Below are 69,947 nucleotides of genomic sequence, written 5' to 3'. Positions count from 1 at the left end.
TTTGTACTTTGCCATAAAATTTTGTTGGTCCCGAATGGGCGCTGAGGGCACTTGGGGGTCCCGGAGGGTCTGGGGGACACTGATGGGACAGATGGGGGCGGTACCGGGGTTCTGTGGAGCGCGGGGCATGACGGGCGTTGTAGTCCCGGCTTTAATGGGGCTCTATGGGGCCGCAGAGCATGACGGGAGTTGTAGGCAAAAGAAAAGATGGCGCAGACCTCAGCCCCCGCCCCCAAAGCCATGATCCCTGGCGCTGATTGGTTGGAGCTGTGATGGGCGGGAGCCTCGGCCAATGGGAGGCAGTGCGGGTGGGAACAGCCATTCAACCCCTCCAGTCCCTCCCAGTACAGCCCAGTTCATCCTCAGCACAGCCCAGTACAGCCCCAGTGCCCCTCCAGTTCTTCCCAGCACAGCCCAGTTCATCCCCAGTACAGCCCAGTACAGCCCCAGTGCCCTTCCAGTCCCTCCCAGCACAGCCCAGTTCATCCCCAGTACAGCCCCAGTGCCCCTCCAGTCCCTCCCAGCACAGCCCAGTTCATCCCCAGTACAGCCCAGTACAGCCCCAGTGCCCCTCCAGTCCCTTCCAGCACAGCCCAGTCCCTCCCAATACACCTGAGTTCATTCCCAGGCCCTCCCAGTCCCCCCAGTTCCATCCATATCCCGCTCCAGTGTCCCCCAGTCTTCCCCACAGCATTCCTGCCCATTGCGGGGCAGCGGCGCAGACGGAATGTCCTGCGGCCCAAACCTCCTGCTCCTGCCACACAGTGCCAGCCTTCTCCCCTCCTCTTCCTCCTCTCCCAGCACGGCACAAATTGCAGCTCGGAGGAGGCTTCCCCAGAGAGGGCTCCGGCTCCTGTCCCTGCAGAGGAACAGGGCATCTTTCAGGCACTTCCACAAGCTCAGGGTTCCCATTTCATGGGGAATCTGGGATGAAAATGGCCTTTTTCAGAAAGACAAATGCAGAGGAGATGGATTAGAAATTATTTGGGAAAAGTGACCCTTCTTCCAGACAAAGCTCACCAAGTCATTGCCTGCATTTCTCCTTTTCAGGTTCTTACAGTCATCTCCTGAAAGGTCCAGATTGTTCTGGTGCTTTTCATGAACTGATTGAAGTCTTGATATATATCAGTGCATGAGATGTGGAAGCTTCTAAAATGAACACAGAAACAAACTCCCTCTGTTAGGCCATTTTCATCTTCTACATCACTTTCAGCTGTCCATGGGGATGTTGGAATGATTATCACACAGCTCCCCATTTCTGGCTGCAGGCTCTGGAGATTCTTTCTCTGTGTTCAGTCAGGCTTGCATTCCCTGACAATTCCTGGGAGCCCATCATGGTTTCTTAGGGTAGAACAATAACGGTGAAAATCTCACCAATGGCACAACTGCCCAGCCCACAAGGAAAAGAAAGAACAAGTTGTAAAGTTCTTCAACTATTTGTCCCGCTTTTCTGCAAGAGTCGAGCTGCACACACGGTGTGGAAAGGCAAGAGAAGCTGCAGCTGGTGGCACATCTTGTGACAGAAACTGCTCAAAGCTTCCTCGTTCTCCAGCAAAGGTTCTTGGAAACAGCAAACAGGACTGTGGAGAATATTCTAGGAAAACTGAAACAGCTTTTAAGAAATGAAATGAAAATGGAAAGAAACAATCCAAGATGTTTTTCTCTGTTTATTTTTATGCTACCCTTTTCTATCTTTCACTACTTCTCCTTCCCATTAATTGCAAATGGATCTCACTTCTAAGATCCACAACTTGGCGAATTTTAGACAGTGTAAAATACCATGAGCTACACAAAGTTTGCCTTTCCCTGTTTGTTTGTTTGTTTTGGTTTTTTTTTTTGGAAATGAGTGCTGGGGACTAAGTGCAGTTCTTGGGTCAGGTACAAATTCAGCATTGAGGGAATGTGCTCCAAGAGTGTTTGACCCTCAGCAGGGACAATGCACAGCAGTGACCGAGGGGATTCCTGTGCCCCTGGGCAGGAGTCCAGGCTCTGGGTCTGGGCTGGACACGGCAAAGTTCCCGTGTTTGGACAGGCTCAGGGGCTGCCCCGGGGAGCGCGGGGCTGGGCGCGGGGGCAAGCGGGCAGCAGACACACGGACATGGGGACACACGGACACAGGGACACACGGACACGGACACAGGGACACGGGGACACACGGACATGGGGACATACGGACACGGGGACACACGGACACGGGACAGACAGACACAGGGACACACGGACACACTGACATGGGGACACACGGACACAGGGACACACGGACATGGACACAGGGACACGGGGACACACTGACACGGGGACACACAGACACGGGGACACACGGACACGGACACACGGACACGGGGACACACGGACATGGGGACACACAGACACAGGGACACACGGACACGGACACATGGACACGGGGACACATGGACATGGGGACAGACGGACATGGACACATGGACATGGGGACAGAGGGACACACAGACACGGACACATGGACACGGGGACACACGGACATGGGGACACACGGACACGGGGACACATGGACACGGGGACACATGGACATGGGGACACACGGACACGGGACAGACAGACACAGCGAAAGCAGCGAAAGCAGCAAAAGCAGCGAAAGCATCTGGCACTGGGGCGAGCTGGTGATGAGCGGGGCCAGCGGCAGAAGCCGGGCCGTGCCGGGCGGGGCTGAGCCGGGGCCCGGCAGGGTGGGAGCTGCCAGGACGCCTGGAGGGAGAGCGGGCGTGGGGCCAGCACAGGGCGCAGAGCATCCCGGGCTGGCTGAGGGGTTCCCGACCCCCGGCACGGCATCAGCCCCACTGACAGCATCGTGCTCCTCCCGCAGCCCCACGGCACCAGCGCAGCCCTGGAGATCGCGCTGCTGGACAAGGTCTCCTCTGGCTGTGCTGGTGTCATTCAGCTCCTGGAGTGGCTTCAGCTCCCCGACAGCTTTGTGCTGGTGCTGGAGCATCCGGAGCGGTGCCAGGACCTGTCGGGTTTCCTGGCGGAGCGGGGATTCCTGCCGGAGGAGGAGGCGCGGGGGCTGCTCCGCCAGGTGCTGGAGGCTGCAGCATCCCCCTGATGAACTGTGTCTGTGTTCCACAGGAACCCTGTCCTACAGCCCACCAGAGTGGATCCACCAGCAATGCTACCACGGTGAGGCAGCGACGATCTGGTCCCTGGACCTTCTGCTGCACCACCTGGTCATGGGGAAGCACCCGTTCAGGAGGAGCCAGGAGATATCTGGGGGCAGATCTTGTTCCCAGGATGGCTCTCTCAAGGTGGATCCTCATCTCTGGCCTTGGGAGCAATACCAGTGCTGGGAGACAGCAGCAGCTCATGGGCATTCTGCTCTGGCAGCTGCTGAGGAGGTGGCACATGTCCTGTTCTCCTGCTCTCCTCCAAACAGAAAATCCATGGGAAAGTTTAGGCCCACCTCTAAGCACACCCAGCATGGCCTGGGTACGGGAAAAGGGGGCAACTTCTCCAAATGACTGGTGATTTCTGGTTTCTCTCCCCAGAGTGCCAGGATGTCATTAATAGGTGTTTGTCCATGCAGCCCTTGGACAGGCCATCCTTAGAAGAGATTTTCCATGATCCATGTTCCTCTGCCCTAGAAGATGGGAGAGATCCACATGCACAGTTGGATCCAGGGGCCTGGCAGGTAACAGCTCCACACATTTCTTGGCACTAAGTAGCAAAACCAACCAGACAGGTTTTGTCCTGCCTGTAGCTCTGAGCAGGGGTCAGCAGGAGGGAACACAGCTCATGGGCTGGAGCTGAGCTGGAGACCTGGTGTGGCAAGCACTGGTGGCCAACTTCCCCCTGGTTTTGCCTGCCATGGTTCATGGATGGCTGGGGCCCTGGGCAGAGCCCTGACAGCCTGGTCTGGCCCAGGGAAGAAGGAGCCCCTGGAGAAGCTGTCCCAGGTGGGGCTGCTGCTGCTGGGGACAGTGAGGACATCAAGGATGACAACCTCTTGCTCCACCTGACCACCGGCAGGCTGAAGATGGTGGACTTTGATTCTGACACCTCCTCCAAAGCCAGGCTCCAAAGGGAGTTTGTAGATGAGTCCACACACTGGGGGATGCTCCCAGATTTGGGCATTGTACAGCCTGGCTGGGAAGCAAAGGTTCCCCCTTTGCTGGGGCGGATGCAGCTGATCCTTCAGTCGGCTGCCAGGCTGCTTTTGGCAGGGCTGGGGACATGGGCTGGGGTGGGTACGAAATGGGAGTGAGCTCCTGGCCCTGCCAACAGCCCCCAGCACCCACTGTGCCCCGGACTGGGGCTGGGCTGGGGCAGCCAGCCTGACACAAACAAACCCCCATGGTGGGAGCAGAGGTGGGACTCCAGACCCTGTGGAGGGGCTGCTTTGCTTTGCAGGCAAGGAAGGGCTTGGGCTGCTCCACTGCCCTTGTTTGCTTTGGGATCACCATGGGGGCAGTGCAGGGGAAGGGAGAAAGCCTGGGATTCCCTCCCCCATGGTGCTTTTTTCCGTGGCATGCAGGGGTTGGGCCTTCCTTAGGCCCCTGACAGAGATAAGATTTTTGACCTTTTTTCTTGTTCCCCTTTTTGTCTGTAACCTATTTTCCATAATTTGATGTTTGTCTTTCTAGAGGAAGTGTTCCAGGTGGGGCCCAGTCTGGATCAGGACGTGCTTGGGAGCAGCTGTGGCATGGATGGGCCGTGCCCTTGGAGAAGGCTGAGGGCATCGTTTGGGAGCAGCTTTTCTTCCAGCGGGGGATGGCGTGAGGTGGGTCCTGTCTGCTGGGGATGGTGGGATCAGAGCTCTGGGGAGATGGCAGCGAGCACAGGAGCGTCCTGCTCTGGGCAGCTGCTGAGGGCTGGAGGTGCCGTGCTGGCTGCAGGCTGGGCACATGTCCTGCCCTCCTGCTCTGCTCCCAAAGGCAGCAGTGATGGGCAGCTCTGGGCACAGCTCTGGCACGGCCAGCATGGCCTGGGCACCGCGGGCGGCTGGGACAAGGGGACAGGAGCCTTCAGCTGACGGGGCTTTCTGGTTTCTCTCCTTGCAGCCGGGCTGTGCGGGTGCTGAGGCTGCTCTGGGCTCTGCCAGGGCCCTGCTGGAGCTCAGCACCGGGCTGCAATCAGCCAAAGGAGAAATGAGGTGCCCTGCAGCACAGACTGGCTTGAGCATTTTAGCAATACAGCTCAAGAAAACATGCAGCCACCCAAAAAATAAACTTGTTCAATAACTTCTGAAATGAAATCAATCTGGGATGACCCCAAATGACTTTTTGCAGCTTGCTCAAGCTGTAGCTCAGCCCTTCTCTGAACTGTTCTCTCCCCCACCTGCCTTTTACTTCCCAGCTGCTCCCTCTTTTCCCCCAGTGAGTTCCCAGCCCATTCCAGTCTCCATCACACTGTTGCGTTCCTTGTTGCCCCTCCCCATGAGGAAGGCTGAGCCCCAGGCTTAGGGACTCATCCTGTCACTGGCTGAGGAGCAGCAATGTCTCAGAGGTCCGGTGGGATTTTAGTGTCATTCAGAGCTTCTCTCCAACCCCCCAGCTCTCCTCACTGCTGAGTTCCTGCTCCCTTTCCCTCATCCTTGCAGCAGGATGAGCTCTGTGAATCCCCTGGAACCTCCCCACTCTTTCCAGCCCACGCACCCACCTCAGTTAGGCTGAAGCTGCAGCTTCTCTGTCTCCTCTGGCACACCAGTGCAGTCCCCTGTGCGGGGAGCCCCAGCCCCAGAGCACAGCGCTCAGCAGTGCAGTCGGGGCTGGAGCAGCTGCCCTGCAGCCCTGCCTTGGCTCTTTGTGGCAGGGAATGCTCCCTGTTTGCAGCTGTCCCTGCAGGATGGCCCCAGGGCAGAGCCCAGCCGGGCTCCCACTGCAGCCCCTGAAGCTTGGGGCAGACAGTGGTCCCAGAGCTGAGGTTCACGGGGAGCTCCCGGAGCTGTGCCTCGCACTCTGTTGCCGTGTGTCACCGTGCAGGCTGGCTTGTACGGGGTGAATGTACCAGCCCTGCTTTGACTGACAGGGGCCGGGCCCATCACATCTCTCCCAAGGCTGCAGGCATTGCCCAGGCCAGAATCTGAAGGGGCACAGAGATCAGAGCAGTGAAATCATCCAGACCGGGTTTTCAAAGGCCCTTTAGAAGGAAGGGCTTGAGAATAAACGTGCTCTGTTTGCCACACAAACATAAGAGTGAGTGGTCTCTTTGGCTCCAACCCACTTTCCTCCCTGAGCCAACGTTACCTTCTCCCTCACACGTCCCCCTCGTGCCTTCCCACTGCCTTGTCCTGTCAGGGCTTCCGCAGCCCCTCATCCCTTCATGGCCCCGTCCCCTCAGGGTCTCCCCAGCCCGGCCAGCCTGCCCGGCAGCAGTGCCGCAGCCCCACAGGAGCTCCAGAGGAGCCCCAGCAAGAGGCACCTGGGAGCCCTCAGCAATCCAGCCAGGAACACACGGGCAGGAGGACACGGATGGCGCTTCCTGCCTGGGACAGGGCTTGTGGCCATCTCCAGGCACCGCTCTCACAGAGATCCCCACAGCTCCAGCCCCTGCCCATCTGCTCTGTGGGCAGCACAGAGGCTTCAGCAGAGCCACCAAAGGCCAAGGGGCTTCTGGCCATTTTCCCTGCAACCCTGCAAGCCTGGGCAGCTTGCTGAGCCCAGGAACCCTTTTCTCCCTCTTCCCCTTGGCCCTGCAGAGCCTGGGCAGCCAAAGAAAGATCCTGGGAGTCTGTCTATAGCAACACATCCTATATTAACATGCTAAAAAAAACCAAAAATAAAGAAAAGAACAATCTTAACGAAACAAAACATTCCTGCTGGCTCAGGTGGCCCCAGCAGACAGAGCCTCTGGAATCAGCTCTCTGCAGAGCTCCAGCAGCGCAGCCAGCCGAGCCCCGACAGATGAGGCCGTCTCCTCCATGCCCTGCAGAGCCGATCACGCAGGCTGTCAAAGATGGAATATGGAGCTCTCTCTGCTTCCTGGACGATGTACGGTGTTTGAACTGCCAGGCTTGCGACGGCAACACTGATGTCATTGGCTGTGCCTTCAAGGGCTGAAAGAGAGAGGAACAGAGCCATGGTCAGTTCCCACATCTGAGGGGACCCGAGGGGACTCTGTGCCAGGGCCATCCCAGCCGGCTCTGGCCATGGCCAGCAGGGAGCAGGGACCAGCTGGATCAGCCCGAAGCTGCTGGCCACGAATCCCCCAGGTGCCCTGAAAGCTCTGTGTGCTCTGCCCACGCCGGCCCTGGTCCACACAGGGAGCAGAGCCCTCCGCAGCCGGGGCAGGGCTCGCAGCTCCCCCGGCAGCCCCCGCTGGCAGCCCGCTGCCCTTGGTCACCCTCAGAGAGGAGCTGGAGCTCTTCCTTCCTCCCCCTCAGGTGCCGCCCGGCCGTCCCTGGGAACACAGAGCCTGTCAGGCCCAGGGCACAGCTCCCTGCCAGCGGCGCCGCCAGCCCTGTGCCCACACGCCCTCCTGGCCCGGCTCGTGGCTCACCCATGAACCTGACAGCCGCCTCTCGCAGGGGCTCCTGTGGGCTCTGCAGGTAGGGCAGGGCCCGGCGCAGGTGCTCGGCCATGCTGCTGCTGTCCTCTGCCAGCTGGAGAGAGCGGCAGGAGGGAAGGGTTGGCCCCGCAGCCCCCCGGGCCGGGGCTCCATGGGCACCCGGCTGGGGCCGCAGGAGCCTGGAGCAGAGCCCGCGCGGCCTCGGGCTGCAGCAGCGGGCAGGGGCACAGCTGCCAGCCCGCACACCGAGCACCGCGCTCAGGGGCTGCTCCAGGCTGGGGCTGCAGCTTCCCGGCCCTCCTTACCAGGCACTCGGGGAACTGCCACAGCTTCTGGTTCTTCACCAGCTGTTCAAGGTCCCTCCTCCTGAGGAACTCGGTCGCACAAAGCAGTGTTTCCTGAGAAGCCTGGAGAGCAGCAGAGACGCGGAGATGGCCCCACAGCCCAGGGCGCAGGACCCCGTCCCTGTGCCAAGGCCAGCAGGAGCTGCAGCCTGCGAGGCGCCAGGGCAGGGCCAGCCCAGCCCCTGCCAGGGGCCAGCGGCAGCTGCCGAGTCCTCACCTCTGCCACTCGCTGGTTCTCATCGTGGCAGTGGAAGAAGAGTGGTACCAGGCTCTGGCGCACGTGTGCCTTGAGGACCTTTTTTTCCTCTTCCGGAAAAAAATCCAGCATCTCTCGGAAGATAAACAGGGAGCACAACTGCACCTGGCTGTCCTCCTGTATGAAAGGAAGGAAGAAAGACCTCAGCGTCAGCTGCTTCAGGCCCACCTGGGCACAGCCTGTGAGTGCACAGGGCACAAAGTGTGCGGGCAGCACCCGCTGGCCGTGGCTGGAGTCACAGGGCCTTACGTTATCAAAGAGTGGCAGGAGCGCCTCAGCCAGCTGCAGGGCAAGGGCGCTGGTTACTGGGGCACCATTGCAGAAAAATAACGCTCTGAGGAGAACTGTGGTCATCCTGAGCATGGTGCTGTCATCTTCGTGCAGGAGCTCCACGAGCCTTTCATGCAGGCTCCACATCCTTATGGCCATCTACTTGTGGAACACAAGTGTGTGAAACACCATCCTGCTGCCACAGGGCCCAGGGGCCACAGGCCTGTGCCAAAGCCCTGGGGCAGCTGCAGCAGGAGGCAGGAGAGCTGGCAGCAGCTGCCCCAGTGCCCCAAGGCCAGGCAAGCCCCAGGGACTGCCTTCCCCAGCCCCACGCTGGCAGCACGGCTTCAGCCCCTGCGCTCTTCTCACCGAGACACTGGTGGTGCCGAGCGCCACGAGGCCTCGGAGTGCCAAGCGACGCCTCCCCCTGCACTCGCTCTGCAGGTGCTTGGACAGGAACTGCAGGACGCTGTCCCGGCACTCACTCAAGTTCAGGTGCTCCAGGATCTGAAAGGCACAGGCTGGTGACGGGGGAGCGGCCGGCGGGAGCCCAGAACCGCCCAGGGCTGGGCCCAGGCAGCAGCACAGGGCGCAGGCTCCGTCCCAGGCACTGCGGCCAAGAGAGGGCAGAGAGCCGGGAGGCAGCTCAGCGAGGCAGCGCCGGCCTTCAGGCTCACCTCCACAAGGAACGCCAGGGCGGCCAAATCCCGGCACGGCGTGTCCTTGCTGAGCAGCCCGAGCAGGTGGAATGCAATCCTGGAACACGTGGCTTCGGATGCGCGGTGCATTTCTCTGACAGGAGGAAACACGAGTCAAAGCCCTGAGCCAGCAGGGGCAAACCTCTCCCAGGACTGCCTCACAGAGCTCTGGCCTTTCTCCACCACCCTGCAAAGGGCAGCTGAGCCCTCTGGGAGGTTGCTGCTCTTGGGCACGCTCCTCTCCCAGCCTTTTGCAGCCTCCTTGGCCGTCCCTTGGTGACAAGGCCTTCTGGCCCACGGCCATGGGGACTGTGTGGGGCACCTCGGGCACAGGGCACACATGCTGGGGACAGCTGGGGAGCAGGGGGTCTCACCTGGCCAGCACGCCCACAGCACAGTGGTGGGTGTCAGCATACAGCAGTGTGTCCCAGCCACGCTTGTCTTCCATGGCCACCACCACATCCTCATAGTGAAGTTGGCAGAGCAGGGCCTTGAGGGTCTGCTCTGCAAAGCTGTGCACAGAGCAAAGCTGAGGTTACACTGGGAGCACTGGCCCCTGCCCTGGGCACATGGCAGGGACAGGAGGACTGGCATGGAGCACCTGCTGGGGCTGGTGGCAAGGCCGTGTTGCTGCTGGCATCCCTTCCAGAACGTATCGACCTCCTCTGGCACATCCAGAGTGCTGAAGAGCACTTGGAAGAGCAGATGCACAAAGAGGCCGGGGAAATGCACGGTGACTACATGTGGCACACAGGGCAGCTGGAGGAGCTTCCACATCACCACGGTTGCCTGCAAAGAACAGAGCAGCCTGAGACAGCGCTCAGTGCCGAGGTGTCCGTGTGGCAGGGCCCGAGCACGGGAGGGAGATGCCCGGAGAGACACAGGGGGAGCACCGGGCCTGGTGGCCCTGGAGCTGCCCCGAGGCCAGGTTTCAGCCCAGCGCCTGAGGCAGGGAAACGCCGTGGGCAAGGGAGGATGGAGAGCTGCTGGAGAGGTGGCCTTGGGGCCAGCAAAGGCAGAAACTCACAGCCAGGGCAAGGACAGCCGCGTGGTCCCCATCGCAGGTGCACGTGCTGTGCTCTGGCCAGCTCCCCAGCACATCGAGGAGCACGAGCATGGCCGGCTCTGCAGTCCTCAGCGAGCACATGATGCTCTTCCACATGGCCAGAGCAGCTCTGTGGGGTCAGAGCTCTGTCTCAGAGGAGTCTGGGACACAGCAGCGTGGCCTGGGCGGCAGCGGGGAGCTGAGCTGCTCTGCCAGCCCTGCCTCTGCCCACTGCCCCTCACTGGCAGCACGCAGGCAGCCCAGCCCTGTGGGCACTGGCCCCTGAGGGGCAGGGGGAAAGCATGGCAGCACGCTGGGGGGCTGGCAGGGGCCAGGGCTGGCAGAGGGAGCAGCCAGAGGGCCCTGGAATTCTCTGTGTCAGACACCTGGGACAGGCTGCACAGGGGGAAGGGCTGCTGAGCCCTGAGCCCTCTGGGCAGGTGGGCCCCATACCTGTCACACAATGGGGCCACACGCAGGAGAGCCATCACCACGTCAGAGGGCTGTGCCTCTGTCAGATCCAGAAGGGGCCTGTACAGATTGTACTCAGGAAACTCATTGGCCACGAGCCACTGGTGGATGTACCTCACCATGGCGGGCACCTGGAGAAGGAAGGGGAGACTTGGAAAGCTGCCGGAGGAAGGAATGTGCCCAGCTGCCCCAGAGAAGTGCTTCCCTTGCCTCCACACTGCCATGGCCTCAAAGGCTCCCAGGGAGCAGCAGGTGTGGCTTGGGAGGCCAAGCAATTGCTGGGAGAAGAATAGCCAGGCCACAGGCTGCTTACTTGCTTTGGGCTGGAAGGACCCTCCTCCACAAGCATATCCAGCAGGGCAGCGCTGGTCTTGGTTTTGAAGATGGGAGAGTACGCTCTGAGCACGGTGCCCATGGCGCTGCTCTCTTCCTCCCGAATCCTCTTCATGAATTTGCAAACCATCTGCAGCAGAAGGGCAAGAAGCCCGGGATGTTGCATGGAGTGCTCCGAGCACAGTGCTGGGCTGAGCAGTGCCAGCAGGCCCAGCCCAGGTGGGGATGGCTGCAGGTACCTGCGCTGTTCTGCGGAAGCGGCCCCGGGTGCGTTCCTGCTCTCGTGTGTGCTGCACGGCTGCACCTGGCAAAGAGCGAGCGCAGCCCGAGCTGAGGGGCTGCGGGAGAGGCCGGAGAACACAGCCCAGCCCTGCGCTGCCCAGGCAGGGACAGCCCCGTGACGGCCCAGGGCATGGAGCACGGCTGTGGGGTGTCTGCCCGGCCCCTATTCCATCCTGTCCATGGGCATGGCCCCAGGGGATGGCATGGCATGGCATGGCATGGCATGGCATGGCATGGCATGGCATGGCATGGCATGGCATGGCATGGCATGGCATGGGGCCAAGCTAGCTGCAGGCACCAGCCCTGTGGCCCAGCTCTGCCACTCACCCTTCTGCCATGGCTGGAACTGCTCCAGCTCTTCAGGCTGCTGTGCTGGGGCAGCTCCAGGGCCTTCTTTCTCCTCCTTCCCCCGGGCCAGCTTGGGCACGCTCGCAGGTCTGTGCTCTACGACACTGCCTGGATTCATGGCTGCTTGCAGAAGGTGAAAAGGAAAAGGTCCAAGTCAGCAAGTGCTGCAGTCGTGCCTTGAGGGCACCTGCAAGAGTGAAGTCTTGGCAAGGCTACAGGACAGCAAGTCCTGCACTCTGCTCTTGGGGCTCCAGCCACAAGGACAGGAGACTCCTGTCAAGGATGGTGCAAATGCCACAGTCTGCCCTCGAGGGCAGCTGCAGAAGAGATGCCTCTGGAAGGCCAGGGGTCACCAAGTGCTCTGGTCTGGCCACAAGCTCACCTGCAGGAGTAATACCTTGGGAAAGCTCTGGGTCAGCAAGGAACGAGTGGCTGTGCAGGGCTCCTCACAGCACCGCTCTCTCGCGTCCTCTCTCGTCGTGTGCACCGAGCACTGTGGAGTGTAACTGTAACTTGTAACTGCCAACACCTCTGCCAGAGCGTGTCACCAAGGGCCCTTGGAATCCCTGTCCCGTTCCATTCCACGGTGACCATGCTGCACCGTGTCACCAAGGGCCCTTGGATCCCCTGTCCCGTTCCATTCCACGGTGACCATGCTGCACCGTGTCACCAAGGGCCCTTGCACGCACTGCCACCTGCCCTGGGGCCACCCCCAGCCCCCCAGAGTGGCCCAGGGTGGAAGGAATGCCTTGCCCCAGGTGTGTCAGACAGCCCAACAGGATCTTTAGGAAGGGCTCAGCCCATCAGCAAACGCTGCCCTGCTCTGCGGGCTCAGAGCAGCAGGAGCCCCCGCAGCTGCCGACGCAGCCGCGGCGGGAAGGGCACGGGGCCTCCACAGAAGCTGGCACGGCCTCCTCGGGACACGTCCCACATGGTGGCCATCCTAAGCACGGCCGTGGGACACAGACCAGGAACGTGTGGGCCAGGGCAGGAATGCTGCTCTGAGCCCTGGGGCCCGGGCAGCGCTGACAGCAGCAGGTGAGGCACAGTCCCTGCCCAAGCAGAGTTCCCCCGAGCCCTGGCAGCACCAGTGCCCGTCTCCTGCCCCAGAAACCTGTGCCCCAAAAGGGCTTCTCTGCCAGAGGGCAGCCAAAGCTGGTGTGCACTGGGGGCTGTGCTCTGTCCTACAGGGGCTGTTGGGAGCAGCACCTGGAGCAACTGGGGGCAACACTTGGTGCGTGTCAGATGTTGTTGCTCCTTCCTGGGATGATTTTTTCATGGAAGGGATTAGCAGCAGCACAGAAACACCAACAACTACTGAACTTCACAGGACAAAGAGACTCCACTGAAACACTGCCATGTTTCCTTGTGCTTTTGCGTCTTTCTTGCACTCTGAAAGAAGAAGAATTGGCCCAAGCCCTGCTATTCAAATCTCCAGCTGCTGTGTGTCTTCCTGTGGCAGCTCACTGCAAACACAACTGGCTGCCTGCTCAGCTGGGCAATGGACGGCCACAAACAGGGAGGGCCCTGGTGAACATCTCTTTGGTCTCGTGGGGCAGCGAGAACACAGGAGACAAAGACTGCTCCTCCCGAGTTCATGGGGCAACAGAGAGATTTTATTTCCCAAGCCCCCCCTTACACAGGGCATTTGAAAGACCAGGCCTGGAAGCTCTCATTGGTTTGAGCTCCACACCCCTTCAGGTTCTGGCCCGTGAGGTGCCTGCAGTTTTGGGAGATATTTGATTGGTCAAGACCCCTGTCAATCATGGGAACACCTCACCCTCCTTTTCTTTATAAAATTCTGTGTATTGTTCTCTGTCACCCATCTGCAAGGGCCCTTTGCAAACATGGGGACAGAGGACAGTGTGCATCTAATTTACACTGGAGCTGCAGCATTCCCCTCCAGGAACTGTTAGGGGAGAACTCAGGCCACAGGCATAATTCTTCTTGGTTACAAATTGAACTTATCTCTAAAAGCAGAAAGCTATTTAACCCTGAGCCCATTTAACCCTTAGAGAAAAACCCAATTTTAAAAAACAACCTTTAAGCACTTGATCCCTTGGGGAAAAACCAAACTCCCAGAAAACAATCTGTAAACAGAAAAACCGTTTGCAAACATGAGAAATAATTTGTAAATAAATCAAGTCCTTCTATGAACTGTCCATGAGGCAGGTGATCATTTGTAATGCTGTCTGTGGTTTCCAGTGTCCATATTTTAGGCAGCTGTATCATACTGTTGTAGGATTTATTGTAAAACATGGGAACAGACTCAGAGGGGAGGAGGCTGTACCCTCAATCCAACCCCTTTCCCCTTTTTTCTTTGTATAATAAATAATAATAGGAAGAGCACATGTATTTTGAATACTATTAAGTTATGCAAAGTTTCATCCAGGTTTACTGGTAATATTTTTCTTTACCAGCCAGGTTCAGGACAAAGAACTTGATTGGGAGATGTTTTGATAAGGGCAAGGAACTCGGTTGGGAGACATTTTCTACATTTATATTTTATCTAGTGCAAACCATATACTTTTTTCCCTTTGTTAGAAGTTAGAAATTTTGTTATTGACTTTAATAGCTGACTTTTAAAATGATTATAAGTGGCAGAATTCAGTGAAAAAACTTTACAACTGCAATTTGCTTATGAAAAATCCAAGCTCTGTGTGTACCTCAGTGGATATTCTTTGAATCATACCAGTTTATCTTGAAGCAATGCAAGAATAATTACTAGAATATTAAGAAAAGGCATGTTAATACACATACTAGGACTTCTTTAAGACAATGATTTACTAAAATATGAATCTCGATCTAATATTGATATCCAACTGAGACAGACAAAAACTCCCTAAGATTTTAAAGTTCAAAAGTGTATGTTTATTGAGACAGCTGGGCAGTAGGTGGGATAATTCCCTAATGCACACTGCAAAAATCACAGGTATTACAAAGCTTTTTTATTTACAGAAGTCCTGAATACACAAAATATGAATGCATATTCATATCCCCGTCACTTCCTCTGCTCCGCTTCATGTGCTAATTGGCAAAAAGGCAATTAAGCATGTGTAGTTCTGTTCCCTGAAATGAGTCAGGGGTCCATTTTTGGGAGGGGTCTCCAAAATGAGGAAGTAAAATAAGTCTTCCTCGTTCTGATCTTTCTGCCTTTCCCATGCATACGTGACAAATGAATCCTTGCCGTATTCCTGTGCTTAATGGATCCCTAAAGTATGGGAAGTCTGCAACTGTTTTTGTGCCCCTGAAATCTCTTTATCAGCAGGAGCGGGGCTGGGATGTGCTCTGGTGCCTGGGACATCACCAGGAGCAGGGCTGGGATGTGCCCTGGTGCCTGGGACATCACCAGGAGCGGGGCTGGCTCTGATGCTCTCCGGTGCCTGGGACATGACAAGGGGCGGTGCTGGCTGGGGTTTGTTTGGTGCCTGTGCAATCCCAAGGGCAGTGTCACAGCGGGGCAGCTCTCAGTGTCCCCAGCAGGTCACAGTGTCCAGGGCAGCCCGTGCCAGCGGTCACTGCGCACACGGGGCAGGGTGGGCTGGACGGGGGACAGGGCAGAAACGCTGCCCCGGGACTGGGGTCTCCCCCTGCCTCTGGGGCCCAGGCCCTGCTGGGAGCGCCTTGGGCAGGGCACGGGGCTGCTGCCGGGCCAGGGGGACAGGCCGTTCCCCCTGTCCCCTGCTGCCGGGCCAGGGGGACAGGCCGTGCCCCCTGTCCCCTGCTGCTTTGCCAGGGGACAGGCCGTGCCCCCTGTCCCCTGCTGCTTTGCCAGGGGACAGGCCGTGCCCCCTGCCAGCTGCCCAGGCCCCTCTGATGCCTGTCCCTCGTCCCTGTGGCTCCTGTCCCCACCACTCCCCACCACCTTCACTCCCTCTGTCAAAGCCCCACTCAACCCCTTCACAGTGACCTCTGGAAAGAAAGAATGAATGAAGGAAAGGAAGTGTTGGCTGTTCACCCTGGCTAGATGTCAGGCACCCACCAAAGCTGCTCTCTCACTCCCCTCCAGAGATGGACAGGAGGGAGAAAACAGAATGAAGGCTTCATGGGTTGAGCTAAGGACTGGGACAAATCACTCAGCAAATTCCATCATGGGCAAGCCATTTTCAAAATTGGAGATAATAATGGAATTTTTGCTATCTGGATCAGGGCAGGATAGTGAGAAGTAAAACCAAGCTTTAAAAACACCTTCTGCCCTTCCCTCCCTCCTTCCCATCTCTACCTCCCCCTGCAGTGGGTGCAGGGAGACAGGGAATGGGGGCTCTGGTCAGTTCATCCCCTGTTGTTTCTCCTGCTGCTTGGGGAGAGGAGTCATTCCCCTGCTGTGCCAGGGGTCCCTTCTGGAGACACTTCTCCATGAATTTCTCCACGGTGAGTTCATCCCACGGACAGCAGTTCTCCACAAGCTGCTGCAGCGTGGCTCGCTCCTCCATGGGCTCACAAGTCCTGGCAGGGCCCTGCTCCAGCGTGGGCTCCTCTCCAGGGGTTTGCAGGTCCCTGCCAGGTCCCTGCTCCAGCACAGGTTTCTCATGGGGTCGCAGCCTCTGCTCAGGCATCCCCCTGCTCCAGCACGGGCTCCTCCAGGCGCTGCAGGTGCATCTCTGCCCTCCATGCCCTCCATAGGCTGCAGGGCCCAGCTGCCTCACCAGGGACTGACCAGGGAATCTCAGGGCAATCAGCTCCAGCAGCTGGAGCAGCTCCTGCCCCTCCTGCCCTGCCCTGCCCTGGGGGTGTGCAGAGCTGTTCCCCTCACAGGTCCTCACCCTGCTCCTCCCTGCTCACAGTCACAACTCCAGGATCACCCATTTCCTTAAATCTCTTATTCCAAAGGCATTACCACCATTTCTAACTGGGCCAGCCTTGTCCAGCAGCCAGTCTGTCCTGGAGCCGGCTGGAATTGACTCTGTGGGACATGGAGGAGCAGCTGCTCTCACAGAAGCTGCTCCTAGATCCCCTGCCTTACCAAAACCTGGCCATGCAAACCTGGTATAAGTATGGTAGAATTTTTATTACCACTCTTAATTGTTATTATTTCTATTACCTCTATTTTTGCTATTAATGGTACAGTTATTATTAGTAGTAGTATTTTTAGTCTTTTGGACTCTATATTAATAGTGGCTAGATTAGAACTGGAAAAAAAGGTATTTCATTGCAAGTAACGGTTAGAGTTTTGTCAGCCTCTTGCCCTGCCCTGTTCTGTGTCATTGTTGTGTCTGTGTCTGAAGCTGCTGCTGCCAGGCCTCCCTATTTCTCTGGTTTGGGAAATTCCATGGCATTGCTCACATGTCAGAAAGAGAGGGGCTCATTCCATTCAAACGCATGCCCTTAGCTCTTCGAGTCCCATTGTTGGAAGCTTGTTTTCTAACATTGTTGACTTTCTCAGCTTCTGTTAATATTTGTGATTTTATAACAAAATGTTCTTGGGTGTGATTGTGCAAGATTCTCTAATCAGCTTTCAGTTTGCTCTTGGGTTTCTTACCGGTGTGTCCGAGCTGAAGGCAGCATTTTGGGTGGGAGGCTTCAGCGGGAGCTGGGATTGCCTCGGCAGCAGCTGGTTTTGCAATGTGAGCAGAGCTGACAGAGATTCCGTGCGCTGAATATTCCGGCTCGTTGGAGCCGCAGTGCCCGGCTGGAGGGAGCCGCGCCGGGCGCTGCGGGTTGTGCCGGGCCGGGCAGCGGCCGCAGCCCCGGCAGGGCCCGGCCGTGGACACGGAGCCTTTGCTGGGCAGGGCTCGGCCCTGCGGCGCCGGGCGGGCGGTGCCGCTCCCGCCGGGAGCCTGCGGGAGCCGGGACAGCGAGAGAGCCCGGGCCGAGCATCAGCCCCGGGGCACGGCCCGGGAGGGGGCACAGCCCGGGGGTCCCGCAGAGCCTCCCTGCTCCAGAGCCGCGCCTGCCGCAGCGGGGCAGCTGCGGCACCTGCGGGGCACGGAGGAGCCGCAGGCGGCGTTCCGAGCGCTCCTTCGGGGCAGGATTTTGTCCCGCTGCGGGGAATTCCCGCGGGCCGGGCGGGCCGGGGCCGCTGCCGAGCGCCGCCGCCTTTCCCGGGAGCCGCCGGGCAGAGCTCTCTGCTCGGGGCTGGGAAAAACACCTTCACTGCCCTGGGAACATTTAAAAAGTTTAATACAGGACAAGAGGAGACAAGGGCCATAGAGCAAAGGTTGTTAGGGCCGGGTGCATCTCGGCACTGAGCCAAGAGCACACGGTTATCTCCGGAGATACCCCTTGAATACCTTTTCCCTTACACCAGCCGGTTGCATATTCATAGCATCTTATGCATAGTAAACTTTTTCCCAAGCTAGTTTACATATTCCAAGAACTGTTCAGCATGGCTCCTCCTCGGTTCCATCTTTTTAGGGCATGTGTATTCCTTGGTTGTGGTTTTGGTCCTTTTTTATCATCATCTTCAGTTTTGGCCCCGGCCCACACTGCCTTCAGACGGTGGAGTGCTGATGGTTGGCAGATCTGTACAGGTGTCCTCATCCTGTGCTCACCGGATGTTATCCCATCCAAGCAGGAATTTTAACACAAGCATGCTTCTATCAGCTATGGTGTGGAGTTGCGTTATGTATATGTTTTATTATCCCTGTATTATGTATTGGTTTATTCCTTTGTACCCCCGTGTGCAACTTGGTTTATCCCCAGTTTTCCCGCCTTGTCCGCCCTTCCCGCCTTCCCAGTATCTATCCATCACCCTGAAAGAGGCATTTTACCCCCCCCGGGTGCCTTGTCTATCACTCGGTGCCCCTTCCCATCCATCCAGAAGCTTCTACTCAGGGCACCGGGTGATTGGGCGAGGACCTGGGGCTCCCCCCATATCCTTCCCCCATTAGACCCCACCATATCCCCCCATCCCGGAGCCACCCCCTATCCCTATCCCCATTGGTCGTTGGATACCCCTCCCTTACAGTTTATAAGCCAGTGCAAGCACCTTGTGCTTGTTCCTGTTGGCTGGCACCGTTCTAGGATATTTGGCCCCGTTGGGCTACAATAAACTCGGACTTAGCCCCCAGCAGGATCCGCTCTTCATTTACCACCGCGAGGCTTGCTAGCGCTGCTCGGGACCCACAAAGGCACTCTCCAAACCCCAGCTGGGAGCGGCGGAGGGTGCCTCCATCGCCCTCCCTCGCCCCAGGATGAGAGCTAGCCGGGGCTGAGACAAAGGGAACCGGGGCGGGAGCGCGGCAGCTGGCGCCCAACGAGCGGCCCCGTTTTTGCGGCGTTAGACCCTCGTTTGAGGATTTTAGGGTCGCGCAGACCTGAAGAATCGTCCTCCTGGCCGTCAGCTACCCCGGCAAGAGCAGACCCACGTTTTAGTGGGTGGCACTCTTGGGGACAGGATCGGCAGCTCTGGAAAGCACCTCCGGAGTCGATTCTCTCGCGGAGAAGCCCTGCGATTGGTTTTTCTTTTCCACCCTTCCCTCTCGGACCCCTGTGGTTTGTGAGTATAGGGGCCCCTGGGGCTTTCCCGGTCCTTTTTTTTGGTTGGTTCCTTTCCTCTAGGTTTTAGGGGAAGGATCCCTTTTTGGTGGGTTTCTTTTTCCCCGGGGTTCGGGGAAAAAATTCCTGGTTTTGGTGCTTCCCTTTCCGGGCGGGAAGCTTAAGGACCGCGACAAAGCCGGAAGTGTGGTCTTTTGTTTTTCGTTCGTGTTTTCCCAATCGTAGGCGCTGCAGCACGATTTAACATCTAACAGCCATGGGTGCAAGGCTGTCCGTGCCGCAGAAGAGCATTTATTCCCAAGTTGTGGGTATCCTTTTAGTGGGGGGAATTAAGGTTAAAAAATCTGAAGTAAAACGGTTCGTTCAGTGGTTGTCGCAAACTTTCCCTGACATTTCGCCAGCTAAATTATACCAAGCCCCTTTTTGGGAACAGGTAGCGGGGAAGATCCTGCGTCAGTCAGATCTCTCTCTCTCCATATTCACCCATTTGGCTCTCCAAATTCGCGATATAACTAAATATCGCTACGAAAGTCTGCCACAGCCAGCCGCAAACAAACCGATCCCCAGTTCGGCGGGTAGTTCATATAACCCTACTCCGCTTCCCTGTCCCTCAGCCCGGTCGCTGCAGTACGATGCAGCGCTCGCTGCTGCGGCGGGGCGCGGGGCGGCTGCTGTCGCTGCTCCCGAGGCTGCGGCTGCGGCGGGCGCTGCGAGAAAACTGCGGCAAAACCCTCCCTCTCTCCCGAAGTCGGGTATTATCAGACAGGCATCCCGGCATTGCCCGCAGGCAGATTCTGGCCCCTCTGAGAATACCCTAGACACCCCGCAGGGCGGTGCAGGCGCTGTCTCTGCTTCTACCCGTTCCCCTTCTTCCCCGCGCTGTACAGCCCCGTCCCGTAAAGACTCCGTTCGTTTTCAGTTATCCCAAACCCCCGAAGATCCCTCATCCCCCATCCACCATCCCCAAACCCCACGAAATGGCTTCCCTTCTCCCCCCTTCCCCAGGGCACAAGATGGAAGTGACGGCGTAGGTTTTCCCGCCACTCGTGCTCCTTCTTCCCATGATCCCTGTCCTCCCCCCTCCCATAATCCCTTCCGGCAGACCAACCCCTTCTGCTCCCCGGATTTCTCCACCCACCTCCCTCCTCCACCCCCCGTCAACTCCCCCTCCCTTGAATTATTCAACACCCCACCCCTCAGCTCCACCCCCGGGGAGGGGAGTCCCCACCATACCACTCCTCCTGCTCCAGACCACGCCTCGTCCCCTGGTTCCCACGACCCCACTTCCAGTTCTCACGCTTTCGGTTCCGGGGGGGGGGAGCGTGGGAACCCCGATCCACCCCAGTCCCTACCTGCCTTCTCGGCCGCACCTGTCACCTGTACCCCGCGGCAGGGGGGTAGGCCCCTTGCACAGTGGTCCCCCATCCCCCAGCAGACCATCAAAGAGCTCTGCAAGGCCAAGAAGGGGTTCAGGATGGAAAGCGAATACTTCCGAGACTTATTAAAAGCAACCCTCTCCTCCAAAGAATATGTCCCAGCAGACATGCGAACTCTCTTCTCCTGTTTAATTACCCACGGAGAATTCCTCATCTGGGAATCCGAGTGGAAGCGGGAGATCAGAGAGGTGTTACCTGACCTCTGGGCCAATGCAGATAGCTCTAGGGATGAGGATGGGGCTGTAATATCGCTAGACCACTTGTGCGGGGAGGGGGATTGGAAAATGGGGACCAAGCAAGCGGAAAAAATCCCCAGAGAGGCGCTGCAAGTCAGCACTAGGGCGGCAGAAAAGGCGTTTTTTAAGTTAAGACCCAGCGGTACGGTTATTAACTTCTTGTCCCTAAAGCAGGAACCCCTAGAACCTTTTGTCGCGTTCGTGGATCGCTTGCATTACGCGATGGAGGCTCAGGTCCCGGACGAGAGGCTGCGAGAGGGGATGCTTGCCACAGTTGCGAAGCAGAACGCTAACAACGCGTGCCGGCAAGCCATCCTCAGTCTGCCCCTGGACCCTGAGCCTACCCTTCAAAGCATGCTGCAAGTCTGTGCGAGGAAGGTGACAGTTCCTGCTAAAGACATTCCAGAGACTCCTAAACCACCAACAAGGAAAGTAGCCTTCGTTAAAGCCGTGACACCGCCAGCCACCCCTTCTCCAGATCGCCGCCCTACAGGAGCACCCCCGAGGGGACAACAGCACCATCAGGCCTGCAATCTATGTAGGCAGAAGGGACATTGGGCTTCCCAATGCCCACTGAGGGACGAGTTTTTTAGGTTTAAACAGCAGCGACAAGAAAAGAGTGCCCCCAACTCGGGGGGAAAACAAAAAAACTAAGTCATCAGCGCAGTCCCTCCCTGCGCGAGGACATAAATATGGTGGGTTCTATAACATCAGAGGAGGGGAGGGACGACTACCATCAATGCCCACCTGAGGACGTTTCACTGGACTTGACACACCGGACTATGGCTGACGAACCAACCTATATGAGGGAGGATGTGGATTTCATTCCCGCTGCTTGGCTGGGTCGAGGCCCGAACCAGCCCAAGCCGATACTTAACATCGTATCTGGTTTCTCCCCATATAGGTTGGCCCTGACTGAGGCTCTGCACCTAAGGGACAGCGACTGGCACTCCATCACTGTCGACACAGAGGACCCGGAAACCTGGAGGAACCTCCACAGTAAGTACATCGTTCTTGGGGACACAAAATTCACGCCTCTCGAAGTCACTATTGCACCATCCCTGACATCCAGGAACACCGAGCGATTAGTGGTGTGGCTGCACTGCCCCCATCCTCCAGTCTTCCTTCCCAAGGGCCAAATCATCGCCCAAGCCATTCCAGCATCTGGGCCTCCGGCACACCCTGAAGATCTATGAAAGAAGTCAGCGAAGAAGAGCTACCAGGTGTGCCAGGCCCAGGTCATAGGGAAGGAAAGACCAAAGCTCTCCTGCTATATACGGAAGGATGGGGAGTACAAACACCTAAGCGGTCTCCTGGATACAGGGGCAGACGTGACGGTCATCCCCGCACGGGATTGGCCGCCTCGCTGGGAGCTGCAAAACGTGGCGGAGAAAATTCAAGGTGAAGGGGGTTCTCAATTGGCAAAGCAATCAAAAAACATCGTAAAATTTGAGGGGCCGAACGGACAATCGGCCTATTTACGCCCGTTCGTATTAGATTACACAGAACCCTTATGGGGGAGAGACCTGATGGCCCAGTGGGGGGTCACAATTAACATCCCGACCCCCCAGGTTTTTCGGGCAACAGTCACTGAGGAGCGTCCTACCCGGAAACTTAATTGGCTCACAGATACACCAGTGTGGGTAGAGCAGTGGCCGCTCAATAAACAGAAATTAAAAGCGCTTCGGGAGCTCGTGAAGGAGCAACTTGCCAAAGGGAATATCCAGGAAACAACATCCCCCTGGAATTCCCCTGTCTTTGTCCTGAAAAAACCTAGCAAAGACGAGTGGCGCCTCCTTCATGACCTTCGCGCCATCAACAATGTAATAGAAGACATGGGTCCTCTCCAGCCAGAGATGCCGTCCCCCACGATGTTACCAGAAAATTGGAAATTAGCTGTCATTGACATCAAAAATTGTTTTTTCCAAATTCCCCTACACCCTGATGACGCACCACGGTTCGCCTTCTCGGTTCCTTCCATCAACCGAGAAGCCCCAATGGAGAGATACCACTAGAAAGTTCTTCCCCAAGACATGAAAGTCAGCCCAAGCATTTGCCAGTGGTACGTCTCTTCATTGCTGTCCCCTGTGCGTGCAGCCACCGAGGGCGTGATCATCCAGCACTATATGGATGATATTCTTATTTGTGCCCCCAACAGCGATCTACTTACACACGCGCTTGAACTGACAACCAGTGCGTTGGTTGCTGTAGAGTTCGAGCTGCGAGAGGATAAGATTCAAAGAATGCCACCTTGGAAGTACCTGGGTTTAGAAATAAACAAGCGGACCATTGTTCCGCAGAAATTGGCCATAAAAAATTCAATTCGGACTCTAGCCGACGTACAGCAGCTGTGTGGGTCTTTAAACTGGGTGAGACCCTGGTTAGGTATTAACAACGAAGACCTAGCCCCTCTTTTCAATTTATTGAAAGGGGGGGAAGAGCCTAGTTCTCCCAGGGAACTCACTCCAGAGGCCAAAGCTGCTTTGCAGAAGGTTCAGGAGGCAATGTCTGCCAGGCAGGCCCACAGGTACGATCCGGGCCTGCCCTTCAGATTCATCATATTGGGCAGACTGCCACACCTCCACGGTGTCATCTTCCAATGGGCAGACACCCTAGGAAAGGGCAAAGATCAAGACAAAAGGGACCCACTCTCCATCATAGAGTGGGTATTCCTGAGTCATTCACGATCCAAAAGGTTGACACGGCCACAAGAGCTGGTGGCAGAGCTAATCCGCAAAGCGAGAACGCGGATTCGGGAGCTAGCGGGGTGTGACTTTGATCACATCCACATTCCTTTGAAATTAGAATCGGGCCAATTCACAAAGGCAATGTTAGAACACCTGCTGCAAGAGAATGAATCATTGCAGTTTGCACTGGACAGCTACACCGGAAAAATTTCTGTTTTGAGACCGGCCCACAAAATTTTCAATTCCGAAATCCAATTCACTCTGTCAACAAAACAAATTCAGAGCAAAAAACCCTTAAAGGCTCTAACAGTTTTTACGGACGCGTCCGGAGGGTCCCACAAGTCAGTAGTGACTTGGAAAGATCCTCAAACTCAGCAGTGGGAGGCAGATGTTGTTGAAGTAGAAGGATCCCCTCAAGTAGCTGAGTTGGCCGCAGTCGTTAGAGCTTTTGAGCGGTTCTCTGAACCTTTTAATTTGGTAACCGATTCGGCCTATGTAGCAGGTGTAGTGTCTAGAGCACAGGATGCAATCCTGCAAGGTGTCTCCAACAATGCCCTTAACAGGTTGCTCTCTAAGCTGATAAGGCTAGTCTCCCACCGAGAGCAACCGTTTTATGTGATGCATATCAAGTCACACACCGACCTGCCGGGGTTCTTGGCGGAGGGCAATCGCCGTGCCGATTCCCTTGCTGCCGCCCCCGCACAGCTGGCGCCACTCCCGGACAAGTTCCAGCAAGCAAAGATCAGCCACCAACTTTACCACCAGAATGTGCCTGGTCTGGTCCGGCAGTTCCATCTAACCCGGGACCAGGCCAAGGCCATTGTGGCCACATGCCCGTCCTGTAAGTCGCTCCCACTACCATCAGTGAGCGCAGGGGCTAACCCTAGGGGTCTGAAGTCCTGTGAGGTGTGGCAGATGGACGTTACTCATATCCCCTCCTTCGGGAGGATGAAGTACGTCCATGTCTCCGTAGACACCTTCTCTGGAGCAGTTTTCGCCTCTGCCCACACAGGGGAAAAGGCCAAGGAAGTAGAGAAACACCTGATACAAGCCTTCTCCATGCTAAGCGTCCCAAAACAGATAAAAACAGACAATGCCCCCGGGTACACATCCAAAGAATTCGCAGGCTTCCTGCAGCAATGGGGAATAGAACATAAAACTGGCATCGCCTATTCCCCAACAGGTCAAGCCGTGGTAGAGAGGACTCATCAAAGCATCAAAAGGATGCTTAAACAACAACAGTCGTCAGCTAAAAATGAGTCCCCCCAAGTTCAGTTAGCGCGGGCCCTTTTTACCATCAATTTCTTAAACTGTTCCTTCGAGTGCCTCAACCCCCCCATCGCGAGGCACTTTAATTCCTACGAGCAGAGCAAGGTCAGGGAAAAGCCGCCAGTTCTCATTAAAAACCCTGAGACCTGGCAGCAAGAAGGACCCTATGACTTAGTCACCTGGGGACGGGGGTACGCTTGCGTATCCACGCCCTCAGGCCTGAGATGGGTCCCTTCCAAATTCGTCAGACCATATGTCCCTAAGACCCAAAAGAGAAAACCGGACAGTCCTCAAGTTGGGTACGCCGCCCTCCGACGGCGGAAAAGGTCCCCCTCACCTGGTCCCCCCTCTTCCCTCCCTGGCTCCTGGAATTCTCTGTTCCCCTTTGAGTTAGACCTCCCCTACCTCGACTATTAATTTCAGTTGCTTTCTAAAAAAACAGGACTTTTGCTGCTGCTGAGACTCATTGTGTTTATTACAAGCTTTAACATAATGATGAACTGAAACCCTTGAACAAAGAAGGGTTTCAAGAAGAAAAATTTCCAGAAAAAGGAAACATCTAGTTTCAAAATGAGCCCAGTGACTGTGAAGCCCCCGTTTAAAGACTTACTTTATCCTCTTCACCTTTCTTTCTTTTTAAACAAAAAAAGGAGGAGATGTGGAGTTGCGTTATGTATATGTTTTATTATCCCTGTATTATGTATTGGTTTATTCCTTTGTACCCCCGTGTGCAACTTGGTTTATCCCCAGTTTTCCCGCCTTGTCCGCCCTTCCCGCCTTCCCAGTATCTATCCATCACCCTGAAAGAGGCATTTTACCCCCCCCGGGTGCCTTGTCTATCACTCGGTGCCCCTTCCCATCCATCCAGAAGCTTCTACTCAGGGCACCGGGTGATTGGGCGAGGACCTGGGGCTCCCCCCATATCCTTCCCCCATTAGACCCCACCATATCCCCCCATCCCGGAGCCACCCCCTATCCCTATCCCCATTGGTCGTTGGATACCCCTCCCTTACAGTTTATAAGCCAGTGCAAGCACCTTGTGCTTGTTCCTGTTGGCTGGCACCGTTCTAGGATATTTGGCCCCGTTGGGCTACAATAAACTCGGACTTAGCCCCCAGCAGGATCCGCTCTTCATTTACCACCGCGAGGCTTGCTAGCGCTGCTCGGGACCCACAAAGGCACTCTCCAAACCCCAGCTGGGAGCGGCGGAGGGTGCCTCCATCGCCCGCCCTCGCCCCAGGATGAGAGCTAGCCGGGGCTGAGACAAAGGGAACCGGGGCGGGAGCGCGGCACTATGGCACTACTATGTCTGAGCGTAATCAATGAACAACAGAAATAAAAACTATATAACAAAGTTATTGTAACACCACACATATAAAATCCAATGGAATATTTGCAAAAAGCCAATATTATAATATGTATCTATGACAGGGCCAAGGGCCGGGTGCCCGCTCGGCAGCCCCGGGACAGCAGAATTTTGGGGTCCCGGTGCTGGCTGCCGGCAGAGCCCCGGCGCTGGGCCGGGGATGCGTGGGACCCTCCCGCGGTGGGGTTGGGCTGCCCGGGGCAGGCGCTGCATCGTCAGCCTGGAGCCACCGGGGATCGCCCGGTACCGGCGGGGCGGGGCTGGGGAGCGGAGAAGGGCGGCACCGGAGCTGGGGGACCCTCTGCAGCCTGCGGGGTCGGACATACCGATAAGGGGGTCCCCGGGAGCCTGGAACGTTGTGAAAAACGCTAATCACTTGGTTTTTAAAATTTTAAACGTTTAATAATAATAAAATGGTTATAAAAAAAGTAACACAATTAGACTAATCAAATTTAGAGTTAGGACAATTACAAGACAATAAAAAGCAAAAAAAAATATAGACGTCCAGATGCTCTCGGACACTTAAGCCAGGACAAGCATGCCTTGTGAACAAAGGAATAACCTTAAAAGCAATAGCCTATTGCATATTCATGTATCTCATACATGATGCATAAATTCCTTGCAAATTAGGAACTTTTCTGGATTTTGTCAACTTCTTTCCCTTAATCCTGGTGCTTCCATAAAGATGGAGACAAGATGGAAGAATGTTTGTCTTTTCTGATAAGGAGGTTGTAACTCTATGTGCCCCAAGTCACCGCCATCCCTGTGTGAAGAGTTTATTGATTATCTCATCTCTTGCTTGAGCAAGTAAAAAAATCCTACATCGCAGAGTTTCTATTTTAATATTATGTTGTTACCTAAAACTCTATTTAACACACTGCTTAAGAGAATTAATACAGCATAACTGTCTAACATTACACATATAATATTCATTGTAACATTTGTGAAAAGCCAATCATAAAATAAGCATTCTACACAGAAAGTGTTGAAATGGTAAAACCAGTCAAAACCCCTTAGGAATTGGAAGGAAAACCAGAGGCAGTGGCAGCTAACACCTCAGAAACCCGTGGCTTTTGCTCCTCTCTTCGACCTGAGAGCTTCCTGGGCAGGGGCGACTCTTCCAATTGCACCAGCGTGGCCATGGCTGGGAAGGGCAGCGAGCAGATGGGTTGAGCTTCTCCTGCCAGCCCCTGAAGTGCCAGCTGTCATTTGTGTGCGCTGAGGATTCCCTTCAGGCTCGGAGCTGGCGCAGCTGCTCCTGGGCGCTGCTCGCCCGCGGGCGCAGCGGTGCTGCAGCCGCTGTCCCGCACACAGGGAGGGCTCTGGAGCCTCCCAGGGCACCAAGGAGCGGAGCAGGGAACGTGCCGGGATCTGCTGCAGGACCGTGGGGCTGTGGGGGATCCTTCGGTCTCTTGGATGGGGCAGGGAGGGGGCAAATGGAATCAAGGTGAGACAGGATCAGGCAGCCCCACGCCAGGCAGCGTTTTCTCCTCTGAGAGCTCCTCTGAGCTGAGCGAGCTGGTGAATCCTGCAGAGCAAATGAGACCCGGGAGCGAGGGAAGGGCTGGCTGGGAAGGAGTCAGATAAACCCAGTGGGTATTTCCCTTTCCAAGGGGCTCCTGGGGAGACAAAGGAGACAAGAAGGATTCCCCATCTCATGACATTCCCTTTTTTCCTTCAGTAGCCCTATTGCAGTCACTGCATACAAGAGTTTAGTTGATCCCTTTGATGCCAGGGAGCACCCAGAACTTGAACCTCGCTGGATCCAGCCCTGTCTGCCTATCACCGAGCAGAGGGAAAAGATAAAGAACCTGGGTGGGGGTTGAGCCAAAATGGCATTTTGCCACTTCTGATCTGCTCCCAGCTTTTGCAGCAGGGCACCAACCCCATCGCTGCAAACCACTCCCTTTTGCAAGGCACACGTGGACCTCGCTGGTAGCTCAGGGCTCCTGAAGGGGCTGCTGCAGTTGGCAACTGGAGCTGTTGTTGAACTTTTCACATTGCTAAACCCCCCCTGCCAAATGCCATCAACTGTCTGAGGAAGGACACAAGAATATTACCCTGGAGGGGCCAAAAACTTGGAAAAGGATGAAAGAAATGTTCTGATGATGACAATGACAATGACAAAAAAACACAATTTATTTTTGACAGCAAATGAGTACTCACAGCCCTCCAGCCCTCCCAGACTGGCAGGCCGAGTGGGGCCGTTTCCATGGCATGAGGAGCTGGCAGCCTGCAGAGAGAAACCAGAGAGCCACGGTCAGTCACAGAAGGCTCCTGTGCCCCTGTCCCACCACGGCCTGTGCCTGGGTCAGGCTGCTGTGTGCTCAGAGCCCAAACCTCCTGACCCATTCTCCGTTTTTAGAGAAGGGCAGAGTGGTAAGCCACATTCCATCTCCTCTGCTGAAGCACAGCCCAGCAGCCTCCTCAGCAGCTGCCAGGGCGGGATGCCCGTGTGCCTGGTTTCCAGGCTCCCCGGCAGATCAGGGGTTAAAGGTTGGGTGTCTCCTGGATTGTCCCCGGAAAGAGCCCATCTCTGCACAGAGACACCGTTTTTCATTTGTAAATTAGGTCTTTCTTTCTCTGCCATCTGTGGTTTCTCCAGCCCGGGCTGCAGCCACTGGTCATTTAAAACTTTAAGAATCTTTTTCTACAAGCACAACTGACTTGATGTATATTTTACAAAATCACGAATTATGCCATAACATATATTACAATGGGGCAGAGATCCCCTGCAGGTCCATGGGGATGCAGAGATCCCCTGCAGGTCCATGGGGATGCAGAGATCCCCCTGCAGGTCCATGGGGATGCAGAGATCCCCTGCAGGTCCATGGGGGAGCCGGGCTGGAGCTCGGCGATGCCTGAGAGGAGGCTGTGAGCCCGCGGGCAGAGGGGCCCCGCTGGAGCAGCCTGTCCTGGCAGGACTGAGCCCGTGGCACAGTGACCCACGCTGCAGCACTCGGAGGGGGCTGTGCCCAGGGGATGGACTCCGCTCCGAGAAGTTCCTGGAGAAGTCTCGGCCGGGAGAGAGCGCAGGGTGCAGCAGGGAACGACTCCTGTCCCTGAGCAGAGGGAGAAGCCCCGGGGGATGAGCTGAGCATGGCCCCATTCCCTGTCTCCTGCCCTGCCGGGGGAGGAGGTGCAGCTGGGAGCAGGGAGGCGTGGGGAAAGCTGCATTTAAGGCTCTGCACTGACTTCTCCTTCTCCTGCTCCGAGTCTTTGGAGTTTTCTGCCAGAAATCTCTCCCCTGCCCCACCCACCCACAGGGCTTGGGGCAGGTTTCCCTTTTCGGGGGAAATCAAAGCGAAGCTCTGATGCACTAACGAGGGGCAGGAGAAGTGAGGCTCCTGGGCTTCCCGCAGAGGCGGAGGCACGGGAGGCGCAGGGCCGGGAAAGCCGTGGCGGGAGGCGCGGAGAAGTTTGTTTGTGTGGGCAGCTCAATCCCGGCTCGGGCCGGGCCCGTGCCGGGGCTGTTCCTCATCTCCGGCTTTCCCCTCACGCAGCCCGGGGGCGCCGAGAGCGCGGGGCGAGGCGGGGCCGTGCGCAGAGCCCGCCCCGAGCTCGCTGCCATTGGCCGCCGGTGCCGTCAGTCGCGGTTGCGGCGCGCTGATTGGTGGGAGCGGGGCGCGGCGCGGCCCCGGCGGCGGGCTGAGGGCGGCCGTGGCCGCGCAGCGCCGCCATTGGCCGAGCGGCTGTGCGGGCCCGGCAGCGGCGGCAGCGGCCGGAGCGCGGTGAGGCGGCGGCGGCGGAGCTCGGAGGCGGCCCCGGCGCAGGTGGGAGCCGCGCTGGGCTCTGCGGGGGCTCGGGGCCGGCTGCGGGCGGAGGGGGCGGCAGGGGGCTCCGGCGGCTCGCCGGTGCCGTGTCCGGCCCGTGCCGGCCCCGGGCTGAGGGCGCTGCGGGAGCGGCTGCCCGCGGTCTCCTTCCCGCCGGGGCCGGGCAGGAGCCGCTGCCGGAGCAGCGCTGGCTCGGCCCGGCTGCTGTGGGTAGGACAGAGGGGCTGCCCCGCGGCCGGGAGCGGGCGGGGAAATTCCCGTCGCCGGAGGTTCGTGTGCCCGGCGGAGAGCGAGGAGTCCTGTCAAAGTGACTTTATTGCCGAGCAGGGGCAGAGGCCGTGGGGCATTTGCCGTGCGCTCTCTGCCGTGGCTGTAGTCCGCAGCCTCCTTTTTATCCTCATTTTCCCGGCCGCATCTCCCTCTGCCTTTGCCCACCGGCTGAGTTCCTTGGAAGGTTCCGACTTCCCGATGCGCCTGCTGCCTGTCCTCGTTAATGTGCACCCTCCTTTTGTGTAACAGCCGATATTCATGGCTCTGTTAAGTCTTTGTTCTTCTCCTCGAAGTTCGGGAATGTAGCAGGACTTTCAGCAGCTGTCTGGGTCAACTTGTAACATTTATTGGAACTGATGGTTTCTCCCGTTACTTCCTTTTCTACAAGTGCCCAGCCCTATCTCCTGGCATATTCACTCCTTGACTCTGTTTTGTCCTTCCCGGGTCCTCTTTGGTTTTGGGATTATTCTCGGTGCCCTCATTCCCTGTCCTTTTGTAGCGTTTGTGGATCAGGAGGCCTGGCTGCCACCTGCATGCCCTGGCTCAGCTGCTGGATGAGCTGCACTGCCAAGGTGTGGAGCATGGTAAAAAGATGAGAGTTGCTGCAGCACAGAAGAGGAGAAGCAGCATTCCTTTAATCCCTGGTGTGCTGGGTAGCCACGAAAGGGTGTCCCATTCCCATCCTTTCCATGTTTGGAGGAATACATAAACTGCTCTCCTATTTCCTTTGTTAGCTTTTTCAGCACTTTTCCCTTGTAATTTCTTTACCAGCAGCCGTTTAAGCCATTTAGTTTTCCACAAACTCCTGTTTTTTCTGCAAACAGATAATCTGATCCCATCCCCTGGTGAAATGTTGTGTTCCTCATTTCAGTGGCTTGGTCGGCAGGAAGGTCAGGAGCTGGAGCTGTCTGGTTGGTTCTTATTCTGAGGACAGCTTGTAATCAAATGATGCCATTGAAATGATAAATGGGTTCTCTGCCTCCTGATATGAATTGGTTTGGGTTCCCAGGGGCTGGTCCATGGTGTTGTAGGATTTGTTCTGGTGGCCCTTCAATGCTTTTCCCCATTTTAGGGTGCTCCCGCAAGCTAGGGTTGCATCAATTGACCGTCTTTTTCTTATTCCATCATCAAATACTTGAATTCCAACTGATTTCCCTAAACCTCTTCTAGCAAAAACCCCAGTGCTCTGATACAGCCTGTACAGCACAGACAGAGGCAGCAGATGTTGGAATGGGCAGAGGGATGATCCCCTCCCCCTTATTTTAGTGAAGTTTTCCCAACATTCTCCATTTGCTGTTTCCCTTTGCAGCTTCAGCCTTTTCTGTTTCAGAGTCAGACATCCTCAGCATGGGCTCTGCCTTCAGCTGTGCAGATTCCATCTGTGCAAGCAGGCAGAGCTCGGGGTGAGGGGCAGAGGGGATCAGCCAATTCCTGCCCCAGGCAAGAAGAGCCAGGTACATTGTCTCCTCTATGCCCCAGCGGTGTTAATTTGCATTTCTAAAGCTCCTGTCCAGACTGCCTGCTTAAGAGTTTAGGGGTCACCTTTATATCTCTTCTAGTGATGCAGCCTAAAGGTGAACTTCAAAAAACCCAGATCAAAATTTTGGTATATTTTACAGCTACGCACAAACATAGACAAAAAATCCCAAGGTAATTCAGCTTTTTCTACTTCCCCCCCCTCAGAAAAAAAAACTCATTCTCACATCCTTTACCCAAACATAACCAGCTATATAGAAGTATGAGTAATAAAAAAATACTCTGTTGCTATAAACTTTGCAGTGAAACTTCAGGAAAAAGGAGAACTTCACTATTCTTTTTAGTGTTAGAATCAAGGCATTCCTTGATTCTGGCCAGGATGTGCAACAGAAGTCATTCCATTCCCACATAGCCCGAGAAAATTGTTCCATTACATATGGGTTTTACTCGGTTTTTCCCAAACTTGTGCTGTCTGAAGCAATCTACATCCACTGGTTTAATGTTCTATAGTTTCAAGTCCTGCAGTTTTTAGTATTTGGTTTCCTATTGGACCCGGATTTCTTTGCTTGTGCTGTTAATGAGGTGGGAAGTGCTGGATTTCCTTCTCAGCCTTTTGCAGACCAGGTGTCTGCAGCCGTGCCGGGGGCAATGTCTGGGGTAGGTGTTGGTTGCTGTTTGCTGCTGGGGTTGATGTTTTGCTGCTGGTCGTTATCTTTGTGGGTCTCTTTTGGGCCATTCCCAGTGTGTTGAGATGTTAAACTCATCTCCACTGAGTGGTGTAACAGCCCTTAACAAAACCTTTAACATTTGTTTCCCCAAGGCCAAGGCAAAGCAAGCCTGAGTAGAGAAATCAAAGGTTAACAATGTTCAAGTCTATGAGCTGGTCTATTTTCCATGGATGCACTGGCAGGCAGGGCAGTGTGTGAGTGTGAGTGAGAGCCAGAGTGGAATTGTCCCGGTGTGTCCCCAGCAGCTGTGGCAGTGCAGGCCCAGAGAGCACTGAAGCTGCAGCAGTGGCAGCAAGGGCTGGCCCCGGTGGCTGGAGCTGCCCAGGGAGGGTGGCCAGGCCGAGGATTTCAGCAGAGGAGGTGTGGGCAGGCCCAGGGCCTTGCCCCGCTGTGGAGCCCTGGCTGCTGCTGCGCTGCCTTCAGTGCAGGCTCAGGGGGGGCCTCCCATCCTCCTGCTGCAGGCGGGAAGTGCAAATCTCCGGGGCTGCAGAGACCTGGAGCCCAGGCTGAGGGGTCCCCCCGTGTTCAGCTGTGCTGGCGGCTGTTTCTGGCCTCGGGCCCCTTGGCATGGGCCACGCCACTTGGCCACCAGTGGTGCTGCTTTGCACTCCTTAGGCAGAGCCCATGTCCTGCTTGGATGTTGGCAACAGCAAAGTGCCAAGGCAGGCTCTGTGCCAGTCCAGCTTCTTGTGGGAGAGATTGCACCAGAGACAGGATTCTGGCCACAGACTGCTTTAAATGTGCATCCCTTATCTCCACCCTGCACTAGGTGGAGAATTACCAGAGTAAGGAATTCCCGAGATCAAATGCAAGGGAAATAATTTAGTATCTGCCCTGGGTGTGGCCCTTCTTCTTGCCCAAGCCAATGGCAAAAGCCGTCCCCATGGCATCTTGGTTTCTATCCCCAGCTTCCAAAGGTGTTTCTTTCTTTCCCCATTCATTCTTTGTACCCAGCCTGAGCTGTGGGGGTGCCAGGGGTTCTGGAGGTCCCATTGTATTCCTAAAGTTTCCATAAGCCCCTGGAGGATCTTTCCTGGAGAATGAGTTCTGCTTGTCTGAGTCTGTTTCTTCCACAATCCCTTTTATTGGAATTATTATTTTTAGAAATACCCTAATAAGTGATCCAGTAGTTGCTGAGCAATCAGAATTGCTTTTGCCCCCCTGTTAGGTGAGATGGTGTCACCAGAAGATATTGAAGCCTTCCTGCTCAGGGCATTTCAGTGCCAGGCTCTTACAAGCACACACAGCTGTGCCGGTTGAGCTGACCATGGGGGTAACCTGCGCTTTGTCTGATTCCCTTTCCTCAATAACAGCGTGTCTTGGAACTCTTTTCCCTTCTGCTGCCCTTGAAGAGCCATCCAGAAACACATTTTCTGTCTCAGGCCAGGCAATGTCTCCTGAACCTCCCCCAGGCTGGGTCTGGAGCTGTGTCACTTGAATGCAGTGCTGGGTTTCTTCCCAGCCCCTCTGTGGGCTGTTCAAACAGGAGGCTGGGTTAAACCCTTCCCCTGTCCTCAGTTCTGAACCCTCCTGTGCCACTGAACAAGTTTCACACTGTAATAACCGAGCACTGCTCATCCATTGCGAGGCTCTTTTGGTGATCAAAGCTTGAACTTGATGGCAGACTGGAACAGTTGGAGATCCTGTTGTCATCAGGTTTTGGGCCTCGGTTCTGTTGAAGCTGTGGCTGCACAATTCTGCAGCCAATGAGGCCACTGTGGCCACTGGGTGAAACATTTTGGCCCAAGGATTCCTTTGGCATGGCCCTGTTGAACATTCACCTGCAATTCCAATTTCTTTTCTGAGTGTGGAAGAGCCCCAGCTGAGGCATCAATATTTTTGGTTGTTCATTTTCTCAAGTTTTGCTCACTTTCTCGTGTCCATACCACAGCCTGGAGGCTGTCTGGGGTTAAAAAGTCCTGCAATGCTCTGGCTGGAACAGAGAATCCTCAATCCAGGCTGTGGAATTCCTGTTAATCCTCAGAATTGTCGCAGATCTTTTTTGGTCTTGGGAAATGTTACTTCTCATATTGCCCAGACCTTCTCTAGGTCAATCTACCATAAACCTTCAGTCAAAATATGTCCCAAATATTTAATCTTTGTCTCCATCATTTCCACTTCTTTTTCAGATACTCAAAAGGTATTTTTTCGATAGCAAATTGAGCCATTTCACAGGGTCTTTGGCTAGCACTTGTTCTTGTTCTCCTCATTGGAGCCATTCGATTCCCTGACTGGCAGGATAGGAGTGCTGTAGGGAGACATCCCTGGCTCCAAGAGCCCTGCCTTTAGCAGGGACTCCATACCAGGCTGTGAGCCCTTCCTTCCCTCCCCTGGAACAGGGTGTTGCTTTTAGACACCACTTGTCCTGGTTGCTTCCAAGTAACTTGGAGAGGCTCCACATCAAATTTTCCCTGGGGCTGCCCACACCTCTGGGTTCCCTTCAGCAGAGGCCTTGGCAGACATGTGACACAAAGGTACAGCAGCAATAGCCTCTGTATCACCTTTTACAATATTGCAATGCCACCATCAAATTCCTTCCTAGTTAATAACAATCAGAGTAGGAAGAAAAAGAAATTAGTTTATTTCAAATCTATCCTCCAAAGCATGTAATAATGATTGAACAAATGATACCAGCTCAGCTTTCCCATTTATTCCCTTAATAATGAAAACATTCCTTTACAGTTTTCCCCCCTTAGATGTAAGATTCAGAGTGGATGGAGAGGCCCCTGTGTCCATCAGGAGAGGCCTCCTCTGGATGCAGACGCAGCCTGAACGTTCTCCAGGGCTCCAGTGTGGTGGGTCCCCGGTGGGATGGGAGCTCAGAGAGCCCTGCCAATCCATGTCCATGCAGGGGTGGACTTGCTCCTGCTGAGGGTGCTGCTGTCTGTGCTTGCAGTGTCCTTGTGGGCTGCAGCTGGAGCCCTGACTCCTTCCCAGGGGCTGTTTGGGTGGGCTCTGCCCTGGCCAGGAGGGCAATGCCTCTGCCAGGTGCTTGTGGCCGACCCCGTCATCCCCTGGGTGCTGGGGCCCCCTTGGGCCCTGGGGTTGATCCCTCAGGGCTGTGGGAACTCTGCCATGGCCTTTGCCTTCAGCTTGGCCTTTTGCTCATCCCTTCTTGCCTTCAGCTGCTGTGCCCTTGTGCCCAAGTGCTGCAGGGCTTCTTGTGCCACTCCTGCAGCCCCGGTCACTGCCTGTGGGTGCTCATCCTCTGAGAGCTGCTGAGCTTTCTGCAAAACCTTTCCTTTCTGCAGGGACCCAAACCAAATCCTGAACAGCAAATCCTGATCCTTCATGTGCACTCTGCATTTCCCAGCTGTTCCTTTGTGTTCCCCCCTGTGCTCAGGGTCCCTGCCCAGCCCGTGTGGCAGAGCCGGTGCCTGTCCTGCCGCAGTGTCCAAAGGCGGCCCCCCCGGCGGGCAGGGCCGGCAGCTCCCCGGGGCCGGGCAGCGGCCGGGGCGTCCCGCAGCCTCCTGGGGGCCGGGGGCCACTGCCGGCCCTGCCCGGGGCTGGTGGGGTCAGGCAGCGCCCGGCGCTGAGCCCCGGCTGCCCCACAGCCCCGGCCCGGCCCCGCAGCTCCCCACAGGCCCCAGCCCGTGCTCCTGGTGCCGCACCTCTGCGCCCGGTGCTGCCGCTGCCACCGCAGAGAAACCCCTGGCATCCTGACCTCCTGCTTTTCCTCTCCTGGAAACTGGGAATTCAAAATATTAGCTGGCAAATTGTGAGGTTAAGACTCTGTGGAAAAACATCCCTATCCAGAGTATTTTTCTCTTCCTCTTCTTTGCTATCATCCTTTTTCTTACCACATCGATTCCTCCTGCTGCTTCTTGCCTGAACCATATTGCTGCACACTCCCCTTCACCTGATTCCTTCCCAGCACACCAACTCCATCCATCCCCTGTTGTCCAAATCCCTTCTCCACTTCTTCTGCATTCTCCCAAGGGACCCTTCAGAGACATTTTGGGATCATCATCCCTTTGGCCTCCCTGGCTTTCCCTTTTCTCCCCTCCATGGGTGCCCTGCCATGTTCACTCCCCAAAGATCCCAGGGCACTCACTGATGAGATTTTCAGTGCTCTCTCCCTGCTGACTCTTCACAGACCCCCTGATGTGTCACTCGTCTGTCTCCTGGTCACTCCCGGGTCCCCAATCAATCCCCGGTGCTGCCGCCAGCCAAGGGAGCCGATCACCCAAAGTGGGTGAGGCACCTTCAGCTGCACTCCCTGCCCGCCGCCCCGGAGGGTGGAAGGAATTTGGGATGAGCCCCAGGGTGTGTGGAAAAATTGACATCACCAGAGGATTCTGTCCACAGAGCAGACAGAGGAGTCCTGTAAATGGAATTTTATTCCTAAAAATGGGAGAGGCCATGGGACATTCCCCATGGGATCTCTCCAATTGTTGGAGGACACAGCTTCCTTTTCATCCTATTTCTCCTGGCCACATCTCCCTCTGCTTTCCCCATTGGCTGAAGTACTTGAGCGCTACAGACTTCCCAATCCACCTACTACATACCCAGCTTCATGTGCGCCCCACTTTTATATAGCAAACGATATTCATGGATCTGTTAAGGCTTTGTTGTTCTTCTGTAAATTCATGAATTGAGCAGGACCTTGGCTGAGCAGCAATTTGTGTCATCAATTAATAACTTTTTCTGAAACTGATTGCTTCTCCTGTCACTTCCTTACGTAGATGTCCCTGGTGCCATATCCGAGCAGATTCAGAGCATCTGTTTGTAAAGACACTTTCCTGTTGTTCCTTCCATGGGGTCCCCCGTTTGTGGGACATCCCCCCTGGAGCAGGGTGTCCCCTCTGTGCTGCAGCCCCAGGCTCGGGCAGAGCTCAGCCAATCAGAGCCCGCGGCGCTGATGACTCACCAGTTGCCAGGCAGACTCGCAGCTCCCCGCGTTCCCCACCTGGACCCACCTGCGCCCCCCCTCGGCCCCATGGCCCCGCGAGGGGAATTTGGGGAGGTGGGAGTGGGGCAGCGCCAAGGCCGGGCCCCCCCGCGCTGTCCTGGCGGGAGCGGCTGCAGTGGGGACCGAGTGCGGGCGGGAGCGGCCGAGAGCCCAGCGCTGCCCCAGCCCGACCTGCCCCAGCTCCATCCCTGCCCCTGCGCTGGGATGCTGTGGGGCTGGGGGGAAGAGGGAGCCGGCAGTGGGTGCAGGGCCTGGGGGCAGGAGGAGAAGGGAAGGAGAAGCAGGCTTGAGGAACAAAATGGTGGAATGATGGACATGGCAGGAGAGGGTGGGATTGTGCAGGAGAAGGAGGAATAGCAGGAGGAAGAGGAGTGTGAGGAAGAGTAGAGACACAAGAGGAGGAGGAGCAGAAAGAGGAAGCAGCAGAAGGTTCCACCACTCCCTGTGTCTGCAGCCTCCCCCCAGCCCAGGAGTGCTGCTCCCTCCACATGCAGCAGGTGACTGTGGAAGTGGATCCATGATTTTCACGGGGTGAATCTTGGTGTTTCTGAGCTTGCTTGGGCTAAATGTTGGTGCTTTGGTTTTATATGGGAGCTGAATCTTTATATTTTGGAGGAGGTTTTTGCTGAGCTGTGATGTTTGGGCAGGTTTTGTTCTGTGTCTTAAAGTTTGTGGGATTTTTGGGCTGAATCTTGGTGTTTTGGAGGTTCTTACAGACACAAGATTCCCAATGACTTCCTGAGATGAACTTGGGAAGAAGGAACTTCCAGTCCAAGGTGCTCTCCTCTTGTTTTTCCCTCAAACCAGGATTTGTCATTCCCTGGGTGTGGCTGGATGGAGGAGGAGGAAAAGCCCCGGAGATGCTGCAGGAGGAGGAGCTGCAAACCCAGCCCAGGGAGCTGCAGGGAGGAAAGAGCACCCCTGAGCCAGGAAGGTGGGCGGAGATCCAGGCGGAGCTCGGAGCTGGTGGAGAAGCCTCATGGCAGGGAGAAGCCCCACAAGTGTTTGGAATGTGGGAAGGGTTTCAGCTGGAGCTGCACCCTGATCCGGCACGAGAGGATCCACACTGGGGAGAGGCCCTACGAGTGTGGGGAGTGTGGGAAGAGGTTTCGGACCAGCTCCCATCTCCTCCTCCATGAGCAGATTCACACAGAGGAGAGGCCCTTCCGCTGCCCCGACTGCGGGAAGGGCTTCAAGCACAACTCCTACCTCACCGTGCACCGGCGCATCCACACTGGGGAGAGGCCCTACGAGTGTGGGAAGTGTGGGAAGGGCTTCAAAGACATGCCTGGCCTGAATGAGCACCAGGTGCTCTACACTGGGGAACGGCCCTTTGAGTGCTTGGAATGTGGGAAGAGCTTTGGGAGGAGGTCAGGCCTGAGAAAACACCAGCGCATCCACACTGGGGAGAGGCCCTACAAGTGTGGGGAGTGTGGGAAGAGGTTTCAGACCAGCTCCAATCTCCTCAGACACGAGCGGATTCACACAGAGGAGAGGCCCTAAAGCTGCTCTGACTGTGGGAAGGGCTTCAAGCAAAACTCCCACCTCACCATGCACAAGCGCATCCACACCGGGGAGAGGCCCTACGAGTGTGGGAAGTGTGGGAAGGGCTTCAAAAACAGGTCTGACCTGGTCAAGCACCAGGTGCTCCACACTGGGGAACGGCCCTATGAGTGCTTGGAATGTGGGAAGAGCTTTGGGTGGAGCTCACACCTGCGAGCACACCAGCGCATCCACACTGGGGAGAGGCCCTACGAGTGTCCCCAGTGTGGGAAGAGCTTTCGGACCAGCTCCAGTGTCCTCAAACATGAGCGGATTCACACAGAGGAGAGGCCCTACCGCTGCCCCGACTGCGGGAAGGGCTTCAAGCAAAACTCCCACCTCACCGTGCACCAGCGCATCCACACTGGGGAGAGGCCCTACGAGTGTGGGAAGTGTGGGAAGAGCTTCTCCATGAGCTCAAACTTGACCCAGCACCAAAGGAGGCGCCACTAAGGGAAGCCCTGTGAGTGCCCTGAGTGAGGGAAGAGCTTGGAGTGAGGGAAGAGCTTGGTGTGCTGCTGCAGCTCCATCCCCCATGGGAGGATCAGGCCTGGATGATCCCCAGTGACCCCCGTTGGGCAGAGCCCTGATGATCCGTGGTCCTGGTGATCCCTGTTGGGTGTGGGGAAGGTTTTGGCTTTTTCTCCTTGTGCTGCTGTGATTTTGGTGGGTTCCCATGGATGGGGGATGGGAGGTGAGTGGGGGGTCCTGGTGCACTGGGGGGGCTCATGGCTCGGGGGGTCCCAGTGCTTTTGGGGGGATCGGTGAACAGGGGAAGCAGGTTTTGGGGGGGTCCCAGTAAACTGGGGGAGACCCTGATGATAACAGGGGGTCCTGGGAGATAATGGGGGGGGTGGGGGGGGGGGGAAAAGACCAAACCCTAAGGGACTCCTCTGGTGCTGGTGAACCCCCCGAGCCCCCTCAGTGCTTGGGGTCCCCCCCAGTCACAGCACTGTTCCTGGGAGTCCCACAGCTCTGGGGGGATCAAAGGGGAGGGGATGGAACCTCCGTCATGGGTGGGGGACACAAAGGGGAATCCAGGCCCAGTGCTTGGGGGGGTCGGTGCACGAGGGGGGCCCGGTCCCTGTCCCGGTGCATGGGGGTGGTGCTGCCCGGGGGATCCCGGTGCCTGGGGGGTTCCCAGAGTTCAAAGGGGGTTCGGTCCCTATCCCGGTGCCTGGTGAGGGGGGGGCAGTTCCCGGGGGGCTCCCACTGCTCGGTAATTGGGGGGTGTTGGAATCCAGGACATTCCTCTGGCTGCCAGGATGGCTCGAGACCCTGGCAGTGGGCTCAGAGACCTTGGCACGGTGTCAAGAACAACAGTGGCTTTGGTTTTAGCCCCTGGAGAAAATTGCCAACTTTGTATGAGGAATTACAAAATACAAGGGTTTGAGTAGCGTGGTAGGTGAATTAACACAGGGTGGAAAAGTAAAATTTTAGGGTTTTACAATACGGGGTTTAAGGGAAGAAGATGGAGGGATTTGGGCGTGTCCTGACTTTCTGCTCCTTCTTCTTGCCCTCCATGTCTTGCTGAGATGATGACACTATTCTATTCACTGTCCAACATAAATGATAGATATTGGCACGTTAATGTAAACACAGTACAGGTAGTTTTTAGTGTAAAAGGTAAACAGCGCCCTGAGGGCAGGGAGAGTGCCACAGACCGAGCTGCCAGACAGAGCTCAGCAGAGCAGACAAAGCGTGTTAGAGACAAGGGAAAATAAACGGCCCTGAGAAGCAAAGCTCCGCATCTCGACTCCTTCTCTGCCCACGCGGGCTGGGAGAAAAGGACTGTTCACAATCTCGGAGTCATCTCGACCACCAGAAAACTGAGGGAGGGTTTCCACTCGTCCCAGTGCCCGGTGAGGGGGGGTCAGGGCTCGACGGGGTTCGGGGGCACTGAAGAGGGTGCGGGTGCGGTTTTTGGGGGGTCCTGGCACCCCCCTGGGCAGGGTCGGTGCTCAGCAGCGGGGGCTGCCTGGGGACCCCCTGGCCCCCAAATCCCAGCCGGGTCTCCTGCAGGGCACTGAGGGGAGGCTCGTTCACCCCCCTGCCCCCACCAGCGTCGCCACACGCCTTCCCAAAGTGTCCCCAAGTGCTCCCAAAGTGCCATCAGGATGTCCCCGAGTCTCTGCAGAGGTGACACCGGCCTGATGACAGCCCAGTGGTGATGTTGCTCTGTGCACAGCAGCCTCGGGATGTCCTCCATGGCTCTTTGGCACTGCTTGGCCACCACGCAGCCACCGTGGCCAGGAGAGGGACAGAAGAAGAGGGTGTTGATGTCCCCAAGTGTCCCCAGCAGGTGACGCGTGGCCAGGCAGGCACTGGCCTCCCACAGCTGCTCAGCCTCGGCCACTGTGGCCACCAAGGCCACACGGAAATCAGGGGACACCTCCATTATCCCCTCCAGGGCAGCCTCGATGTCCCCGAGGCGGCGCTGCAGCTCCCGGGGGAACGCGGTGGCTTCGTCACACGCGGCCACCAAGTCCCCCAGCAGCCCCAGGTGCAGCTCCAGCCGCTGTCCCCTCCTGATGGCCGCATCCCTGCAGGCGTCACGGAGCTTGGTGGCCCCCTTGGCCACCCGGGCCCAGCTGTCCATGAGCCTGTCCAGCACACGCCTGGCACTGGCAGGGCTCTCACATCGGCCCAGGTGGTCCCTGGGGTGTCCCCGAGGTTGGCCAGGGTCCAGCCCAGGGAGGGGACAGGGCGGTGGCCCAGGGAGGGGACAGGGCGGTGGCACAGGTAGGGGACACGGTAGTGGCGCAGGGCGTCCTGGAGGTGAAAGATCAAGGTCCCCACAGCCACGCGCAGGAACTCTGGGGACACGGCCAGCAGCACGTCCCTGTGCGGCCTGGCCACGGTGGCCGTCAGTTCTCTCAGGGTGGCCACCAGCTCGCCCAGTGTGGCCACCACGGCCACCATCGCCTCCAGCAGCTGGTGGGGGGACAGCTGGGGAGGGGACAGGGGAGGTGTCAGGGGCCTGGTGGCACTTGTGGCCTCCTACAGTGGCCCCTGTGCCCTCCCAGGGTTCCATTGTCCCCTCCCTGGAGGGCTCTGCTGTCCCCTCTGTCCCTTTGCCACCCCCTCATCCCCCACTGTCCCCTCCTGCCACCCTCGGTCCCCTCCACCCCTCTGCCCCCCCCGTGTCCCTCCTGTCCCCTCCTGCCACGCCTCTGTCCCTCTGCCACCCGTGTGCCCCCAGTCCCCTCCCGCCCCCACGCCGGGATTGTCGCACCTCGTGGGGCTCCATGGCTCCTGGGGACACTCCGGGGAGGGGACACGGCCAGGGACACTTGGGGACACGCGGGAACATGGCTGGGGAGGGGAAACAGGAAGAGGTGACATCATCGCCCCGGCCCCGCCCCACCTTTGGCCGCTTTTGGGGAGTCCTGAGGAGATTTTGGGGAAGTCCTAGGTGAGCTTTAGGGGGTCCCAGGTGAGGTTTGGAGGGTCCCAGAGGAGAATTCCCAATGATTTGTGGTTTCCCAGCTGCCCAGGTGAGGTCTGGGGGTCCCAGGAGAAGTTTGGGGGTCTCAGGTGAGAGTTTGGGGGGTTCCAGGTGAGGTTTGGGGGTCCCAGGTGAGGTTTGCAGGGTCCTGAGGAGATTTTGGAGGTGTGCAGGTGAGCTTTAGGGTGTCCCAGGTGAGAATTCCCAAAGATTTGGGGGTTCCCAGCTGAAAACAGCTCCGGGGGACCGAGGGGGGAGGGGCTGGGGAGGTTTCGGGGTGTGTCCCATGGGTGGGGGAGAGGCAGTGAGGGAAGGTACGGAGGAATTTGGGGGGGTGGGTGGGGGCAGGACGAACCCCCAGACACTGACCCCGCCCCCTTGGGCCCCGCCCCGTGTTTTAGCCCCGCCCCTCGCTGCTGGACACGCCCACCGAGCGCCCCGCCCCCTCAGGCCCCGCCCCTCCCCATTCCCAGCTCCGCGTTCTGGCCCCGCCCCTCCCGAGGCCCCGCCCCAATCAGCCTTGGCCCCACCCCAGATTGATTTTTTATCAATGGAAACCAAGAATCGCCACAAATCGACCCAAAAATTCAAACCCAGGGCAGTGGGGGAGCAGGACCACACCTGTGATGTCACGAGGGAGGGGCCAGGTGGGATTTTGGGGGTTTCCAGGTGGGCTTTGGGGGCGTCCAAATGAGTTTGGGGGGTCCCTGGTGTTCCTGGGTGGGTCCAAATGGGTTTTCAGGGAGTCCCAGGTGGATTTAGGGGGGATCCAGATGAGTTTTAGCAGGGTCCTAGTGAGTTCCAGGGGTCCCAGTGAGTTTGGGGGGCAGGTCCAGCTGTCCCTGGGTGGGTCCATGTGATCCTGGGTGGGTCCAGATGGCTTTTGGGTGGCTCCTGGTGGGTTTTGGGTATATCCAGGTGGGTTTTGGGTGGGCCCAGGTGGTTTCTGAGGAGATTCAAGTATCGTGAGGGAGGTTCAGATGTCCCAGGGGTGATCCAGGTGTCCCTGAGGCATTTCCAGGTGGTTTTGGGGGAGTCCCAGGTGTTATCTGGGGGGATCCAGGTGTGCCTGGGGGTTCCTGCTGTGTTCAGGAGGCATCCAGGTGTTCCTGGGAGGGGTCTCAGGTATCCCGGGGGCAGTTCCAGGTGTTCCTCCATGGCTCCAGGTGTTTTTTGGAGGGATCCCGGTGTCCTGGGATGATCCAGGTGTGTCTGAGTGGGGTGCAGATGCCCAGTTGTGTTGGGAACTGATGATCCAGGTGTGCAGGAACCCCAGCATCTGGGTGGGCTGGGACTCAGGTATGAGGGATCCAGGTGGGAGGAAACAGGTGTGAGGGTTCCAGGTGCCCAGGTGTGGGTGGGACCTGGTTATCCAGGTGTGATGTCACCTGGTTATCACATCACCCACCTACCCAGGTGTGACATCACCAGCTCACCTGGCCATGACATCACCTGTCCACACACCCTTCCTGCCCAGCTGTGACATCATCCAGGTGTGTGACCTCCAGGCTCACCTGGGCGTGACATCCCGTCATGCCCAGCTGTCCCCTCCCCTGTCACCTCTCCAGCCCACCAGGTGAGATGTCACCAACTCTACCAGGTGTGATGTCACTCCACCAGGTGTGATGTCACCAACTCCACCAGGTGTGATGTCACCAATACCACCAGGTGTGATTTCACCTCACCAGCTGTGATGTTCCCCCCCACTCCCCAGGTGTCTCATCCCCCAGATGTGATAATGTCACACATGTGACATCACCGTGTCCCTGCACAGGTGGCTCTGTGTCCCTGCACCCACCCAGGTGTGACATCACCCGTGCCGAGGTATGACATCTGTCCTCAGGTGTAACATTACCTGTGCCCAGGTGTCACTCAGGTGTTACTCAGGTGTGATGTACCTGTGTCCAGGTGTGCCAGGTGTCACTCAGGTGTGCCAGGTGTCACTCAGGTGTCACTCAGATGTGCCAGGTGTCACTCAGGTATCACTCAGGTGTCAGGTGTGCCAGGCGTCGCTCAGGTGTCACTCAGGTGTCACCCAGGTGTCACTGAGGTGTGTCATGTGTCACCCAGGTGTCACTCAGGTGTCACTCAGGTGTGCCAGGTGTCGCTCAGGTGTCACCCAGGTGTCACTCAGGTGTGCCAGCTGTCCCCGCACAGGTGCCCCGGTGCCTGACGAAGCCGTCCCTCCCCAGGAAGGTGCGCTCGCAGGTGCTGCGGGTGCAGGGCCGCAGCCCGGGGTGGGTTCCATGTCTCGGCAGCGCTGTTTCATCCCGAAGCGCTCGCGGCGCTGCGCGCAGGTGAAGGCCGCGGGCCCAGGTGCGGGTTCAGGCGCCGCTCGCGCTGCGCTGCGAGAACGCCTTCCCGCAGTGGCACAAAACACCTCGGCCGAGCAGCACCAGCTCACCTGGGCGGCAGGTGAGGGCTGCGAGGGGCGGGACCCGCCCCCGCCGTGAGGGCGCGCTGCGGGCGGCTCTGGGATTCGCCATCCGGGCAGGTGACTTTATTGCCGAGCAGGGGCAGAGGCCGTGGGGCATTTGCCGTGCGCTCTCTGCCGTGGCTGTAGTCCGCAGCCTCCTTTTTATCCTCATTTTCCCGGCCGCATCTCCCTCTGCCTCTGCCCACCGGCTGAGTTCCTTGGAAGGTTCCGACTTCCTGATGCACCTGCTACCTGTCCTCGTTAATGTGCACCCTCCTTTTGTAGAACAGCCGATATTCATGGCTCTGTTAAATCTTTGTTCTTCTCCTCGAAGTTCGGGAATGTAGTGGGACTTTGAGCAGCTCTCTGGGTCAATTTGAAACATTTATTGGAACTGATGGTTTCTCCCCTTATCTACAAGTGCCTGGCCCTATCTCCAGGCAGATTCACTTCTTGACTCTGTTTTGTTCTTCCCAGGCCCTCTTTGGTTTTGGGATTATTCTCGGTGCCCTCATTCCCTGTCCTTTTGTAGCCGTTTGTGGATCAGGAGGCCTGGCTGCCACCTGCATGCCCTGGCTCAGCCGCTGGATGAGCTGCACTGCCAAGGTGTGGAGCATGGTAAAAAGATGAGAGTTGCTGCAGCACAGAAGAGGAGAAGCAGCATTCCTTTAACCCCTGGTGTGCTGGGGAGCCAGGAAAGCGTGTCCCATTCCCATCCTTTCCATGTTTGACCAATACATAAACTGCTCTTTTTTTTCCTTTGTTATCCTTTTCATGACTTTTCCCTTGTCATCTCTTTACCAGCAGCAGTTTGAGCCATTTAGTTTTCCACAAACTCCTGTTTTTTCTGCTAACACATCATCCGATTCCATCCCCTGGTGAAACGTTGTGTTCCTCATTTCAGTGGCTTGGTCGGCAGGAAGGTCAGGAGCTGGAGCTGTCTGGTTGGTTCTTATTCCGAGGACAGCTTGTAGTCTAATGATGCCAATGAAATGATAAATGGTTTCTCTGTCTCCTGATATGAATTGGTTTGGGTTCTCAGGGGCTGGTCCATGGTGTTGTAGGATTTGTTCTGGTGGCCATTAATCTTTTCCGCATTTTTGGGTGCTCCCTTCAGCTGGGACTCCATCAATTGACCTCTTTTTTCTAATTACATCATCAAATACTTGAATTCCAACTGATTTCCCTGAACTTGTTCTAGCAGAAACCCCAGTGCTGTGATACACCCTGTACAGCATAGACAGTGACAGCAGATGTTGGAGTGGGCAGAGGGATGATACCCCCTTATTTTAGTGAGGTTTTCCCAACATTCTCCATTTGCTGTTTCCCTTTGCAGCTTCAGCCATTTCTGTTGCAGAGTCAGAGATCCTCAGCATGGGCTCTGCCTTCAGCTGTGCAGATTCCATCTGTGCAAGCAGGCAGAGCTTGGGGTGAGGGGCAGAGGGAATCAGCCAATTCCTGCCCCAGGCAAGAAGAGCCAGGTACATTGTCCTCACTTTGCCCTGTCAGTGTTAATTTGCATTTCTAAAGCTCCTGTCCAGGCTACCTGTTTAAACATTAAGGGGTCACCATTAAATCTCTTCTAGTGATGCAGCCTAAAGGTGAACTTCGAAAAACCCAGATCAACATTTTTCTATCTTTTACAGCTACGCAAAAATATAGAGAAAAAATCCCAAGGTAATTCAGTTTTGTCTACTTCCCCTCGGAAGGAAAACTCATATTCACATCCTTTACCCAAACCTAACCAGCTATATAGAAGTATGCGTAATAAAAAAATACTCTAATGCTCTAAACTTTGCACTGAAACTTCAGAAAAAATAAAAACTTCACTAATCTTTTTAGTGTTAGAGTCAAGGCATTCCTTGATTCTGGCCAGGATGTGCAACAGAAATCATTCCATTCCCACATAGCCCAGGTGTGCCGAGAAAATAGTTCCATTACATGCGGGTTTTACTTGATTTTTCCCAAACTTGTGTAGTCTGAAGCAATCTAAATCCACTGGTTTAATATTCTGTAGTTTCAAGTTGTGCAGTTTTTAGTATTTGGTTTCCAGTTGGACCCGGATTTCTTTGCTTCTGCTGTTAATGAGGTGGGAAGTGCTGGATTTCCTTCTCAGCCTTTTGCAGACCAGGTGTCTGCAGCCCTGCTGGGGGCAGTGTCTGGGGTAGGTGTTGGTTGCTGTTTGCTGCTGGGGTTGATGTTTTGCTGCTGGTCGTTGTCTTTGTGGGTATCTTTCGGGCCATTCCCAGTGTGTTGAGATGTGAAACTCATCTCCACTGAGTGGTGTAACATCCCTTAACAAAACCTTTAACATTTCTTTCCCCAGGGCCAAGGCAAAGCAAGCCTGAGTAGAGAAATCAAAGGTTAACAATGTTCAAGTCTATGAGCTGGTCTATTTTCCATGGATGCAGTGGCAGGCAGGGCAGTGTGTGAGTGTGAGTGAGAGCCAGAGTGGAATTGTCCCGGTGTCTCCCCAGCAGCTGTGGCAGTGCAGGCCCAGCGAGCACTGAAGCTGCAGCAGTGGCAGCAAGGGCTGGCCCCGGTGGCTGGAGCTGCCCAAGGAGGGTGGCCAGGCCGAGGATTTCAGCAGAGGAGGTGTGGGCAGGCCCAGGGCCTTGCCCCGCTGTGGAGCCCTGGCTGCTGCTGCGCTGCCTTCAGTGCAGGCTCAGGGGGGCCTCCCATCCTCCTGCTGCAGGCGGGAAGTGCAAATCTCCGGGGCTGCAGAGACCTGGAGCCCAGGCTGAGGGGTCCCCCCGTGTTCAGCTGTGCTGGCGGCTGTTTCTGGCCTCGGGGCCCCTTGGCATGGGCCACGCCACTTGGCCACCAGTGGTGCTGCTCTGCACTCCTTAGGCAGAGCCCATGTCCTGCTTGGATGTTGGCAGCAGCAAAGTGCCAAGGCAGGCTCTGTGCCAGCCCAGCTTCCTGGGAGAGATTGCACCAGAGATAGGATTCTGGCCACAGACTGCTTTAAATGTGCATCCCTTATCTCCACCCTGCACTAGGTGCAGAATTCCTAGGTAAGGATTCCTGAGATCAATTGCAAGGGGAAATAATTGAATATCTGCCCTAGGTCTGGCTCTTCTTCTTGCCCAAGCCAATGGCAAAAGCCGTACCCATGGCATCTTGGTTTCTATCCCCAGCTTCCAAAGGTGTTTATTTCAATTCCCCATTCAGTCTTTGTACCCATCCTGAGCTCTGGGGGTGCCAGGGATTATGGAGGTCCCATTGTATTCCTAAAGCTGCCATAACCCCCTGGAGGATCTTTCTTGTGAAATGAGTTCTGCTCTCTGAGTCTGTTTCTTCCACAATGCCTTTTATTGGAATTATTTCTTTTGGAAATACCTTAATAAGTGATCCAGTGTTTGCTGAGCAATCAGAATTGCTTTTGCCCCCCTGTTAGGTGAGATGGTGTCACCAGAAGATATTGAAGCCTTCCTGCTCAGGGCATTTCAGTGCCAGGCTCTTACAAGCACACACAGCTGTGCCGGTTGAGCTGACCATGGGGGGTAACCTGCGCTTTGTCTGATTCCCTTTCCTCAATAACAGCGTGTCCTGGAACTCTTTTCCCTTCTGCTGCCCTTGAAGAGCCATCCACAAAGACATTTTCTGCCTCAGGCCAGGCAATGTCTCCTGAATCTCCCCCAGGCTGGGTCTGGAGCTGTGTCACTTGAATGCAGTGCTGGGTTTCTTCCCAGCCCCTCTTTGGGCTGTTCAAACAGGAGGCTGGGTTAAACCCTTCCCCTGTGCTCAGTTCTGAATCCTCCTGTGCCACTGAACAAGTTTCACACTGTAATAACCGAGCACTGCTCATCCATTGCGAGGCTCTTTTGGTTATCAAAGCTTGACTTTGATGGCAGACTGGAACAGTTGGAGATCCTGTTGTCATCAGTTTTTGGGCCTCAGTTCCCGTGGAAGCTGTGGCTGCACAATTCTGCAGCCAATGAGGCCACTGTGGCCACTGGGTGAAACATTTTGGCCCAAGAATTCCTTTGGCATGGCCCTGTTTAACATTCACCTACAATTCCAATTTCTTTTCTGTAGGGAGTGCTGTGCTCCAGGACGGTTTAGGTGAATGGAGACGAGAGATCTCTGAAGGCTGCTCTTAGGATATGAGGTTTATTAGGGATGGAGAAAGGTCTTGCTTGGAGCTGCCAGATGCAGCACCTGGCAAGCTTGAGGGGATGGGGGAGGGGAGAGAGAAGAGGATGCTCTAGGACAGGGTGGAGGTCCTGAGAGGGGGGAAGATCCAAGAGAGCGTCTGGCCCCTCGGAGACCCTTATCAGGGGCTTCAAGGTGGGCTGGAACAAGACTTGGGCCAATGGGGTTACAGGCACTTGATGTTTTAGGGGAGGGTTACAGGTGCGGGGTGAACCATACATTTTGGGGGGTGAGATGGAACAGTCTATTTGACTTTTGGATTTATCCATAGGTAACTGTATTGTCCAGCCAGTAGGGAGGATTGTTTTCAGCCTGGCTGTATTATGAATAATTAAATTTATCCATCCTTCCCAACACTTTTCTGAGTCTGGAAGAGCCACAGCTGAGGCATCAATATTTTTGGTTGTTCATTTTCTCAAGTTTTGCTCTCTTTCTCCTGTCCATACCACAATATGGAGGCTGTCTGGGGTTAAAAAGTCCTACAGTGCTCTGGCTGGAACAGAGAATCCTCAATCCAGGTTGTGTAATTCCCTTCTAATCCTCAGCATTGTCACAGCTCCTTTTTGTTCGTGGGTAGTGTTACTTCTGAGATTGCCCACACCCACTCTGGGTCATTCAACCCAGAGAAAAACCCCTGGCATCCTGACCTCCTGCTTTTCCTCTCCTGGAAACCGGGGATGGAAAGGATCTGGATCAGCTGGCAAATTTCGAGAATAAGACCCTGCTGAAAATCATCCCAATCCTGAGTATTTTTCTCCTTCTCTCTTTTCCGTCATCCTTTTTATTACCACATAGATTCCTCCTGCTGCCTCTTGCTGTAATGATATTGCTGCACACTCCCCTTCACCTGATCCCTTCCCAGCACACCAACACCCTCCATTCCCTTGTTTTCCAAATGCTTTCTCAATTTCCCTTATTTCCTCCCTGGGTGTCCATGTCCTTAATTACCTGTGGGGGAATGTGCAAACTACCTCAGCATTCTCGAAAGGAACCCTTCAGAGACATTTTGGGATCATCATCCCTTTGGCCAGGACCCTCCCTGGCTTTCCCTTTTCTCCCCTCCATGAGTGCCCTGCCATGTTCACTCCCCGAGGATCCCAGGGCACTCACTGATGAGATTTTCAGTGCTCTCTCCCTGCTGACTCTTCACAGACCCCCTGATGTGTCACTCGTCTGTCTCCTGGTCACTCCCGGGTCCCCAATCAATCTCTGGTGCCGCCACCAGCCAAGGGAGCCGATCACCCAAAGTGGGTGAGGCACCTTCAGCTGCACTCCCTGCCCGCCGCCCCGGAGGGTGGAAGGAATTCGGGATGAGCCCCAGGGTGTGTGGAAAAATTGACATCACCAGAGGATTCTGTCCACAGAGCAGAGAGACGAATCTTGTAAAATAATTTATTTCTTAAAAATGGGAAAGACTAGGGGACCGTCCTCATGGGATCTCTCCAATTGTTTGAGGACACAGCTTCCTTTTCATCCTAATTCTCCTGGCCACATCTCCCTCTGCTTTCCCCATTGACTGAAGTACTTGGGAGGTACAGACTTCCCAATCCACCTATTACATACCCACCTTGATATACTCCATGCTTTCATATAGCAAACGATATTCATGGCTCTGTTAAGTCTTGTTCTTCTGGAAGTTCATGAATAGAGCAGAACCTTGGCTGAGCAGCAGTCTGTGTCATCAATTAGTAAAATTTTCTGAAACCGATGTCTTCTCCTGTCACTTCCTAACATAAAAGTTATTTGGCCCTATCTCCGAGCAGATTCAGAGCATCTGTTTGTAAAGACACTTTCCTGTTGTTCCTTCCATGGGGTCCCCCGTTTGTGGGACATCCCCCCTGGAGCAGGGTGTCCCCTCTGTGCTGCAGCCCCAGGCTCGGGCAGAGCTCAGCCAATCAGAGCCCGCGGCGCTGATGACTCACCAGTTGCCAGGCAGACTCGCAGCTCCCCGCGTTCCCCACCTGGACCCACCTGCGCCCCCCCTCGGCCCCATGGCCCCGCGAGGGGAATTTGGGGAGGTGGGAGTGGGGCAGCGCCAAGGCCGGGCCCCCCCGCGCTGTCCTGGCGGGAGCGGCTGCAGTGGGGACCGAGTGCGGGCGGGAGCGGCCGAGAGCCCAGCGCTGCCCCAGCCCGACCTGCCCCAGCTCCATCCCTGCCCCTGCGCTGGGATGCTGTGGGGCTGGGGGGAAGAGGGAGCCGGCAGTGGGTGCTGAGCCTGGGGGCAGGAGCAGAAGGGGAGGAGAAGGGAAGGAGAAGCAGGCTTGAGGAACTAAATGGTCAAACGATGCAGGAGGCAGGGGAGGGTGGGATTGTGCAGGAGAAGGAGGTATAGCAGGAGGAAGAGGAGTGTGAGGAAGAGTAGGGACACAAGAGGAGGAGCAGAAAGAGGAAGCAGCAGAAGGTTCCGCCCCTCCCTGTGTCTGCAGCCTCCCCCCAGCCCCAGGAGTGCTGCTCCCCCCACATGCAGCAGGTGATTGTGGAGGGGGATCCATGATTTTCACAGGGTGACTCTTGGTGTTTCTGAGTTTTCTTGGGCTAAATGTTGGTGCTTTTGTTTTATGTAGCAGCTGAATCTTTATGTTTTGGAGGAGGTTTTTGCTGAGCTGTGATGTTTGGGGAGGTTTTGTTTTGTGTCTTAAAGTTTGTGGGATTCTTGGGCTGAATCTTGGTGTTTTGGAGGTTCTTACAGACACAAGATTCCCAATGACTTCCTGAGATGAACTTGGGCAAGGAGGAACCTCCAGTCCAAGGTGCTCTCCTCTTGTTTTTCCCTCAAACCAGGATTTTTCATTGCCAGGGCGTGGCTGGATGGAGGAGGAGGAAAAGCCCCGGAGATGCTGCAGGAGGAGGAGCTGCAAACCCAGCCCAGGGAGCTGCAGGGAGGAAAGAGCCCCCCTGAGCCAGGAAGGCGGGCGGAGATCCAGGCGGAGCTCGGAGCTGGTGGAGAAGCCTCATGGCAGGGAGAAGCCCCACAAGTGCTTGGAATGTGGGAAAGGTTTCAGCCGGAGCTGCACCCTGATCCGGCACGAGAGGATCCACACTGGGGAGAGGCCCTACGAGTGTCCCCAGTGTGGGAAGAGGTTTCGGACCAGCTCCAGTGTCCTCAGACATGAGCGGATTCACACAGAGGAGAGGCCCTACCGCTGCCCCGACTGTGGGAAGGGCTTCAAGCAAAACTCCAATCTCACCGTGCACCGGCGCATCCACACTGGAGAGAGGCCCTACAAGTGTGGGAAGTGTGGGAAGGGCTTTTCACAGATCTCAAACTTGACCCAACACCAAAGGAGGCGCCACTAAGGGAAGCCCTGTGAGTGCCATGAGTGAGGGAAGAGAGTGAGGGAAGAGCTTGGTGTGCTGCTGCAGCTCCATCCCCCATGGAAGGATCTGGGCTGGATGATCCCCAGTGACCCCCGTGGGGCAGAGCCCTGGTGCCCCCATATGGGGAATAAAACAGAGAGTAAAGCAATGGAGCTGATCAAGGGGCCTGATACCTGAGGCCTGACTGAGCAGAAACTGTGGGAGACACAGACACAGTTTAAGGCTCCCTGGGCAAGAAGTGACCAGGCAACATGGTGTGAGACTTTGTGATAAAATAAATGTTCCCAGGTTACTGGATGTCACCAAGAATGTGTAACCAATGGCAAATTGTTACCAAAAACAGAGCCCTCTATAAGCCCCATACAAGTCAATCCCTGTATAAACACCTGGTACACTCAATAAAATTTGCTTTGCTCTAAACTGGGATGTCCCCGTCTCTCCATGGTGGATAACCCTGTTGTGGGTGATCCCCGTTGGGTGGGGGAAGGTGCTGGAGGGATTTCTTTCCCTTCTCCTGGTGCTGCCGTGGTTTGGTTGGTAATAAATTCCCTCCCTGTGCCCAGGCCGGGTCTGTTGTCCCCGTGCCGGTGCTCGGGGCGGGATCTCTCCCGTTCCTTCTCTGCACTGCCGGGCCTCTCCTCAGCCAATGAGAGAACGCGGTGGAGAAGAGTCAGCCAATCAGCGAGAGCGGGGCTGATGACTCACCAGTTGCCGGGCAGACCCGCAGCAGGCAGTGTTCCCCACCTGGACCCGCCCTCCCTGCCCAGGGCCGGCCCCGCCGTGGGGTCCCCCCAAGTCCCTCCCCAGTGCCCCCATGAACTGGGCTGGGTTTAACTGGGAAGCTTTACTGGGAACACTGGGAGCAGGGGGGCAGGGGCAGAGTGACAGCAGGGCTGGGGGGACACGACCCCCCCAAAATCAGCGTGGGGATGGAGCGGGGGTCCCGGCCGGGCCCGAGGTCACAGGGAGCGGCTGCGGCCGCCAGCGGCTCAGGAGCTCTGTGGGCAGAGAAAAGGGGGTGACACGGGGCTGGGGACCCCGGCGAGCACCCACACTCTGGGGGAGGGGGGACACGACCCCTGGGACCCCCCTTTCTTGCGCAGGTACAGTCGATCCCCAGTGCCAGGAAGACGAAGCCCAACTCGGAGTCCCCAGTTCTTGTCATCATCTTGCTGCTCCTTAATCACAGCTGAGATATGAGCCTGCATTGGGCCATTAATCATACTCTCATAATTCCTAAGTATGTTGGCAACAGAACCCACTGTCTCTCAGTGAGCGTCAGCATTGATTGTTGCAATGAAGGTGGTGTATTGAGATGGCCCAAGATTTGCCAGACTCCACAGCATTTGTCCCGTACACCTGACCTTGTCGGGGTCATTATTGTGTCGTCCATCCCTCCCAAAGAGTACCTCCAATACTGCCACTTCCCTCAGCTGTTGGATCCCTTCCTCGAGGGTCTTCCAGCGTATTCTATGATGGTTCTCTTGCATTCTCTCTCTGTGGACAAACCTCTCCCTGACACTCATTAAGAGCCGCTCCCAGAGAGAAAGGGACCCTGGTTCCCTTACAAAAACCTGATTTATACCCGAGTCCTGGGTCAAGGGTCCCAAGTTCCTTGCCTCACCACCATCCAGCTGCACGCCTGTACCCATAAGATCCCAAACCCAGAGTAGCCAGGTAGCATAAGCCTCATGCCCTCGTCGCACAATGTCTTTATGCAGATTACGAAGACTTTCGTATGTCAGGGACTCGGTGATGATAGCAATCTCTGGCTCCCCTGTGGGTTGTGAGGTTCCTCCATTCCTGTCCCTATCTGCAGGGTGCTCTGCTTTCACCTTAGACTTCCTTGTTTCTACCGGGGCAACTGCTGCTGACCGTGACTGCCTTTGTGGTTCAGCTGGAACCTGGACAGTTGTAACATCTGTGGGTTCCACAGCTGTACTATTAGACTGTCCTTCCTCAAGGCAAAGGGCCGGTTTCTCACCAGCTGGGGAAATGCACTCCTTCAGCATCTCTCGTATCTCCTTAACCAGAACCCTCACCCAATCTGGGCGGTTCATTTCTGAGGTGGGCTGTGGGGCAGGGTCAGGCTCTGGAGCAGCAGCATCTCGAGTCTCTGGGGCAGTGTCAGGGTCTGCAGGAGCATACCTAGCCTCTGGTGTAGGTGTGAGGGTAGTTATCCAGGTTAATCTTCCCTTATCTCTGAATGCTAAATATAACAGGACTATCAGCAACACCACCCATTGTATGGTATCATTAGCACTTAGAAAGGATCTTAACCCTTTGAGAACTGGTGGAGCAGACCCAAAAAGATGGTTAAAAGGTTGAGAGAAAGTTTGCCCAGGTGCTATTTCCTCGCAGTAGGTACCGTTATTAAAGTAACCCCAAAAACATACAGTTAACGTGTGATAGCTATGAATCCATGTACCTGCCTTCCAGAGGAAATTAAAGATCCATGAATTCCTCACCCAATTAACCCAGAAGCCAAACTTGATAACAGACACCGTAGCCTTAGTTATAGGACCCATTTTTAGATAAGGGTCTGCAAATGGGAAAAGTATAGCTACGATCACGTGCCACCCAAACCAAGGTAAACTAGACCACATGGTGATGCTGAAGATGTTTTTACACACAACAAAAAAACCAAATTACTTAAGAACTGTTAATCCTTTTTCCCTCTCAATGCCCTCGAGCCCCACGTTGATGCGCCAAATTCTGTCTCGGTTCGACAAGACAGGAGTCTGTGAAAGAGGGCAAAGCCTCCTGTGCAATGGAGAACGGCAAACCCCCCTCCCTCTGAATTACCAGGATCTTTAAATTAAAAGGCTCTCAGGCAAAGATATGGGAGTGGGAGTAACAATTCTTTACTAGGAGAAAACTAGACAACAATTTAAAAAAGGCAAATGCAATCGGTACAAACAAAACCAGTGAAAGAAAAAGTCCAGAACCTGAGGGATGCCAGTATCAGTTCTGCTGGGACAATTGCTTCCCTTGCAATAGTTGATGAGTTGCAGCTGCAGTGGTGATCTTTAGAAGGGTATAGTTTTCCTCTGAAGATCTGGTGGCAGTGGGGCCGGTCTTCCTCTGCGCCGGGGTTGCCTCTGAGCTCCGCCGCCATCGGCTCAGCGCGCGCCGGCTGCTTCGCTGCGAGTGCCGCCGAAGAGAGCGCGAGAGAGAGCTGCTTCCCCGGGAATCCCGCGAAGAGAGAGAGAGCTGCTTCTCTCGGAATCCCGCGAAGAGAGAGAGAGAGCTGCTTCTCCCGGAATCCCGCGAAGAGAGAGAGAGAGCTGCTTCTCTCGGAGTCCCGCCCAGAGAGCTGCCTCCTCTCCCCAAAAAGCTACCCCTTTAAACAACAATAGAGTGCTTGGCTTCCCCCCTCTGGGTGGGACCCCTCACGGTGTTACATTTACCAGCCCTTCATTGAATCAGTCAATGGTGTATAAACAAACCATTGCCTCTACAGGGCAAACCATTGTCTCTGAGAGAGATAACAAAAACCTGTCTAACCGGTTTTGCCTTCAACAGATGGCAAATGGAATACAAGCTTATCTTACAACCCAGGACACTGTGTTTATGGGCCATGTCAACTTCTGGGATATTAGTTTCAAGATGAGCAGTTTAAGAGCAGAGATTGTCTTCATCTCTTTCTGAAATCATCTTCATCTCTGGGAACAGAGGTCTTCTTCTCTCCCTGAGGGCACAGGGTCTCATCATTCTGCTCTCCTTCTCTGTTCAAACTTCTCATGGGATCACAACTACTTCAACATTTGCTTACTTTAGCACAGAGGCCTTTGCTGAACAAAACATCTCCCCATAATTTTCAATGTCTAATAGGGAAAAAGAAAGTCTGATGTATCAATGACATCTTTCTCCACAGCTTTAGCAGAGGATTTCAGCCCCAAGATCAAGGCATCTCCTCATCCCTCCCATCTGGGACTCAACTTCCTCTTCCCTGCCCTCGGTGTGTTCATGTTGCTCCTCTGTGTGCCTGCCCTGTGTCCTTTTCTCTCACGGGAGGGAGGATGGCAGCACTTGCAAAGTCAATATCTCCTGGGGCTGCAGATGGTTCTGTGAGGCCGGCCGGGATCGGTGGCCAATCCTAATTTTGGCCGTGGTCCCTGGACATGAAGACCAGTTCTTTTCCATAGAAATGAAGGAACAGAGCCCCACTGCTTTTGGGGCAGATGAGAAGTGACCACCAGAGGCAAAGGCCAACCAGACATGCCAGATTCTGTTCTTAGCGATACCCTTGAATACAGGAAATTTTTTAGGCAGAGTGTCAGTTTTGGCAATGGGCATCTGAAAAGACGGACGGTTCTTTTCCATACAAATGAGAGCACAGAGCCGCAGTTCTCCAGGAGCTGATGAGAGGCAGGAGTTGACATGGCAACATCATCCAGACCTGTCAGGTGGCCCCTTGGAGACCAAGCAAGCAACACCTGGTCCATGTTCCCTCGCTTCTATGGGGCCCCACAGTGTCTCAAGGGTCCCTTGCTTCCAGGCGGCCCTGAGGTGTCACAATGAACCCGTGGTGACACAAGGCCCTGAAGGGTCGGAATGGTCTCCATGGTTCCATCAGGCCCCACAGAGTCATAATGGTCTCCTGGTCCATAGAGCCCCGCGGTGTCCCCATGACCCCTTGGTTCCATGGGCTCCAGTGGTGTCACAATGATCCCCTTGGTTCCATGAGGATCTGCAGGGTCACACAGGTTTGTGACATTTGTCCTTGCTGCCCCTCACATCCCCCTGCCCCACAAACAGCCCAGAGCCACCCGTGAGGGACAGGCCCTGCTGTGCCAGGCTGGGCTCAGGGCTTGGCCTTTCTGCTTCCCCCAGCCAGCCCAGGCCTTGCTCAGCATTGCAGTTCCCTGCTCTGAGCCTTGGGCTCCCTGCAGTCCTAGCCTCAAGGATCTGCTCCCACCAGTCCCTGGTAGCCTTTGGCAGTCCCTGCCCTCAGTGGGGCCCAGTGATGCTCCAAGGGACTGGGAGTTTTGCTCCTGACTCCTTGCGCAGCTTTTTCAGCCTTCTCTCACTGACTGAGGATCCTGGGCTCAGCCCCCAATCCACCATAGGGATCATTAAAATACAGAAAGCCCTCAGGTGTGCTTTGTCTTCATTCAATGGTCTGCAAATCTCCAGGGCTTGTGCAGTTGATTGGAGCCAGTTTGGAGTTCTTGTAAGGAGGAAGATTTCCAAGTGCACCTGCTGTTTTTTTTCTTTTGTAAAAGAAATATTCTTTTGTTTTCCAGTTTAGAGAAGAGCCGATAGAAGCATTCCCCAGGTGATCTTGATGCTCAGTGTTTCATTAGGAGGTCTGGGCATGTAGAAGAATGAGCCCCCTGGGGACTGACCCTTTTTGGACAAGCTGCTCCTCACCACCAGCCTCACCATGTCTGACATCGCCCACCTGGCACTGACATCCCTGTGCCCTGCAGCAGAACCTTGTCCCTGAGCTCTGCAGCTCCATGTCCCAGCCCATTGCACCATGCACCACCAGCTCTCCTCAGGGCTCTGCCTGCACACAGGCCCAGGAGAAGTTTTCCTCTTGGGAAGAAAAGAATGGAAAAGCCTGAGCAGGTTTCCTGAACAACAAACCCCACTCAGGAGCCACCTGCTCAGTATAGGCTGCCTGGAATGGTGTCACCTTTTTGCAAGGGACAGTGTAACCAGAAATGATCTCTGGAAGCAGAATTCTCTGAGTCTCCCAGCTGAATTCTCTGTCCGGGCCCTTTCCCTGGATCTCGGTTGCAGATGGAAGCTGCTGGTGCCACCCTCATCTTTAACCTCTCTTTGGAAAGCAAACAGATGTTCCTAGCTGTGTTAAGCAGGATTTGCTCAATGTTTCTATCAATCTTTTGTGTTCCCCATGGAATGTAGGGCCATTTTGGCACTGAGGGGGTTACATGGAAACAAGGAGTCAATTGTGACCCTGGGGTCTCATGGAACCAAGGGGCCACAGTGACACAGCAGGGCCACATGGATCCAGTGGTCCATTGTGACACAGTGGATCCAAGGAGACCATGGAGACACCCCCAGAACCTCATGGGACCAAGGAGTCCATGGTGACCCAACGGGGCTGCATGGAGCCAAGTGTCCATGATGACACTGTTCGTCCAAGGAGTCCGTTTGGACACTGTGGAAGCTCATGGAGCGAGGTGGCCATTGTGACTCTGAAGAACTTCATGACACCAAATATCCATGGGGACACAGCAGGGCATCATGGAACCCAGGAACCGCTGTTGGCAGTGTGGAAACTCCTGGAACCAGGGGCTGTTGTGGGACTGCAGCACCATCACAGCTGCTGCACCTTGTCCCCTGCCCTGCACAGCTCCTTGGGAGGCACAGCAGGAGCAGCACCCTGGGAGCCTCGGGAATGCCCCTCTGGCATCCATGGCACACACTCCCTGGGGATGGAATTCCAGTTCCCAGCCAGGAAAAGATGTTCCTGCCCTTGAAGGCAAAGCTCTTATGGAAGAGCCAAAAGCTGAGCGGAGCAAGATCCTACAGTGACATTTCACTGCCAGCCTTCATAACTGCACCCATGGTTGTTCTAGCTGGTGGATTGGGAATGAAATCAGTGCAGGGCCTTTGGTGAGAGATGCCCTGGGTCAAGGGAGACACTGAGAGAGAAACAGAGCAGGCAAAGGGAGGTGGGAGAGAAAGAAGGACACAAACACAACCAACTGGGAAGGTGGCACTCTGAAAAGCAAAACAAAACTGACTGAAAATTAATGGGACAGAAATCAATAATTCTGAAAGTTTTATTTACTATCAAAATATATCCCATACACCCTGCTGCACACAATCATGATCCCACACCCTTTACATTTGGATCCCACTTCTCCCAATTTCACTCCTACCCCATCTCACCCTGGAGGCTGTGGAATTGGATATTTTATCATGGGTTAGAGTTTTTTGAAGTGGAAACAAGCTATATTGAGGTGGGATTGTAACCTTTTGGGGCAAGATTTGGTTGTTTTCAGTGAGACTGAGTCATTTTGAGGTGAGAGATCAATCCATCTTGACATTGGGAGTGCAAAGATATGGAGAACACTGCCTGAAATCCCCAAAGAACCCACAAATCCTTCAGAATATGTCCCCAAACTATAATTTCCATCTCTAATACCTATTTAAGTGTTGGATTTTGGGAATCTCTGAATAATTAATTTCTTTTAAGACCTATTTCAGGTGTTTTAATTGATAAAGACATATCTGAAGAACATTAGGGCCAAACCAAAAAGATAACCAGTCAGGTGTCTTCCCAACATGGATCACAGGGAATGTGGGTCAACAGGCCTGTACCCAACATGGGTCTTTCCATGGGAGATAAGGCTGGTGCAGTGTAGAAAGCTCTTCCTGCAGTTGGGGGACTCACAGGGCTTCCTTTACTAGTGCGTCCGTTGGTGTTTGGTCAAGTGAGAGCTCTGGGTGAAGCTCTTCCCACACCGGGGACACTCGTAGGGCCTCTCCCTGGTGTGGATGCGCCGGTGTTTGACAAGGGAGGAGTTGCACTTGCAGCCCTTCCCACAGTCGGGGCAGCGGAAGGGTCTCTCCTCTGTGTGAATCCGCTGATGGCAGAGGAGATTTGAGCTGGTCTTAAACTTCTTCTGACACTCGGGACACTCAAAGGGCCTCTCCACAGTGTGGATCATTTGGTGGATGATCAGTTTGGACCTCTGGCTGAAGCCCTTCCCACATTGCTCACACTCGTGTGGCCCTTCCCCAGTGTAGGTGATCTGGTGGCAGATCAAGTGGGATCTTGTGCTGAAGCTCTTCCCACATTCCCACACTCATAGGGCCTCTCCCTGGTGTGGATGCGCTGGTGCCTGATGAGGGTGGAGTTGTGCTTGAAGCCATTACCGCATTCGGGGCAGCGGAAGGGCCTCTCATCTGTGTGTATCCGCTGGTGCAGAAGGAGATTGGAGCTGGTGTGAAACCTCTTCTGACACTCGTGACACTCATAGGGTCTCTCCCCAGTGTGGATGCGCTGGTGGATGATGAGTTGGGAGCTCCAGCTGAAGCCCTTCCCACACTCCCCACACTTGTAGGGCCATTCCCCGGTGTGGATCATCTGGTGGCAGATCAAGGTGTTGCTCTTCCTGAAGCTCTTCCCACATTCCAAGCACTTGTAGGGCTTCTCCCTATCATGGTTCTGCTCAGGGACCACCAGCTCCAAGCTCTGGCTGAAGCTCTGCCCACCTTCCTGACCCAGAGTGGGTCTTTCCTCCTCAGAGCATCCTGGGCTGGGCTTACAGCCTTTCCTCCTGTGAGATCTCCAGGGATTTTCCTCCCTGTTGGATTCCTGCACTGTGGAGTTGCTCACAACTGCATCTTCCATGAGGTTCTGCTGCAGGGATTTGTCTTTCCTGGTCTCCATCCGCAGCTCCTGCTCTGGGGGAGGAAGGACAGGGAGAGGATGGGATTTGCCTCCATGCCAGAGGGAAGGGCAAGGAGATCCCCCCCAGTGTGTCCCCGGCAGGAGGGCACCAGCAGCAGGGCTGTCCTGCAGGCGGGGGCTGTGCTGGGCTGGGAGATGGAGCAGGAGAGAGGGGGAAAGGGGCACTGACTTCCTCCTCACCTACTTTGGTGTCCCAGGGCATCTTCCTCTTCCTCGCAACCTTCTCGTCCATCTGGCAAACATTTGTGCATGGGAAATCCTGTTTTGGGAGGAAAACAAGGGATAAGCACAGTGAGTTTTGTAGTGGTTTGAAGGCAAACCAGGGGAGAGTCTAAGCCAGAATGACAATTGAATAAGAAAATTAAGATCAAGGCAATTATACAGAAACACTGGTTTGAACTCACAGAGTCAGGATATAACCTGACAACCCGTTGGTCAGGGTGGTGGTAGCAGTCTGATGAACTGGTGGCTGCAGTCCGGCTGGAGTGATGAACGTGATTCTGTCAAAGCAGTGATCCTGTAGAAGGGTCTGGTCTTCCTCTGAAGGTCCAGTGGTGGTTATGGAGCTCTTGTCCTCTGGGAATCCAGTAGACAAGGTGGTTGTGGTGTTGCAAGGGTGAGATTATATCCAGGCAGGAATGCTTGGTTCCTCCCCCTGGGCAGAGCATCCCACAATGGGATGATGTAATTTTATCATTCTTGCAGTGACACTCAATGGCCCATTAGCAGAAGATGGCCCCTGGAGGGCGTTATCAGGGCTGAGCCATGGAAGAGATAAAGAACACTGCCCCACCTGTTGATAACAGTTTATGGAGATGGTGACTGAAAACACTTTTGGTTACATCTGACACTGTAACCTGAAACAGTGAGGCAATCCCTACTCGGGGTGGGGGGTGAACACCACCCCCCTTACCCAAACTGGCTCAGGTGTAAAACCCCCACCCTGGGAAGGCCACGCACACAGGGGACAATGTCACACTTGCCCCGCTTCTAGGGAGATCTCTGTCCCTGTCACTCCCTTGCTCTCTCCCCTTTTCTCTTTCTTTGCATCTCTCTCTACCTCACATTTACTGTTCAATAAAATCCACTTTGGATTTGGTCTCCTGAGCTCCTTAATTGGAGCAGAGGCATCTCTCTAACAATTTTATTATCCAGATTGCAACATTATTTTGCACAGTGAGTTCAGGGCACTGTTGTCTGACCCCAAGTGCCTTTGACAACAGCCTTGTTCCCTCCTCTGAGGAGCTCGTGGCTCTTTCTGGAGGAGCTCTTGAAAACTTAGATGCAGCTTCCTCTGAGCAACTTTTGGAAGAACTTATGAGAAAAATGGCTGTTGTGAGTGGCCATTGTAAAGAAAATATTTTGTTGTCCTTCCCTGAAAAGTTTGTTAAAATCATTGAAGGAAAGGGAACAAATTATACCAACGAGACTGACAAGGATAATTCGCCACCCGGTGAGAAACACAAGGCTGCTAAAGTCCTACAAGAAGCCCAGCTCAAGTAGATAAATTCCCAAATTACTCCTGAATACACAGGCTTGGGGGGAGAATCATTATTTTCTTGGTCCCTGTAACCTTTGTGACAGCTACACAGAGCTTTCCCTTCCTTTAATAATCTGTATTGGGACAAATTTCGAGTTTTCTTTAATCAGAACCTGCCATCATCTGAGCAGGAGCTGTGCTGGAACTGATGAAATTTGGAATTGCCACAAAATTGCTTCTGTGGTTGGTTTATTAATGTTTGGGATTTGTTTGCATTTCCATTACAAGTAACGTGTGGGAAGAGCAAATCTTCCTCAAGGCATTTTATGGAGGGTTAAGTTTAATTTCTGCTGAGTTTGTTTTGTCCAGTGCCCAGGGGATGCTCAAGGGGTCTCTGGTTTTGGTTTGGCCCTAATTTTCTTCTGATTTGTCTTTACCACTTAAAAACACCTGAAAAATGGCTAAAAAGAGTATTGACCAGAGATGTCAAAAGTCCCACCATTTAAGAGGTATTTGAGGTGGAATATATTGTTTGGGACCATTTTCTGATGGATCTGTGGGTTCTTGGGGGATATCTGGTAGTATTCTCCATATCTTTGCACTCCAAATGACAAGGTGGATTTGTCTGTCACCTCAAAATGACTCAATCCCACTGGAACCCCCTCAATCTAACCCCAAAATTGCTCAATCCCACCTCAAAATGGCTGGTTCCCACCTCAGCCCCATGCCAAAATTACTGAATTCCACAGCCTCCAGGATGAGATGGGGTTGGAAGGTGACTGGGAGAAGTGAGATCCAAATTTGAGGTTGTGGGATCAGGATTGTGTGGGGCTGGGTGGGTGTGATTTATTTTGATAATAAGTAAAAGTATCAGAATTATTGATTTCTGTCCCATTCATTTTCTGTCAGTTCTGATTTGATTTTCAGAGTGCTGCCTTCTCAGCTGATTTTGTTTGTGTCCTCCTGTCCCAGACTGAAAAGCAAGATGTGTTCTATTTGCCATCTGTATGGCAGTTGTCCTGTGTTAAGTGGGCAGTTTTTCCTTATCTCTTCCACAATCAATCCTTCCTCAGGGGAGACATCTGCTGATAATGGGCTATTGAATGTCACTGCATGACTGATAAGAACTGCAACATCCCATTGTGAGTTGCCCCGCCCAGAGAGAGGAGCCAAGCATTCCTACCTGCATCTAGTCTTGAGATTCTGGCCCAGCAACACAGCTTTTCTGTGCTGGATTTTCCCAGAGGAACAGCTGCCTCTTCCTCTTCAGAGGAAGACTCCCTTTTCTACAGGATCACTTCAACAGAACCACACCTGACACTGCAGGAGGACTGCAGCCACAATTACAATTGGACTGCGGCCAACACCATGTCCAACAGAGTGTCAGGTTGTATTCTGGCTCTCTCAGTGTTGTTTTGGCTCACTGCATTATTCATATTTTCATTTTCTTCACTAATAAAAAGTTGTTATTCCTGCTCCCATATTTTTACCTGAGAGCCCCCCTTAATTTCAAATTTATACCAATTCAGAAAGAAAGAGTCTACATTTTTCCATTTCAGGGGAGGTTCCTGCCTTCCTTTGCAGACACCTGTCATTCCAAACCAAAACACCTCCTTTCTCTCCTGCCTTCCTTTGCCTGCTCTGTTTCTCTCTCAGTGCCTCCTTTGACCCAGGGCTGCTCCCACTAAAGACCCTGCCCTGATTTCATTCCCAATCCATGAGCTACAACAACCATGGGTGAAGTTAGGGAGGCTGGCAGTGAAATCTCACGGTAAGATCATGCTCCACTTGGCTTTTGGCTCTTCCATAAGAGCTTTGCCTTCAAGGGCAGGAACATCTTTTCCTGGCTGGGAACTGGAATTCCAGCCCCTGGGAGTGTGTGCCATGGATCCCAGAAGGGCATTCCCGAGGCTCCCAGGTGCTGCTCCTGCCGTGCCTCCCAAGGAGCTGTGCAGGGCAGGGGACAAGGTGCAGCAGCTGTGCTGGTTCTGAAGTCCCACAACAGCCCCTGGTTCCAGGAGTTTCCACACTGCCAACAGCAGTTCCTGGGTTCCATGATGCCCTGCTGTGTCCCCATAGATATTTGGTGTCATGAAGTTCTTCAGTGTCACAATGGCCACCTCACTCCATGAGCTTCCACAGTATCCAAATGGTCTCCTTGGATGGGCAGTGTCAGCATGGACCATTGGCTCCATGCAGCCCCGCTGGGTCACCATGGACTCCTTGTTTCCATGAGGTTCTGGGGGTGTCTCCATGGTCTCCTTGGATCCACAGTGTCACAATGGACAATTGGATACATGTGTCCCTGCTGTGTCACCATGGCCCCTTGGTTCCATGGGACCCCAGGGTCACAATTGACTCCTTGCTTCCACGTCACCCCTTCAGTGCCAAAATGGCCCCTTCATTCCATGGGGAACACAAAAGATTTATAGAAACATTGAGCAAATCCTGCTTAACATAGCTGGAAACATCTGTTTGCATTCGAAAGAGAGGTTAAATATGAGGTTGGCACCAGCAGCTTCCATCTGCAACATGGATCCAGGGAAAGGACAGGGACAGAGAATTCAGCTGGGAGACTCAGAGAATTCTGCTTCCAGAGATCATTTCTGACCACACTGTCCCTTGTAGAAAGGTGACACCATTCCAGGCAGCCTGTACTGAGCAGGTGGCTCCTGAGTGGGGTTTGTTGTTTAGGAAATCTGCTCAGGCTTTTTCGGTCTTTCTTTACCAACAGGAAAACTTCTCCTGGGCCTGTGTGCAGGCAGAGCCCTGAGGAGAGCAGGTGGGACACGGTGCAATGGGCTGGGACATGGAGCTGCAGAGCTCAGGGACAAGGTTCTGCTGCAGGGCACAGGGATGTCAGTGCCAGGTGGGCGATGTCAGACATGGTGAGGCTGGGGGTGAGGAGCAGCCTGTCCAAACAGCGTCAGTCCTCAGGGGGCTCATTCTCCTACATGCCCAGACCTCCTAAGGAGACACTGAGCATCAAGATCACCTGAGGAATGCTTCTATCAGGTCTTCTCTGAACTCGGAAACAAAACAATATTGCTTTTATAAAAGAAAAAAATCAGGAGGTGCACTTGGAAATCTTCCTCCTTACAAGAACTCCAAACTGACTCCAATCAGCTGCACAAGCCCTGGAGATTTCCAGACCATTGAATGAAGGCAAAGAGCACCTGAGGGCTTTCTGTATTTTAATGATCCCTACGGTGGATTTGGGGCTGAGTCCAGGACCCTCAGGCACTGACAGAAGGCTGAAGGAGCTGCTCAAGGAGTCATAAGCAAAACTCCAAGGCCCTTGGAGCATCACTGAGGGCTGGGGCTGCCAAAGGCTTCCCAAGGACTGGGGGGAGCAGATCCTTGAGGCCAGGATTGCAGGGAGCCCAGGGCTCAGAGCAGGGAACTGCGATGCTGAGCAAGGCCTGGGCTGGCTGGGGGAAGCAGAAAGGCCAAGCCCTGAGCCCAGCCTGGCACAGCAGGGCCTGTCCCTCACGGGTGGCTCGGGGCTGTTTGTGGGGCAGGGGGATGTGAGGGGCAGCAAGGACAAATGTCACAAACCTGTGTGACCGTGCAGATCTTCATGAATCCAAGGGGCCGGTGTGACACTGTGGGAAGTTGTGGAACCAAGGGGATCATTGTGGCAGTGTTGGGCCCATGGAACCAAGGGGCCAGGGTGACACTGTGGAGCCTCATGGACACACGAGGCCATTGTGAGTCTGCAGGATTTAACACCCCAGAACACTGAAATGCTGGGGGTCACCAAAGGTTCCTTTACTTGAGTTTGGTGCACAGGAGAAACATCAACCTGATATTCTCACCATAGCCAGATGCAAAGGATATTCTTGGTAGGAAGGGACCCACAAGGATCATCAAGTCCAATTCTTTAGTGAATGGCCCACACAGGGATTGAACCTACAGCCTTGGTGGTACCAGCACCATGCTCTAACCAATGGAGCTAAGAGGCCAAAATGACACAAAATTTTACTGACAAAATATAGACAAGAATGGAACTTTACCTAAGGCTTTAATACAACACCCTCTTCAACATAAATCTCTTATCTTAGCATTAACTTCAGTAACTTAATCAATATAACCTAAAAACCTTTAACCCTTAATATGTTAATTTTTCAAAAAATGTTCCAGGTAAGTAGGATTAGAAAGAGGATAAATAGAGAACAACAGAAAGGCAGGAGATCTATAGAAAGACATGTACACAAGCACCAACCTCATGGGTTCCAGCGCCGCTAACAGAGGAAGCCCAGGAGAAGGCAGGATCCAGACCATGGGCTGGCCTCGTGCTCCGGCTTTTAAGCCGCTGGGCCTCCATGGGCCCGCCCCTGGGGTGGGACTGCCAGGTGATTGACCAATCAGAGCCAGGGTAGGCACCAGCTGCTGGTGTGTGATTGGTTGACAGCTCAGCCAATCAGCACCGCCCCTGCTGTGTGATTGACAGCTCTGCCAGGCCAGGCTGGGGGCGGGGCTCTGTCCCACCACAAACCAAGGCCTGACCCGGCCCCGGCCCCGCACGGGCATTCCGAGCATCCCAAGGTGTCTCGGGACATGGATCTCATCCAGCCTCTGACAGCGACCACGGTGGCACTGCAGAACCTCATGGAACTAAGGGTCAGTTGTGACAGTCCAGGTCCAAGGACACCACGGTGACACTGCAGAACTTCATGGAACCAAGGAACCACGGTGACACCATGATCCATCATGGAATCAAGGAGACCATTGTGGAACTCAGAGACCCCAAGGAACCAAGGGTCCATGGTGACCTTATGCAGCCGCAATGTCACAGAGGAGCCGTTGTGACACAGCGAGGGCACACGGAGCCGAGGGGCCATTGTGACACATCAGGGCTCTGTGGAACCACAAAGCCATTGTGACATTGCAAGGCCTCATGGAAACATGGGGCCATTGTGACACTGCAGAAGCAAGAGAAACATTGTGACACTCCAGGGCCTCATGGAACCAAGGAGACCATTGTGACACTGGGGGATCCCACGAAACCAAGGGAACATGGAACAGGTCTGGCTGCCTTGACCACCCAGGGGCCAATTCTCATCTGCCTATGAAACACTGGGACCATGTGCTTTTCTTTCTTATGGGAAAAAAACATTCACCTCAACTAGGATCACATGGCCAAAATTGGGCATCTGACGCCAGAATTCCCTATATCCAAGGATAGCTCCCAGATAAAAGCTGCCAGGACTGACAAGTCTGGCTGGCCTTGTCTTCCTGAGGGCTGGCACTTATTTGCCTCAGAAACATGGGGGCTCTGTGCTTTCCTTCCTAAAGAAATGGCCAAAACTGAGATTCCACCTCCAAAATGCCATATGTCCAAGGATAGCCCCTAAACAAAAGGGGCCAAGAGAGCCAGATCTGGCTGGCTTGGCCTAAGGCAACCTCTCATCTTCTTCCAGAGCACTTGGACTTCACGCTTCTCTTACCCATAGGAAAAAACCCATCCATCTTGACCAGGCGCCCATGGCCAATACTGAGAATCCACCTCCAAAACAACATACAGCCAAGGATTTCTCCCAAGTGAAATGCCAGGAAAGATAAGTCTGGCTACCCTTGGACCCTTGGGGGCTGCCTCTCACCTGCCTTGAAACACTGGGGCTTGCTGCTTTCCTTCCTATGGAAAAGATCTGTCCTTATGTATGAAGAAATTACCAAAAATGGAATTCAACCTCCAAAATTCCCTATATCCAAGGGTTGCTTTCAGACAAAAGCTACCAGGACAGAGAGGTCTGGCTGCCTTAGGCCTCTAGTGGCCACCTTTCATCTGCCCCACAAACACCGGTGTTCCGTGCTTTTCTTACCATGCAAAGAACAGACCTTCTCCTCCGGGTGTCCATGTCTGAAACTAGGATGCCACCTCTAAATATCCCTATATTCAAGGGTTGCTCCCAGACAAAATCTGCCAGTACCATCAAGTCTGGCTGGCCTTGGCCTCAGGTGGCTGCCCCTGCCACACTGGGGCTCGGTTCTTTCCTTCCCATGGAGATCACTGTGACACTGTGGGCACCTCATGGAACCAAGGGGATCAGTGTGGCACCACTGGAGCCCATGGAACCAAGGGGCCATGGTGACACTGCGGGGCTTCATGGACCCAGAGACCATTATGACTCTGTAGGGCCTGATGGAACCATGGAGACCATTCCGACCCTTCAGGGCCTGGTGTCACCAAGGGGGCATTGTGACACCTCAGGGCCTCCTGGAATCAAAGGACCATTGGGACACTGTGGGGCCCCATGGGATAGGAGAACATGGAACAGGTGAGGCTGGATTGGCCTCCCATTGGCCACCTGATGGGTCTGGCTGATGTTGGAATGTCAAGGCCTGCCCCTCATCAGCTCCTGGAGCACTGGGGCTCAGTGCTCTTCTCTGTATGGAAATAACCGTCTGTTATTTCAGATGTCCATTGCCAAAATTGTACCCTCCCTAAAAATTTCCTATTTGTAAGGGTATCTCTTAGAACACAATCAGGCAGCTCTGGCTGGCCTTTGCCTCTGATGGTCAACTCTCATCCTCCCCTAAAACAGTGGAGCTCTGTTTCTTCATTCCTTTGGAAAACAACTGGTCTTCATGTCCAGGGACCATGCCTGGCCAGGCTCACGGAACCATCTGCAGCCCCGGGCAGACTCTGCCAGTGCTGCCATCCTCCCTCCAGTGAGAGAAAAGGACACAGGGCAGGCACACAGAGGAGCAACATGAACACACCGAGGGCAGGGAACAGGAAGTTGAGCCCCAGATGGGAGGGATGAGGAGATGCCTTGATCTTGGGGCTGAAATCCTCTTGTAAATCTATGGAGAAGGATGTAATTGATACATCAGACTCTCTTTTTCCCTATAATGCATTGAAATGTATGGGGAGATGACTTGTTTCAATAATGGTCTCCATGGTAAATTAAGCAAATATTGCAATAGCTGTGATCGCATGAGAAGTTTGAAAAAAGAAAGAGAGCAGAGTGATGAGACCCTGTGCACCAGGGAGAGAAGATCTCTGTTCCCAGAGATGAAGATGATTTCAGAAATAGATTAAGAGAACGGTTGCTCCTAAGTAGCTCATCTTTAAACCCATACATCATACACTGACATGGCCCATAAACACAGACGTGGGAAAAGCTGTGAAAAAATGTGAGGGACTTCGCAATTGCAGATTTCTCCAGGAAGCTGCTCTTTGTGGAAAATGAGAGACACAAGAGAACTGTTTTCTTGTGCAGAAGTGTCCATAGCAAGAAAGAGAGACTCCATTCCCTAAGTGAACTAAAGAAGGACTATTCTAGAGGTGGTAAAGTGACTGAAAATTTTTTGGTTTGTCTTTTTATATAATCAGTATGTAAGAAAAGGTTGTATGGAGAGGGGAGGTGTTCTGAAAGTTTTGTTCTGATCCTTATTACTCTTTCTTTTAGTTTCTTTTAACAAACTTTTCCTTATACTGTTAAAGTTTGAGCCTACTTTGCCTTTCTCCTAATCCTATCTCGCAGCAGAAAATGAGTAAGCATATTCTAGTGAGTGCACTGGTAATTAGCCAACATTGAACCCACCACATTAATTAATGTATTGGCCGAGAAATCTCAAATTGGCGAACCAAAACCACTACAGAAACCTTCCTGATTAATAGCCCCAGACAAGAGGGATATCAAGGCAGAGCCATGGTTTGTCAGGACTTGTTTGATTCTAATTAGCCCTGTGGTGCATTTGGAGCTGAACCCTGGAACCTCAGGGCCTGAGAGGAGTTTGCACAAACCTTTCCAGGATTCAAAGTCAAGAAGAAACACCCAAAGTGTCTCAAGGCATTAATGGACCCACTGAGGTCCATCCCCAACACAGGCTCCTCATGGACTCCTTGGAGGAGGGAACCTCTCAGAGACTCCAAATGGCACAAAAACCTCTCAGTTTTGAAAGGACAATCCAAAATACCTTAAAAAAGCTGAGTATCTCAAAGCATTAATGAGCCCCACTGAGTGTCAGTACAAAGCTCTCAAGGGACTCGTTAAAACAGAATATTGGAGGCCATGATTGTAGAAACCTCTCAGAGACTCCAAGGCAAAAGCAAAAGCCAAAG

General features: G+C 54.7%; 2 protein-coding genes across 2 annotated transcripts; one reads left to right on the top strand and one right to left on the bottom strand.

Moving 5' to 3' along the window:
* Positions 1 to 21,414: 21,414 nt before the first annotated feature.
* Positions 21,415 to 39,335, top strand: LOC144248454 (uncharacterized). Its single transcript, XM_077790618.1, is given in 2 exon segments — positions 21,415 to 21,631; positions 38,048 to 39,335. Coding segments are annotated over 2 exon segments (1,278 nt in total). The 3' UTR covers positions 39,109 to 39,335.
* A 19,985-nt stretch (positions 39,336 to 59,320) lies between these two features.
* Positions 59,321 to 60,625, bottom strand: LOC110483532 (uncharacterized). The gene is made up of 3 exons (XM_077790617.1): positions 60,574 to 60,625; positions 59,776 to 60,386; positions 59,321 to 59,608 (listed from the first exon to the last, which is right to left on the bottom strand). Exons 1-3 carry the CDS (start codon positions 60,623 to 60,625, stop codon positions 59,384 to 59,386), a joined length of 888 nt encoding a protein of 295 aa, XP_077646743.1. The 3' UTR covers positions 59,321 to 59,383.
* Positions 60,626 to 69,947: the final 9,322 nt, after the last annotated feature.

Source organism: Lonchura striata, unplaced genomic scaffold (assembly GCF_046129695.1).
Source record: "Lonchura striata isolate bLonStr1 unplaced genomic scaffold, bLonStr1.mat Scaffold_127, whole genome shotgun sequence".
In the NCBI taxonomy this organism is placed as follows: domain Eukaryota; kingdom Metazoa; phylum Chordata; class Aves; order Passeriformes; family Estrildidae; genus Lonchura; species Lonchura striata.
This window is presented reverse-complemented; position numbering and strand designations above follow the sequence as displayed.

Excerpts from the sequence above, each read along its gene's own strand:
- LOC110483532 (XM_077790617.1), bottom strand. The coding sequence starts at position 60,625 with ATGGACGAGAAGGTTGCGAGGAAGAGGAAGATGCCCTGGGACACCAAA. Across the intron at positions 60,387-60,573 it reads GCCCTGGGACACCAAAGTAG|AGCAGGAGCTGCGGATGGAG; the intron begins GTGAGGAGGAAG and ends TTCCTCCCCCAG. Across the intron at positions 59,609-59,775 it reads GGCCCTATGAGTGTGGGAAT|TGTCAGAAGAAGTTTAAGAC; the intron begins GTGGGAAGAGCT and ends GAGTGTCCCGAG.